Below are 72,089 nucleotides of genomic sequence, written 5' to 3' on the forward strand. Positions count from 1 at the left end.
TGAAAGTCCCCCCCTGCACAACACACACACAAGCAAACACCATATAAACCATAGCACACCACACCAATGTGACCGATGTGATTAGCCTTGAAGATGTCTAAATCCAGGGACTTCCTGCACTTATTTGTGGTTATATCAGCACAAACACCCAAGTCCCTGTTCGTGAGAATCCATCTCTATATGCCTTTGATAATTCTTGTTCACTATCTTTACTTTCCCAGAAATGTCTTAATCCCACCCGCCCCAGTCCAGGAAACACAATATAAATAAGCCATAATTCCTTTCCCTAAGGTGGCTGTTTGCTGCTGTTTGCATAAGGCAACACACATCATTCTCAGTAACTCTTTGGGGCAGTAACAGTTTTTCAAAAATCTCTGAAGATTGACTGCTTGATTTGTTCATTCATTGACCTCATGGGTTATGCATCTGAGTGAACTCATTCTCAGAATTTTGCTTTACTGAAAATTGGATGCTGTTAAGACAAAGGTTAGTCTTTTAATTTTTTACATTGAGGATTTCCAGTTTTCTAAACATTTTAAAATATTCCATCCCCAGAGGTCTTGCCAGGATTACTAAAATTAGTTTTTCATTTCCATGGTCCTCTTTTTGGTGACCTGATGCCCCTCACTACCCAGAGAAATACAATCTCACATTTGGCGATGATTTTGTGGATGACTGTGGAGGCTCTTTTACTTCAAAAGGATGCAATATAAGGGAAGCTACATTTATTTAAATTACAAATTTGAATTTCATTTTGTACTGCAGCAGAAACCAATCAATCATCATGGGAAACAAAGAGTGTGAAGCATATATGATGGAATCGGCATTTAAATGTGTTGCAGTTTTATAGAAGCACTTGATTTAAGAGCACCAAAAGACTGATTAACTGAAAGTTTTTTAAGTTGATGCATTTTAGCTTTATTATTTTTTACATGGATTCTAATCTAACTATTACATGTGCTTAAGAAAGCAAATTTGATAGAGGTATGAGAAAAGATATATTGTAGAATGCATATTTCTTTGCAATTAAATCCAATATAGAATAACGGAAATTACAATTTATTTTCTAAATAAAGTGTAAATTTTGAAAATTATTTCAGAATACAAAGTGCAAAAATATAATTGATATTTCCCAAATATATAAATATGTAAACTAAATTATGATTTAACTATCTAATATTTTAATTTAAGCTAAACCTAGTGTTAAACCTAAGTTCTTAGGGAGAATATGTGTTATTAATTTTGCATAAATAAAGAATCATGATTTTTTAAATTTTTTTTTACTTCTAGTCTATGTTGCATAGCCAGCAATATCTCTTTCTGACAAAGGTAGTAATCAAAACGTCCTTACAGAAACTTAAAGAGACTCAGCAAAGATAGTGAAGCAAGAACTAATATACAGATAACCTCCTTAGAAATATATTAAAATGATAACTTGGTCACTAAAAGACAAAAATAAAAAAAATACATATAATAATTGAAATGCACATAAAGGAATTTATGCTCGATATGGTACAAAGAAATGAAATTAAATATTGATATTTTCAGAAGTCTGATGTCATGAAAGATAAAGAAAGGACTGTTAGAACACCACAAACCATCCTAATTGAGAAGATACATTAAGAGTAACCATTTTATCCCTGAGTGCCTATTTCAGCTGATGTGTTTTCATTTATCTGTGTTTTCTAATTTATAAATAGATTACAAACTGATCAAAGTGGTAAACAGATTCCTAGTGAGACATTCAAAAGAGTAAAAAGTAGGAACCCTGTTTAAAGGATATGTAAATTAATTTAAGAAAAGGAAAATGGTAGAATGAAAGCACATGTACAAAGCATATATATGCTACAGGATTCCAGGAAGGAGGGATAGGGAAACTGAGACAAGAAAGTTAAAACAAGGCCCAACAGTGTGGGCAATTTGTAGCCAGCTTTTTACTAACAAACCATTATCTTCCCTAGCCAAGGGCATCACAGCAAGTGGTAAAACAGAAAACAAAACAACAAAAAACACCTCCCTAATGAGAGAATGCAGAAAGGGAGAGGGAAAGGGGAAAGGATGAAAAGGACCAGTTTACCCCCTAAGCAGATATTCAGCTGCATTGAGACTTAGCAAGACAAACTTGCCAGGTGCTTTTCATGAATTCTGTTAAGGCGACAACAAGGTAAAAAAGGACTTTGAGAATTAATCTGTGCCGAAATAGTCAGCAGAGGCATTTTAAGACTTTTAGATAGGGGGGTATATAAGGCTTCAGACCCCGACCCAACCAGCTCTTTAAAGGAGCTGAGAGCCTGTCTGTGCTTCATAAGCCAGATGTACAGGTTTGCTTGCTTTGCTATTGCTTTTCTCCAATAAAGATTCATGCTTTAATCACCTTATTAAATTCGTTTTTCACAATGCAGCCCAGGTCTCTTGTGTGAATTCCTTTAGATGAGAAGACAAGGATCGAGGTTGGGGACAGCCCTTTCCCACTGGCTCAGGGGGCTGTCCTTTCCAGTAACACCTCTCTGGGGTTGGTAAGAGGTGCCTATGACATATACATATGTGAATATATATATTAATATTAGAGGCCCAGTGCACTAGAGTGGGGTCCCTTAGCCCAGCCTGTCCCCTATCACAGTCCATGAGGCCTCAGCTGCGTGAGGCAACCTGGCAATCAGGGGAAGGCGACACACCCATCACACCTCTGCTTCTGCCACTGCCAGCAGCACAACTTTAGCCAACCCTAGTTACCTGAATCTTGGGTGGCCCTGGACAGCTGGACAACCACCATCTGAGGCTTGCCTGCACTTGGGCATCGGCTGGGCGGTGACTATCCAAGGCTTGCCTGCACCTCAGGCCGGCCCTGGGCAGCTGGGCAGCAACATCCAAGGCTTGCCTCGATCTGGCCCTGAATGGCTGGGGGTGCTAAGGAAACTGGGAGACTCCGGAGGCTTGCTGTGTGATTGGACCTGCCTGGGAGCAGGCCCAGCTGTTCCGTATGCCTGCAACCCTGGCAGGGCTGAGGGGAATGGGTGCTGCCATCTTGGCCGGCTGAGGCCCTGAAAGCAGCAGAGGTGTGATGGGGCATCATCTTCCGCTGATCACCTGGTCACCTCCCACCCATGAGGACTTCCAGACGGTGATAGGGGGCAGGCCAGGCTGAGGTGGCCCAGCTTCAGTGCATGAACTTTCATGCACTGGGCCCCTAGTTATATTTATAATTATATGTAATAAAATAGTATACAAAAATTAATATAATGGGCATTAGCGTTGACAGTTGTTAGAAAAACTCTTTTTATAAAGTGCTTCTAAGGAGACTCTTTTCTAATAAAACAAACTTTTAGAAATATCCCCTTGTGTAAGTTAGGTTTCTTCTCTGCAGACTTCCCAACAGTTTTTGTAGTAGGAGCAGTGATGTCACATGGTAACTGAAAGGCAAGCTGTGTCAGAAGGGAAATCTCCAACAAGAAGAGGAAAGGGCAATTCCTGTGAGCTGGATGAACGTTTACAGAGGAACTATTGAGCACCACCAGCACTGACTGGAGGAGCAGGCTGCAATGGCACCAGTAACTGCAGGGTTGGTGAACCAGTGGCAAGAACCCAGAATAAAACTGGTTGAGGATATGCATGGAGTTGCATGGTACCCACACACTCCCCATACGTCAGGCCCTAAGAGGTCAATGACCCTCTGCCTCTGTATGCAGATCTTGGAAAATAAGGCGGAGGGAGAAGATACAGCCTTAACAGAGGACTGAACTTTTTATTTATTTTTATTTTTTATTTTATTGATTTATTACAGAGAGGAAGGAAGAGGGATAGAGAGTTAGAAACATCGACCAGCTGCTTCCTGCACACCAATGGGTATGTGCGCACAACCACTGTACATAACCTAGACCAGAATAGAACCTGGGACCTTTCATTCTGCAGGCCATCATTCTATCCACTGAGCCAAATCGGTTTTGACAGAACTGAACTTTAATTAAACAGAAACCATTACCTCCCATTGGCAAGCTTGAGCTTTTCCTCACTATCATCATGACTTGGATTTACTATAGTTATTGAAATCAAGGAGTTTTAGTGATTTGATTATTTCAATAATACCGTGGGTGAGAATGCATCCACCAACAGAAGTAGTATAGCTGGCATATAAGAAAAAAATATTTTAATTATAAAAATTTTTGGGTTGAAGAAACCCATATACCTTATTCTGAAGCCAATATTCATGCTTAATTATTGCTAGAGTTTTGAAGTCATTTTCTTACTCCAGGACATGAACTATATGCTGAATTGTAGGGATCATGTTTGCAGAAAATGAGATAAGATCAGGAATCTAATGATTGATTCTTTATTTCTGGCTACATAAATGGCTTTGAGCTAACTAACATTAATCTGAACCTCAACCTCCTCACAACTACACTGAGATAACATAACAATAACAATACTATTTTTTTTAATGTGACAGAACATTTGTCAAACTCCTCTGCAGTTTGACAAATTCTCCTGTGAGTTCTGTAGGAAGAGAGGGATGGATCTTCCCCCAAAGTCAAAGAGACCTGTTGGTTTCTCCTGTCATCTAGACCACCAATTGTCAATCATTTTCATCTTATGGCACACATAAACTGTTTACTAAAATTCTGCCGCATATCACAAAGTATACTTTTTGCTGATCTGACAAAAAAAAAAAGGCATACATTGGATTCATTCACACTTGATGGCTATTGTTGTGTTGGCTGTTGTCATTTTTATTTTTATTTGTTAAAAGAGGTCAGTGCCACTGACTAAGTAGTCAGGTATTGCATGTTATAAAAATGTTTGCAGCACACATGTGCCTCTTGCAACATTCCCGTTGAAATCACTAATCTAGACTGTGTATACACATTAGGTTTGGCCCAACAGAAGTTTACACTTGGATTTTGAATATTGAACAATGTCTCAAAGACAAAGGAGCAAGTGAAAGACTTTTTACAGTGGCAGGAGCAGTGACACATACCAAGGAGGAGAAGCTGAAGGGTGACCTTGGCAGTCTATCCATGGCAGTAGATAGCATCTAAACCTGAATGTCTTCTGAATGATTTCCCATAATTAATTCCTGTATATTTTCTGCGAGTGACAACACATTTTATCTGTTTATGAGTCACCTGATAATCTTTCAAAAGCTATGTCTGTCAAAGCTATCCACGTCTATTTCACTTTGCACCTAAGAACTGTAACTAACACTGTTTGGTATTCATAGTGTAAAAGAGAAGCTGAAAAACATGAAATACATAACACTTCAGGTTAATGATTTCAGGGTCTTTTACGTGTAAACACTTTGTAACTTAACATCTAATTCTGTTCAGCAGAGTCCCTCTTCTAATGAGGAACAGTGTATTAGTTTTCTATCACTGCTGTAACAAATTGTCTTCAATTTAGTGGTTTAAAACAACATAAAAGATTTTCTTACATTTCTGAAGATCAGAAGTCCAAAGCAGGACTCACTAGACAAAATCAAAATGTCAGCAAGGCTTCATTTCTTTCTGGAAGCTATAGGGATAAAGCCATTTTCTTGCCCTTTAAAATTCTTGAATTCCTTCTCTGTTAACCTGTTCATCCACCTTCAGACCAATTATAGCAAGTCAAGTGTTATCTTATATCACCATAACTTCCTCGTTTGCTTCCTTCTTCCATATTTCCATTCAGCCATCCAGATAATTCAGGATAATATTTTTATTTTAAAGTCATTCCTAGCAACCTTTATTTAATCTGCCATCTTAACACCCCTTTACAATGCAAAGGAACATATGCTCTGGTTTCAGAGCTTAGGCTGTGAGCATCTCTGGGGCCATTATCTGCCCACTATAAAGAGCATTCTAATTAAAGAATTGTCTGTGTATTTGTGAGTTAAAAACTACTTGAACAGATATGGAAATAACAGGGTTTGAGGTAGATTAAAATATTAAAGATCTACTTAATCCATAGAATAGTTTTATCGAATTCCAAATAGTTTATTAATGGGGAAAATCATTTTACATATATACTATTTCTTAAGTGAACATTTTATTTTATTTATTTTCCAGCTTATTGAGATATAATGACATATAATGCACAAGTGTAAGGTATAAGACACCTTGACTTGACACATTTATGCATTGAAAGATGATTACCACATAGCATTAGCTAACAACTCCATCAAGATGCCCTGCCTCTGCTCTTCCAGATTTCCCACCCCATAGCCTGCCAATCAATGTATGTGTTTCTCATGTTATACAGAGCTGAATGATTCTCAACAGTGAGGTAGGAATCTCCATAGAGGAGGACTGACTTGTGTTTTAAAACTGATTTTTTATTTTGATGATTTGTAAAGGATTTCTTAAAGTAGTTGAAAAGACAAGTCCCTTTATAGCTACTGTGACGAAAATAATCAAAATACAGAAAAGATTCAATTTTAAGAATTATGTGACTATGGGTAATTCTTTCTTTTCTTTAATAACAATGACAATAGAAACAGAGAAAAACAGAAAGATAAGAAGATAAGAAGGCTTTTTTTTTTAAGTTGGTTTAGGGTCAAAGAAGTTGGCATCCACTGAAATAAATGTATGTGGTGTCCTCCCAAAATATGTATACACTTTGAGTAATTATTACTTCCTCAGTGGGTTAAATCTGAAAAGAAAGAAACATCAATTGAGCTATTAGCTGTTAAGTGTATATATGTTGTTTTTGGACACACTATATACGTGGTTAAGAAAGATTATAACTGTAAGATATGTTTTCCATTACAAGTAGAAAGCATTATACGAAATATAGATCCAAATACAAATTAAAACTAAAGTAGGCTTTGGGCTATCAGATGAAAGACTGAATATAATTGTTCAGGGGAAAAATAACTACTGTATAATATAGGATCACTGAATTACATATAACTTAGAATTGCTTGTTTTTAACAACTCATTTTAAATATTTCTAAATCCCATTTTATGGTTTTTCTCCTGTTTTTAAAGTCTTGCCTAGGTTTTATAAGAAATATTCCTGTGCCTTTATTTTATTTTATTTATTTTATTTTATTACTATTTTATTTTATTTTATTTTTACTTTTCTGGCCTGAACTGTATTTTAGAGTTACCAAATACAATTGATATGCGAAAGTTATTGTTTCTTAAAAACAAAACCAAAACAAACAAACAAACAAACAAAACACAGTTAATAACTGCAGAGAAATGGAGAGTGAAATAATGTGATTCACAGGATTGACAGTGGTAGATTAACAACACCTGAAACCACTGGCAATTTAATGTCTCTATATCAGGGGCAATCTTCATTTTTTACTGGTATTTCTGAGCCAGTTTTGGATAGTGTTTAAAAGCTATACCATTATTGAAGAGAAGGAAAAGAAAGTAAGTTTGAAGCAAAACATAGCCTACTACTGTGTTTCCCCGAAAATAAGACATCTTCCAAAAATAAGACCTACTTACAGGTTTCTTTCTGAGTGAAATATAAGGCATCCCCCCGAAAATAAGGTCCCCCCCTAGGCTAAACATGAGAGGTTTGGTCCACTGATTCTGAAAGAAATTCAGAATCAGTGGAGTCACAAGAAATTCACCAGGAAATTCAGGAATTGGTTTGTTATAATGATGTTCCAGAAGATGATGACATGATTGTCATTGAATAAATGAGTAAATTCTTGATACTGTAGGATTCACAGTTTGTCTGATTTGTGTTGACAACTACCGTACTACCATACCGTATACAGGTAATAAATTTCCTTTATTTTCATTTAACAATAAATGTGTACCGTATTCTTCTTCATGGAAAAATAAGACATCCCCTGAAAATAAGACCTAGCGCATCTTTGGGAGCAAAAATTAATATAGACACTGTCTTATTTTGGGGGAAACAGGGTAACAAAGACAGACAGAAGCTAGGTAGATAGGGAAAGGACCATGGGGGCAGAGATAGTAGAATCAGGGAATCCAACTGGGCCAAGAAGGAAGTGTGAACAGGGAAGACATGAGTTTTGAAATGTATGAATGTTGCTAAGACATACAGCTTGCAGATAACCAATCCCATGAATGTTATTAAGATAGAATTCTTTAAAAATACCGATTAGGAGCTAGCAAGGTTGTCTCCACCCTCTAAGACAAATTCTCTCCCTCCCCCTTCTCCCAGACACGTAAAGGTTCCAGCTGTTCATTCCTTTGGTGGGGAGCACATCCCCTTGCCCACCCGACTTACGGCCATGTGGGCTCCACACAGGGACTCATAGACTTTAATTTGCTTGGATAATAAACTACTTACAGCTGTAACGTGGAAAGGAAGTGCCTGACACTGGCCTGCTCCTGGAAACCCAGTTGCACCTTTTCCAGGATTGCCTTCTCTCAATAAACTTCAGTTCTGATAATTATTTTTGTCCAGAACTTCATTCTTCAATTTTGTGAAACAACAGACTTGGTCTCAAACCCTGCATTTTGGATCAATAGTATCAACTCCCTTCATATACTCAGTAGTATATGATACAGAAAGGAAGACAGATAGTCTTCATAATGTCTTAAACAACCTCCATCTCCCTGCTTGTAAAATTCTTTCAAGAAAACATACTTTTTTGTTTGTTTTATGCTTGAAAAAGATTTCACATATATCATCCTATATAATAAAAAAGTAATATGCAAATTGACCATCACTCCAACATACAAGATGGCCACCCCTATGTGGTCAAAGATGGACAGCAGGGGAGGGCAGTTGGAGGTGACCAGGTTTTCAGAGTAGGGTATTTGGGAGGGACCAGGTCTGCAAGGGAGGGCAATTAGGGGGTACCAGGCCTACAGGGGAGGGCAGTTGGAGGGAACAGACCTGAAGGGGAGGGCAGTTGAGGGTGACCAGGCCAGCAGGGGGGAGCAGTTAGGGTGACTGGGCCTGCAGGGGATGGCAGTTGGAGGGGACCAGTACTGCAGGAAAGGGCAGTTTGGGGGGACCAGGTTGGCAGGGGAGTTGGCAGGGGAGTGGTTAGGAGGTGACAAGGCTAGCAGGCAGAAGCAGTTAGGGGCTATGAGGCAGGCAGGCAAGTGATTGGGAGCCAGCAGTCCTGGATGTGAGAAGGATCTCAGAATTGAGAAGGTGCAGGCTGGGCTGAGGGATACCACCCCATCCCATGCATGAATTTTGTGCACCAGGCCTCTAGTAGTCTAATATTATCATCAATTATTAATGTATTAAGACTACATTAGGATCCAAAGAACACATGTTATTGGCTTAGGAAGCTCCCATTCGAACATCTTAAAATAGCCCTTCTTAAAATGTTCTTGGGAAATTTTCTGTACATTGAAAGAGAAGCTACAATATTAACCACTGAAAAAAACTAAATCATTACTTAGGGATGATTATAATTACTATGGGAGTTTTTGGACCATTCCTATTTTAAACATCTTAATATTTATCTTATAATAATTTAGAAAATTTTCACAAAAGTAACTTTTCTTTATGTTTGAAAGCAAAATCCTGTAGCACTGAATAGTGCAAAAATACGTAAAGATAAAAATTACACTTCAAATGAGATTAATCTCTTGGAAATTATAATACAATGGAAGTAATTTGGATTGCTGACTCGAGTTTAGAATTTGTATACAAGTCTTCACTGGAGGGTTTTTTCTCTCCCAGAACTCTAGAGTCTACACACCAGGTTAAATGAACTGACCTCCTCATTGTAGTTCCCTCTAGGCTATTTCATTTGCTGTACTGTTCTATTTAACCCCTAATGTATTTTTCAGCAACTCTTTAACCTTCTCCAATAAATGCACAAGCCTAGGGCAATATGGAGTTTGTTATTATTTGTTGATAATTGATTGGAATTTTCTTAAAAACAAAATAAATGTTTAGCAGGTTTCTTTATACGTTAGTGCATTGAGTGGACAGTTAATTTTATATTGTTCTATACTAACCAAATTGTTTTAAACTACTAATGAAATTTGCTTACACATTTTAAGTGGAATAATAATAAACAATAAAGATGAAGAGGAATATAGATTACTTATTTGCGATTTTAAATGGAGGAGACAGGATGCATAAGATGAGAGTATAAGCAAGTAGTTTGATAAATGGGAGGAATGAATGATTAGTTTGTCTTTGAAGTATATATATCACAAGTGCTACTACTACCACTAATCTTCCCTTCTATTGTAGAGAAGAAAATATTCATATTGTTCAACTTCTTTTGTCATATGTTATGTTTATAACATATGACATAAACTGAATTCACTTTAAAGATACCTAATATTGCCGAAACCGGTTTGGCTCAGTGGATGGATCATCAGACTGAGAACTGAAGGGTCCCAGGTTCGATTCCAGTCAAGGGCATGTGCCTTGGTTGCAGGCACATCCCCAGTCGAGTGTGTGCAGGAGGCAGCTGATTGATGATTCTCTCTCATTGATGTTTCTATCTCTCTATCTCTCTCCCTTCCTCTCTGTAAAAAAATCAATAAAATATATATTTAAAAAAATAAAGATATCTATTATTTAGGTCTAAGTCATATATGATTTATATGTTTACTAGAGGCCTAATGCATGAAATTGGTGCATTCGCGGGATGGGGGGGTCCCTCAGCCTGGATTGCAAGATGGTGCAGGCCAGTCCGAAGGACCCCATGGATGCATGATTGAGTCTGGGGAGGGACATGGGAGGTTAGCCAGCCAGGGAGAGAACATGGTAGGGCTCCAGGGTATGTCGAGACCATCTCGCTCAGTTCTGATTGGCTGGACCCCAGCAGCAAGCTAACCTACTGTTTGGAACATCTACAGCCTGGTGGTCAGTACAAGTCATAGAGAGCAGTTGAGCGGCCTTAACATTCATTTGCATATTACATTTTGATTGGTTAAATGGATGACTAGAGGACTGGATACTTAGCATATTAGGCTTTTATTATATAGGATATTTATATTTCAGTATTCTTTAAAGAAAAAGAGAACAGAACACCATCTGTTGATTATTACTAAGTAGGCAAATGAGTAATGGAATGCATTCCAAAAAGTAAATTTTATGAAGAGGAATCTACATTAAGAAGTAAATAATCACAATAAAATGAGCATCACCTGCTTGTATTTATTATACAATCCACATAAATATTGCAATTCTTAACAAAATTTATCTTTGAAGTACTGTGATCAATATAAGCTCCTCAATCAAAGCAGCTGTGTCTTGGTGAATGGTGTAATGGACATAGTAAGCTAAATAAATGTTTGCTAAACCACTTCATTTCATAAGTATTGTTGTCATAGCATTGAAAAAGAATAGCTTAAATATAAATAAAATAAGAGCATAATCTTCAGTGTTTTTGTTTTTTTTCTATAGTGTTTGCAAGAAGATAGTGTTTGTAAAAAGTCAAGCCCATTAAAAGATTACCATTTATGGAACTGTAATGCTGCCATAAAAAAGAAGAAATTCTCATCATTTGCAGCAACCTGGATGAAATTGGAGAACATTATGCTGAGTGAAATAAGCCAGTAAATGAAAGAAAAACACAACATGATCTTATTTATGGATAATAAAGAACATTATAAACTGATGAGCAAAAAGATACATACAGAGACAGTAAAGCAACAGACTGTCAAATTACACTGGGGAGGGTAGGGAGATATGGGGGAGATAAGAGATCAACAGAAGGACTTGTATGCATGCATATAAGCATAACCCATGGACAAAAACTCTGGGGAGGGAGGACATGTATGGGAAGGGGGGAGGCAATGGTAAGATATGTACACATATAATACCTTAAAAAATGAAAAAATAAAGTTATTATTGATAGACATTTTCAAAAATCCATGTGTTGCAACATAATATATATTGTTTCACACAAATTTCTTGAAATATATACAAATATAACATATATTACTATAATTTCTAAGATAGATAGATATGCAATGCATTTGTGTAGATATATGCACATATATATATATATATATATATATATAAATGTTTTTCAAATGAGATAAATCTCTTGAGATTTACATATGTATATCTAGTCTGTATCTAATCTGTATCTAAATATCACATACTTAAAAATAGTATTTTTCAAAAGGTAAAATATTTTTCAATATTATAATTTATGTCAATAAAATAATTATTCAATTATGTAACTAACTAGAAAATAAGTAATGTGTTTGGTCCTGATTCAAATATTGTAATGCACTAAAAGTATGTTTTGCAGTTAAAGCTGGCATACATAAAAATAAAATAAATAATACGTTCTGTAAGTCAAGAGAGTTATAAAAAATATTCTAAAATAGAAGGCCTAGACAATTATTCCAAACTTCTATAATGTATTTCTAGACAGAATAATATGGCAGATTGCTATCATTTTCTTTCAGACCTAATATGCTATTTAAAATGTTCGCAGTGTTTCCCAAAGTGTGGTACACGTATCCCCAGGGTTACGGGAAGAGTTTGGTGGGGGTATGCGTTGCACTGGAGTTTGGTGGGGATATGCACTGCACCGTGCTTAACTGCGTCTAATTCTACATTCTCATGAGTATGAGGGGTACTCAGTGTTATGAAAATTATAGAAGGGGTACACATATGTCAAAAGTTTGGGAAACACTGAAGAGGATACAGAAGAAATCTAATTAGACAGGAAGGGGACTATGGGTGGGAGAGGAAGTAGAATCAGGGACCTATCTAGGTGGAGTTTCTAAGACTACTCAGCTGGGCTGAGCAGGGAAAGAAGGACATGTGTGAAGACTTAGCCTTTAAAAATGCATGGATATTACTAAGACAGGCCTCTTACTGATAACCAATCACATGACAGTGAGGCGTACCAGGTATAACCAATTCCAAGACTGGTACTAAAACAAAACTCATTGAAAGATCCAATCAGAAGCTAGCAAGGCAAACATCTACCCGTAGATAAAAAAGCATGCATTTCCTCCCTCTCAGACTCTCTCTCTCTTGCAAACAATGGGTTCTTGACTCTCCTGTGAGGGAGATGCACTCCTGTTGTGCACACTGGCCTGTGGCCATCTGGGATTCCACACTTGGACTCATGGACTTTATTACCTTGGATATGAGCTACACCAGCTGCAACATGGAGCAGCAGCTCTGGACATTGGCCTGCTTTTGGAACCCCAGCTGCACCTTTTCAAGGGCTGGCTTCTCTTAATAAACTTTGGTTCTGCTCCATTTTTGTCTGCAAATCTGTTCTTCAGTTTTGTAAGACAATGAACTTGTACACAACCACCACATTTTTGTTTCAATATTGCAAGCTTTTTTAAAATCAATGTATAATTTGATTAACTCTCATGCCCTGACAAATAACAGTGTATAATTGACATAATCTCATTACTAATGCAAATTTTCCATACATGTAATAATATGACTTATGCTATGACTTATATTTAGAACTGTAACAGATTTTTTGTTTGTTTGTTAGAAATCCTTGTGGAGGAAGAAGAAATGATGACTGATTTTGGAATGGGGTATCTTCAATGCTAATAATGTTCTACTTCTTGTTCTGAGTTGTGGCTGAATGGCTATATAATCTTTGCAAAAGTTAATCATAATGTACACTTACAAATTCTTATACATTCCTCTACTGATATTAACCTGGGAATTTCCTAGGACAAGCCAAGCAGAATAGAGTTGAGTGACACCAAAGGTCAACCATCTGCATATTTGGAACCTATAATCACCTTTTAGCCTGATTAGATTAATATGTACAAAAGAGCTCCAAATAATATTTAAAACTTTGTACATAAAGTGGAGAGAACCAAACAAAACAAATTAATAGTAAGAAAAACAAAATGTCCTTGAAACAGAGGCCATAGAAAATATTTCCAAAACAAATATTATTAATAAGCTTAGAAATATAAGAAATATACTCTAATCAGCCAACAAAAATCAGGATCCTGTAAAAAATAAGATCACTCAGAGAACACAGACAAGCAATTAGGAATGGAAAACTCTGTAGGAAGTTTGAAGATCAAGGTGAGGACATCTCCCCAAAAGGCAACAAAATACTGATAGGTACAAATAGGGGAATGAAGATAAGAGATCAACCGAAGGACTTGTATGCATGCATATAAGCATAACCAATGGACAAAAAACTCTGGGGAGGGAGAGCATATATGGGAGTAAGGGTAGGATAGGGATTGGTAAGGTATGTACACATATAATATCTTAATAAAAAAAGAAGATAAGAAAATTAATGGAAATTAGTGGAGCAGTCTGGGAGTTCCTTGAATTGCATAATAAGAGTTCTATTAAGAGAAAAACAATAAAAATAAAGTTGAGGGACTCAATTAATAAATAATGCAATACAATTTTACAAATTTGAAGGACATGCATTTTTCATGTAAACTTTTAGGTGGTTGTCACTTTTAACTTGCTCCTAGTGACAATAAAAATGATCTGTAGGTTGAATAATTGTTTAGATGGTTCAGATGATTTATGATGGATCCTTTTAATAAAGCTGCATTCATAGCGTTGTCCTTCTCCCATGTCTTCCCTATGTAAATCATTCATAATTTGTCCCACTTCAAAGAAGAAATACAGCTTTCTTTATTTTTTAAGTGAGGACAAAAATAATTGTTTTATTATTTTTATATTTATTCATTTTTGTATTATAGTTTAGTATTTATAAAAATTTGCTCTATAATTCAGAAATGATATAAGCCTTTCATCTTTGGCTTTTATTAATCTCCTGAATGAAGTCTATTTATTTTTAATCTAGGAATTAATTGATTACTTTATATGTTATGCTACCTATACTGTAAAGACCCACTTTACAAAAAATTTTCTCACTGATAAACAAATAGGCTTGTGTGATTTTGTCCTTGAGAAAGATTTCTGGCTATCACCGTTAGCTAGGGGAATGTTTGCATTTCATAGGACCATATTCTATTTCTTTGCTGTAAACCATGACACTCAATTATCAGAACCTGCTGGTGAGCAAAGAGTTTGTTACTGCTACATATATTTGTGAAGCTAATAACAAGTGAAGTCCCTTTTCTTGAGAGTCACAAATATTAATACATTAACCAATTATAGCTCATAACAAAGAGAACATTACACTCCTGCACTTGAGACCAGATTTCTTTATTAGTGCTATGGTTCATTCAGGATGGGCTAAAATAGATTTCCCCTAATGAATTCCACAGGCTAGTTTCCCCACCAATTAAAGCTTTTGGGGCACTCTATTTCTTCTCATATAAAAGCTCAGTTCTCAGTAGGATCGCAGACCAGCATGATACTGAACCCAGGTTCATCTCCTGCTGCTCAAAAGCCAATAACTAAGAAGTAGACGCTGGTGGAAGAAAAACATGGTTTATTAAAGAATGGGTTAGTTTGAGAAGATGGCCGAGTCCTGTCACGTAAAAACATTTTAACAATTGGATATGGGGAGGGATTTTTGGTAAGGTGAGAGGAGAAAGAAAAAAAAAAAAAACAGAAAAAGGGAAAAAAAATAGAACAAAGGAGTGGAAAGGAGGGGGTTAAGAGTTCTCCATTGTGGGGATTATATGCAAGGCAACGAGGTCTGTTCAGATAACTGGTGGAAGTAGAATTTGTTCTACTTGAATCTCTTTTGATTTAAGTAAAGAAATCTGTTAACCCATCTTTTCAAAAATAAATATTAGGTAAGTAATTCACAGGGAATATTACAGATCCTACTTTTTAGATAAAAGCTTTACTTAGTCCCTGGACAAAGCAACCAGAGATCTTCTGTATGTTGTGCTTCTCTCTGTATATCAGCTTCATTCACTTTTCTTTCTATTTATGTATATTCTGTGCAGAACTTCACAAGGCAAAATGTAAATAGTTCAAATTTTATAGTTCTCTTATGTTAAAGTTATAAAGTTCCAAATACATTAAACAAAAACAAAATTAAAATAAACACACCTAAATTTAATTCTGAAGATCTCCTCATATTTCCAGGAGGTAAATTGTAATTGTTTTTAACCTAGTCAATTCTCTACCTTTACCAAGTCAACTATAGTTGTAGGATAAAGTTATATGATAAAATGTGAGTCTTAGGGGTTCTTCCTATTAGTAAAAATCATTTCCAGAAAAAAAATGATTCATTCTAGTAGATTTGTAGTATTATATTGTTTTTTAAGATTTTGATGTTTTACAATTGTTAATTATATTATTTATTACAATTTATTACAGTATATCAATTTAGAACAACATATATTTAATAGTTCTATATTACATTTGCCATTTGCCAATAATTTGAATAGAGATGGGAAATAATCTACATCTATTTGGTAAATTTTTTTGGAGATGAAAAGATAAGCAGGCCACATGTATGTTTTAGGAGGGTTGGGATACACATAGAGATTGAATATGCATTTAGAAAGAAGTGCAAAAGGCCTACGCTTCTTCTGATTCCAAATTTTAATCAAAGCTAGATTTAGTAAAATATACCCAGGGTGTAAAGTAACAGCACACAGATATTACACACAAAGTTTTATATTTGAATGACAGGTTGGAACCTGCCTGGTAAATTTGGACATGCATAACTGAAAAAGTTGTATGCACTTGTATATACAAAAGACTAAGATGTGTCTGGATAATTTATATTTTATAAAATGTATATATTTTTAGTACTTACCTGAGGATATTTTTCCATTGATTTTTAGGAAGAGCGGGAGAGAGAGGGAAAGACAGAGAAAAAAAAATCAATGTGAGAGAAAAGCCCCGACCTGGGGCCCGGCCAGGGAGAAGCCTGCTACTAAGGTACTTGCCCTTGACCAGAATCAAACCCAGGGCCCTTTAATCTACTTGCTGATGCCTTATCTGCTGAGCCAAACTGGCTAGGCTAAAATTCAATTTTTATATTGCATAATTTTGTCCATTTTGTTTGGATTTTGGATACTTTTGATTAAAAGCGTAATCTTAGTTACCAGATTGTTATTCCATTTTGAATAGACTACAGTAGAACTTAATCCAAGGTACACAATGACAAGATGTGTACCAGTTTAGTTTCTTTATCCTAGATACACAGAAAGATTATCTTCCTCAGTCTTTCTTATAATTACGTTAGGGACATATAAGTAGATTCTATACAAATGTAATGTGGTCAGAAACAATGTGTGTGAATCCAAGCCTTGTTGTAAAACAATGTGCAGGATCTGCATCTCTGTCTGCACACTGGCTGGAAGAATACAGAGGATCTAGAAGACAACTTGTAGGAGCTACTAGGAGAGAACAGTTCTTTTCTAATAGTGAGCTGGGACTCTCCCTCAATTGCCAATGAAGAGCTCTGTCCAGTGGAGTCACCCAACTATCATCCAATTGTGACTTGAGTAAACAATAAAAAATTATTGAATTAAGTTTCTAAGATTTTAAAGAGTCTATAAACCAGCTATTACTTATGCTCCTGGTTCATATGGTAGTATAATTGTCATCCTTATTTTATCCTAAGAAAGCAACCATATGTTCTAATTCTCAACTATATGTTCTAAAAATCAATAAAATATATTTTAAAAATTCTTATATATATATGAATTTTTAAAATATATTTCAAAAATATATATTAGAATTTTTAAAATATATTTTATTGATTTTTTACAAGGAATTTTTTACAGAGGAAGGGAGAGAGATAGAGAGCTAGAAGTGTTGATGAGAGAGAAACATCAACCAGCTGCCTCTTGCACACCCCCTATCGGGGATGTGCCCACAATCAATATACATGCCCTTGACCGGAATCGAACCCGGGACCCTTCAGTCCACAGACCAATGCTCTACTACTGAGCCAAACCGGTTTCGGCTAATTCTCTAATATTTTAAAAGGTCAATGGTTCACTCTTATGCTTATAATTTTAAGTTTGTTAGCGAATCACCTCATGAAAGGAAATTAAAAAAACAACAACAAATTCTCCCTTCAAGTTTTAAGGCATCCTTTTAAAACAACTGTGAACTGACATGTTTCTACTGTTGTAGAGGAAACATTATGTGAAGGGAAATAAGTTTACTGTCATGAGAATAGAACTTTAGGAGGTATGCTTTCATTTATATAGTTCTATCATTTACTAGCTGGAGGGCCTAAGGCAAGTAATTTTAAGTATCTACATTTCAATTTCCGAATATGTAACATGAAAGAGCTAGAGCAGACCCCTAAGGTCCCATCCAATTCCAAGATTTAATGATCTAAGAATAGCCATGACTTGGATAGGGAAGGGTAGGAGTTGTAGAAGTAATGGAAATAAAAAGGATACCAGGGTTATAGGTTGAAGAATATAAGTGTTGACATAGAGGTGTGGCAGAGAGTATAGAGAGAAAACAAAACTGTACAATGATAGTGTTTAGTAGAAATTCCATATCCAGAAGCTTGATTTGTTGAGAGCCATGTTTAAGTATTTAGGGTGTGAAGTCAAACAAAACTGATTTTAAAACCTAGATCTTTAATATTGCTTAGAAAGGTATCTGAATTCTCCCTGCACTTGAATTCCACACTCTGCAAATGAAGATAACAATAACTTTTTCTTAAGTAAAAATTAATGTGAGAGTTGAGTGATACATGTGTAACACATAGAATGACATGAAATGCATGAGATGTATCCCCAAAATAGGGTGTACTTATTTAAATATTTATTATTTGAATCATTTATTTCCCAAGTTAAATTACTTTCACATTTCTATATGAGTTACCAATTTTTCTTTAACTTACTGTGCAAACTTGTCAAATCACTTTCTGTCTGTGTCAGTTTTCTAATCTGTTAAAAAGAGAGTCAAACTAAAATATCTTGAATTTTATTCAAACACTAAAATAATATACCAATTTCCTCTATACTGGTAAAAAGCATCTAGAATTCAGAGACACTAAAATGTTAATACTATGTTTCTCTTTTATTGATATTGCAAGCACCTGAAAAGAAGCATATATTAATCTTATTGTACAAGGAGTCAAACTTGTATTAATTTTCTAAATATTTAAGTTATTTAAAATGCTAAATTTTAAAATTAAATAAACAGTAATTGTCTTGACTAGTAAGTAAAATCAAATATATTGTGAGTATTAAATATTAATTGACACTTCACAAATGTGCTATCCTTTATACTATTAAAAAGTAGCCCTAAGCTATAAAAACAATACATTCAAATATCTCTAAGTAAAACCCATAATCTTAAAATTTAATTCACTTTATGTATTAGCTATTTAGATAGCTAATTTGATTTTCATTCCCATAAAAAGAAAATGAATGGAATTACTCCTAAGTAATAGTATGGTTAATACAGCTAATTAAAAGAAAATGATGTGAGCTTCTTTCTCTCTCTCTCTCTCTCTCTCTCTCTCTCTCTCTCTCTCTCTCTCTCTCTTTCTTCCTCTCTCTCTCTCTTTCTTTCTCTCTCTCTCTCTTTTTTCTCTCTCTCTCTTTCTTTTGTGCTTACTCTTTAACAGTCATTTTAATTGAATCACCATTCTCCCTATCTTTTAAATATATGTCATGGGATTTTTAAAATTCTATCTTCTGTTTATTCTTGAGCTATATCAAAAGAGGGAGAATATATAAGAATTAAAATGGCTAAAGTAACAAAACTCAACTTAGATATGCTTATCCAAAAGTAGTCTATTAATTTGTTTCCTCCATAATGGTGGAGACTTTCATTTGCAGAAAACTTTCAAGTAGTGAAACTTGATTGCTTTGTATATCAAATGTCAAAGGCTGGATAAGATATTGAATCAATAAGCAATGATTAGAGGCCACTAATTCTAACAACAAAACTGGTATGAAAATTAAAGTGAATTATGTCAAGTAGCATAAATCTGCATTATCCAAGAAATTAAAAACCTTCCTATCAATATTTTGCACATTTGTATTATATGTCTATAAATGTGATAGCTTCCTGTTTATTTTGATTTCTTTTTTTAGAAAATCATCAGCCAAGGGGCATATAAGAATATAAAACGACACTGTAATTTTCAATAAGAAAAAAAAATCTAATTTTTTTTTAAATTATCTAAGTAAATAGGAAAAGGCTGAATATTTATCATGATTAACAATTGCAATGACACCCATTTTATTTTATTTTTTTATATATTTTTATTGATTTTTTACAGAGAGGAAGAGAGAGAGATAGAGAGCTAGAAACGTCCATGAGAGAGGAACACCGACCAGCTGCTTTTTGCAGGCTCCCTACCGGGATGTGCCCGCAACCAACGTACATGCCCCTGACCGGAATCGAACCCGGGACCTTTCAGTCCGCAGGCCGACGCTCTACCAATGACACCCATTTTAACCAGTGACTTAGTATTTGTACCAAAAAGTATATATGTTACATACCTTTTTCTTATCTCTACTAGAGGCCTAATGCACAGATTTGCGCACTGGTGGGGTCCCTTAGCCTGGCCTGTGATTTCTCACAATCCAGCCTCCATGGGAATGTCAGATAGCCAGCTTCTACCTGATCTCTGCAGGCCCAATCCAAACAGGAGTGAGCCTGATCCAGTGCACTGAGTGTCCGTCCCATGGTGCTCAGTGTACATCACAGAGACCATCGACCGGTTGTTCAGTTGTTCAGTCACTAGGCTATAGATATAGATATAGATATAGATATAGATATAGATATAGATATAGATATATCACTAGTATCTTATGCTACTTTCATAATTTTGCCAAAAGAAGATGAGCTAAAAAGAATTGTGACATTGTAATGCCCTCTCTAATTGAAGTAGGGATGTATTCTAGTATACTAGTATATCTTAGTTCAAATATCTATATATAGGATATGCAGTCCTATGAAGAAGTAGTATGTTTTTAACAATCATCAGTTTTCTACTATTTTTAATATTCACATTTTCAAATATATTTTGACATAAAAGTTTTTTTTTCTTCTTATGTCTGCATTTGAGTCATCTGCCCCACAATGTGCTCCTAACTACAATTATTCACTTTACATGGGGTACTACTCTCTACCTAGCTGTAATTTCCTGGTGGGTGGTCTCATTGGGCAGGAGCTGAATCCTTCTGCATTATTTGAGGTGCAGATATTCATTCAGTACTTCTCTATTATGTTTCCAAAGGCTCTGTGCTATCAGATAGAAGAACTGGAGTTACCAAAAGTATTTCCAATGTAGGAGACATTAAAAATGCTTCTCACATTACAATATCAACAATTCAAAGTAAAACTATCCTCACTATTTCATCATGGTTCCTAACTTCACTGTTTTCAAACCTGGGAATTTCCTAGACTAGATCATTTGCAAACTGCCACCTTGAAAATGTATACCTGCCTGCCCAGGTTGTGTGGCTCAGTGACTGAGCATTGACCTATGAGCCAGAAGGTCATGGTTCTATTCCCAGTTGGGGCACATGTCTAGGTTGAGGGGTTCCTCCTCATTGTGGGTGTGCAAGAGGCAGGAAATCTATGATTATCTCTCCTCATTGATATATTTCTATCTATCTCTCTTCCTCTTCATATATATATATATATATATATATATATATATATATATATGTATATATATATATATATATTTTTTTTAATTAAAAAATTGCATACCTACCCCTGTGGGCAATCCCAACATCTATTCTGAGAGAATGCCCAGGTTTTACAACTTTAGAATATATTAACCTCTCCTTCTCACAAGTATTTTCTCACAAGCAGAGAAACCCTGCCTCTCCAACAATAGAATTCTCATAGTTTCATCATTAAGTTAAACTATCAAAGATGGGAGAGTTCAGCAAGGTAATATTTTTACAGAACAATCTGGGATCAGCCTTGGATTGATTGTTACAGATCCATAGAGTCATTCCAGAATGGGCTTGATAACAAGAAGTTTGGCATCCTTTGAAGTTTCCTGGCCGTGATGTGAAGCAGATATGTTTCCCTCTTTTCAGTAGTTGAACCTTTAATCATTCACTTTGAGATTAATTAATTCATTGCATATTTGCTATGTTTCCAAATGAATTTCATATTTGAGTGTTTTCTTTATATTTTAGAATCTAAAGAACTGAATCTAACACGGAAAAAAACTGGTAAGAACCATACATACCTTTATGAAGCTTGCATAATTTGGGGTGAGAGAGAAACAAACAAATATGATAAATAGTAAAAAAGACACGTAGTATGACAGAAGCTAATATATATTAAGCACTGATAAATAAAAGGCCAAAACCGGTTTGGCTCAGTGGTAGAGTGTTGGTCTGTGGACTGAAAGGCCCCAGGTTCGATTCCAGTCAAGGGCATGTACATTGGTTGTGGGCACATTCCCGGTAGGGGGTGTGCAAGAGGCAGATGGTCAATGTTTCTCTCTCATTGATGTTTCTAGCTCTCTATCTCTCTCCCTTCCTCTCTGTAAAATATCAATAATATATATATACACAGACACACACACACATATTATAATAAATAAAAGAGGGCGGGAAGATAGGGAGGGTTGAGAAAGGGCTGCATTTTTAAACAGTGGCCTGCCTGGCAAATCTCATTGACAACGTGGCATTGAGAACAGAAGGCAAAAGTTAAGAGAATAAATGATTTACACAGGCGCTAATATGTGAGCAAGAACTAAGGTCCATAGCATTCTTATCATGCTTGCAGCAAACAGAGGAAGCCAGTGTGGCTACAGCAGAATATGAAATCATGAGATTTTACTACTGAACAGTGGCGGAATCTTTAGGGCATCTACATCCTTTGGCTTTTATTACCTGTGAAATGGAAGGCACTGGAGCATTTTCAACAAAGCAGCAATGTGGTCTGACCTAAGGTTTAACAGGATCGTGCTGACTGTAATGTACAAGAGAGATTAAAGAGGAGCAATGCTTGGGGGGAGAAAAAAAGAGAAAGCGAGAGAGCAGTTAGGAGGCTACTATAATAATGAGAAACTTCTGCAATAACATGGAGGCCACTACTTTGACACATTAATGAGGAGCTCCTGCAATAATGTAGAAAGCTGCAATAATTAGGGGCCACTGCAGTAATCAGAAGACCACTGAAATAATCATGGGCTGCTCCAACAAGCAAGAAACTACTGCAGTAATGAAGGGCTGTTGCAAAACTAGGGGCTGCTGTAATAATAAGAAGGGTTCTGTAATATTCCAGACTATTGGAATAATCAGGGCTAGTGCACTGATTAGGGGGCGATTTCGATAATCAGGCTCGCTGGAGATGATACTGTCTAGACAGGCTGTCACACTGGAGAAGCTGAGCAATGATCACTCTCAGGCTTCGTTTGAAAATAGGTTCTAGGACATACACAAGCAGTGGGAAAGAGACAAAAAAAAGAACAATACCATGTAATTTGTTTGTTTTCTTTTTCTAAGAAATTAGAAGATGGAGTTGCTGTTGTCTGAGATGAAGATGACTCTGGATAAAGCAGGTTTGGAGAAGCTGGGTCAGAAATTTAATACTGGACGTGTAATATGTTTGAAGAACTTTCTTCCAAAGTACATTCTGAAAGTTTCTAGTTACATGCAACTCTTCAGAAAATGTTATAATTTTTATTTATTAGGAAGATATTTCTTTTTTTAAATGTATCTTTATTTTTGAAAGTATTACAGATATCTCCGTTTCTCCCCTCCCATTGACTCCTCCCCACTCTCATCCCCTCTCCAGGTCTCACCCACCATTGTCTGTGTCCATGATTATACATATATGCATATAAGTTCTTTGATTAATTTCTTCCATCCCCCAATTTCACTCCATCACTTAAAAATAAAGGGACAAGCCAGTGTGGCTCACTGGATGAGTGTCTACCCAGGAACCAGTCAGGGCACATTTCTGGGTAGTGGAGTGTGCAGAAGGCAGCAGATCAATGATTCTCTCTCATCATTGATGTTTCTCTCCCCCTCTCTCTCTTCCTCCCTTCCTCTCTGAAATAAATAAAAATATATTTTTTAAAAAGTTAAAAAATGCATAAAGATTTTTAAAATCCTACTGTCAACAAATATTTCATCTTTATTTCAACCTCTCTCAAATTTTTTATAGTTATAAATGGCTATGTATTTTTATTGGTTTGTTTTTGCTGTTGTTAATTTAAGACCCATAATCATTATGAGTACCCCATACAAATAGAATTCTGTGAAACAAACAAAAAAATGTTTATATATACAATGAAATAGTATTAAAAAAATCTTTATTGAACAACTCTGAAAGGCTAGAAAATTACACCAAAGTTTCTCATAAACACCTTTTCCTCCTAATCTTTAAAAAACATGGCAAAAAGATAATTAGTATGCCCAAATTTCAGATATGATAATTTGTTTGCATAAAGTAATTACCAGTGTTTCTTCATCACTCTTCCCTTTTTAGAGAGGAAGATAGGATGCATTTTGCATTTTATTCACCACAAGAATCCAAATACCTCATAGTAAGGACTTTTCCAGTAAGCTGACCAAAATAGTTGAATTTTTAGGTCATGAATGCTCTGTTTAAACATTTATTAAATATTAAGGGGGTTTCCAATAACAAAAGCCACATCTATGCACAAGTACTAGTGTAAGAATTTCTCTAGGTCATGGATATTAGAGGTGGACATACACTAAATAATTTCTTGCAACATTTGGAAAGAAAGCAATTTTAAAAATTGAGAGCTAGTTAATTAATATTAACACATATTTTAATAGACTTTACATTGCAATTAAACTACATTAAGCTTTGCTAAGAAAGATGCCATATAAATTATCAAAATTTTGTGATAGAATATCTGATGCAGACAATAGTAGGATTTTTAAAGGTTAACCCAGATTTTTAAAGGTCAACCATAATTTTTACATACAATGCAAATATAATTATAGAAATATTGATATTTTATATTACCAGTATAAAAATCATCACATAATTATCTAAATTGAAATTTTAATTTCAAAATATTGGTTTTTTATTTTATTTATCCCAATATTGATTGATTCAATAACTTATGCATTAAAAGAAGAGTTGTTTGCTTTTAAGAATTCCTGGGTTGTTGATTAAGTAGAGTACACAAACATTTTATTAATATTTTCCAAAATATAGTACAAAAATGTTGAAAACAGTGTGTTTTCAACCATTCTATCTCTTTTTCCCCCTCTAAAGTAAATTCTGTTTTAGAGTGCTACTGAAGTATATTCCATGGGTAAGCTGCTTTTGTTGGTAATATAAAACAAATTATGTACTTACAAGAACACTGATGATAAATGCAAGTTAAGATAAATTTCATGCATTTTTATTCTCAAAAGCATTAATAAATTATCAAATGTGGTTTTAAAATAAATATGCTCAAATTTTCTTCCCCTTAGTTTAGTGCTTCTCTTTATAAAGTTGTATGTGTTTTTATTTTCCTCTTAACATGCTCATGTGTAACATGAACGGTTAAACCGAATACTAGAGGCCCAGGGCATAAAATCGTGCAAGGGGCTTGGCCCTCGCAGCCAAGGTGGCTTGCTTCTGGCCAAGCCGTGGCTTTGTCTGGGCGATCATCTGGAAGGACATTCAGAAGAGTATTTGGCTGTCCGGTCTAATTAGCATATTATGCTTTTATTATTATAGATTATGTGTAAGTTTTATCCTTTTCTAGAATGTTTTACTCACTAAAATATATGCATTTACTCGTTTTTTCTGGTGTATTTTATTAGATTTTTCTATATTATTTATTATGACATTAAATTTATTAACTACTATTTTAGAGGCTCATGAAATTTATAATTGACATTTAACTTTGTATAAATTTAAAGTGTACAAAGTATTGATTTGATATATTTACATATTATAGTATAATTATCATGCTAACATGAGCTGACACTTCTATCATGTCACATAATTATCATTTCTTTTTGTGTTGATAACATTTAAGATCTAATATTCTGGGAATTTTGAAGTGCTGTACATAATGTAGTAATAAAAATGCATGACATTTATCTTAACTTGCATTTATAATACAGAGGCTAATCACTATGCTGTGCATTAGATCAACAGGAATTATTCTTCTTATTCTAAGTTCAGACCTTTTGATGAATGTACCCACAGTCCTCTCACCCCCCTATCCTCTGGCACCCATCATTCTACTCTTTATTTTTATGAATTCAGCTTTTTTTTTTTTTTTTTTTTTTTTTTAGTTCTACATATAAGCAATATCATACAGTGTTTGTCTTTCTCTGTCTGGTCTGACCTAATTCATTTAGTAATATCCTCAAGATCCATTCATGTCATCAGAATAGCAGAAATTCCAGAAATTCCTTCTTTATCATGGCTACATAGCATTCCATTATATATTTACTTTCATCTGTTGATGGACATATAAGCTATTTCCATTTATTGGTTATTGTGAATAATGCTACAATAAACATGGGAGGTAGATACCTTTTTAAAACATGAGGGAAGGCAGATATTTTGTTTTCATTTCCTTTGTGTATATACACAGAAGTGGGATTGCTGGATCATATGGTAGTGATACTCACTACTTTTTTCATTCTGTTAGGATCTTCAAAGAGTTTCACAATGTCTCATGTAATAAGACCAGATAAATCTTTTGACAATTAATAGATTGCTTCATGATCTGTAACAAGACCATAGTTTTGAAGAGTCTCAACAAGTGATAGTGAAGTTTGATAAAAAGTGTTCAATGATATACTATTCTCTAAGGAACTCACCAATCGATCTTTATTGCATTCAGAGCATCTTCCTTTCATTTTTAATAGTAGTGATTTAATTTAGTTTATAATGAATGTTGATTGGTTCAAAATATTCTTAAATAGGGAAGAGATAGCTACTGAATCTGAACTCCCTTGGTTTTCTATGACCTATTATTCCATAAACATAAAGGCAGGCTTTGTAAAAATATCCAGCTGTTTACTTGGGAAAAAAAATCCTTTAGACAAACAGATGTTAAGCAAAAGATATATCTTAGAACATAAATATGTAAAATTGTGTAAGTATAAATGCACTTACCAGATATAATTCGTGAAGGCATGGATATTGCCACCCGATATTGCATTGTTGCCTTTGACTGTTAACATTCAAACAAAGGCTACCCATGTCAAACACCATTGAGGACTCGGCACAATCAAGAAGATTATTCTTTCACAAGTACATCTTAATACATAATACAAATGCAAACTTACTTGTAGCACATTACATGCATGGGATATTGTTATCATGTTATGATTTGAATTTTTCAATATTATTATGTTTGCTAAATAAGTTAAGGAGCTTATTATTTAAGTTTGTGTTGTGCAGAATGGCATAATGATGTCCAATCAGGAAAGATAAATTATTTAATAAATATGAAATCAGATATGAACTCAATGAAGCTGTATCTTTTATTTGGTGACTTGTATTACATATGACAAACCCTATTCATTCAATGGATTTACAGGAAGTTAAAACTAACATTGGTCTTACATTAGCAATAAAATTTTGCTGGCTAAAGTGTCCCACTTTTTAAAATTATTATAGTTACTCAGTAGCACAGGCTGCTCCCACAAAACCAACTCTTCACATGGAGTAACAAATGAAACACCATAATCTTAACAAGATTATCATAATAAAAAGTCATCAGATAAATTAAAATTATCTTCTTTAATTATGAGATTATAACCCCATTAACTCCTCTGCATGAAAAGTGGTAATTAGGGAATAGGAAAGGAGAATCCATAGACAGCAATTAAAACTCCAGAGCAAATTAAAGGGAAGGTGAAAAACATCTTACAAGGATACAGATATTTCAGGTAATTCATTTAGCAGAGCATGTTTTTTGTACATTGTAATTTCCAAACTAACCACAAGAAGTGTTCTATTTTGGTTTTGAGTTTTGTTTTTTCAGATTGACTAAACAAACAGCACTGAAACTAAACACTTAAAAAGAAGACCCTCATTTAAATATGCCTAGAGCTGTGAATTAATTATGGCCTAAATAAGTTATTAGAACAATATTGTCACTGATGCATTATTTATGGATAGTTGTTGGAAACTTTGTAACCACAAAAGTACGGAGCTGACATTTGCAAAGACATTAACATGAAAATGAGGAGAATTTAAAGAGAAAGTATAATTCAATGTTCAATCTCTTACTAAGATAGTCTTCAATTATGTATATAGCAACTACATTTTTTTACTTCTAATATACACATGTAATATTCATAGGCCTACTCTAAAGCTTTTTCAAATTAAGTTTGCATGTGTAAGTGATAAAATAGACACTCAGTGATAGTAAAATTTATATGATAACAAAATTATATACAGGCATTATTACCACATACACAATAAATGCACTAAGAACAAAATATCTTTCAAAATTGTTATAGACTATGCAAATGTTAAAATACATACTTATCTGCTTTCTTAGTGAGCTATAAATACTTTATATTTTAGATACTCCAATAAAATTATATTAAATTTTAGGTAATATGTACCTTTTGAAGATTAAATAAAACAGAAAACAAGTGAAAACATTATATTCAGTGAAGCGTGTTATTAAATTTCATTATAGTAGAAACCTCAGTTGTTTATATTGTAAAAAAGAATAACATTATGCTATTATGTGAAAAGGTTTAACTAAAATTAGGTTCTCATAAGATTGTACAGAAATAATCCTAGAAATATTTCAGAAGAAACTATTGCTATACAAAAGTAAAGATGATTTCACAAGATATTATTATGTATTAAATTTTAAATCTTCAATGGTCAGGCCAGAAGCTTTGAATGATCCATTATGCATGCTGTATGTATTAAGAAGTAAAATCCAAGCAGTGTCACTCAAACAGCATGATAAAAAATTGCAGTTTTTGTTAATATACTTGTTAGTATTGTTTACTTCAAAAGTTAGTGTCCTTTCCCCTAATAGCAAGAAATGGTATATTACAATCAAGAAATCATCAGTGTTTCATTTCTATTTCAACCATTCAGACTCTCAGAATTCATCAGTTGATTAACATTTACAGAAAAACCAAGGCATGATATTATTTTAAGCTATTTGATTTCATAACTTTTGGAAATATCCCTGGGGAACTGGAAATGTTTTTTTCTTTTTCTGGATTTGTTTTGAGGTGTATTTCCTAGGTTATTTGTACCAGGCAATAATGTTTTGTTTCGATTAGTATAATAAATGCCCTAGCAACACTGCTTTCTTCCATTTAATATTTATTCTATCTCTCAATTTGGCAAAGAGAAACTCAATTGTATTCAGCCAAGTTTTGTGTTTGCTCAGTATTCAGAAGCAAAGTAATATACATCAGCAATGAGCCCTGTTCATGAAAATCATGTGGTTGTATTCTTTTGACCGGGGTGATTGGTTTACTGGCTATTTTAGCCCTGTGGATATGAATTTAGCTGTGGTGGCAGAGACCTAGGAAATATTTCCTTACTCTTAAGGTGATAGAGGTGATGGTATTGAAGGACAGACAACTTGAAACAAAGTGAGTGCACTAAGGAACAGGGAGAAATGAATAGAAGACCCTCTGTTCTTCAGGGTACCAGTGTACCACTGATCGATCTCTGCTTATAACTCCTTAAAATAAGAGAAATATTGTTACTCTTATTGAAAATTTGATTCAGATCATTCAGTGGGTCTATGCCCTTCTAAATGTTACAACTGTTAATAAAATAGAGCACTCCAATGATAACTGTCATGTATTAGAAGCTAGATAACTGATTATCTTTGAAATACATTGTTTAAAAAAAATCACTTCTCAGAAGAAATACAATTTTAGTTTGAGTATTTCCAAAGTTCCATTAAATTTTTTTTTGATTTCTAGTACCTAGAATTATACAGAATTTGCTTATATTTTAATATTTTATACTAGGGGCTCAATGCATGAAATTCTTGCAAGAGTAGGCCTTCCTTCCCCTGGTTCCTAGCACCAGAAGGACCTGGGCTTCCTTCACAGAGGGAGGCTCTGCCCACCAGCCGCAGCCCATGGATCGGTGGACTGGGCCTCCCTCTTTGGGGCAATTGTGGAGCCCCCTGACTGATTGCTCTTCCAGCCAGTGGCCTGGGCCTCCTTCTGCAGGGCAAACATGGGGTGATGGCCAGGCCCTCGACCAATGGCATGGCGCCTGCCTTGGCTGGCCTGGTGCCAGTGCATGTCATAGCATGGTTGCCTGGAAGGTTGTCCAGAAGGTTGTTCAGTCTGATTAGCATATTACACTTTTACTATTATAGATGACATTACCACCCTTTTGTGGTTTATATTTTCAAACTCTGTAACACCCTTGTATTTTGTTTTGTTGTTGTTATGTTGATTTGTTGTTGTTGTTTATCTTACGAAGCACACTTGCAAGGACAAAGACTCTGAAATGAGCTCTACTCTTGTGTTCACCATTCTGCCTAATTATTCCAAGTGGCAATTTTTCAAATGGGTACATTATGAAAATGGGCCTATGAATCCATGAAGGTGCATATGGATAAGAAGAAGCAGAGCAAATGGAACTTTAATAGACTTTATTTGAATTTATAATTATGGAAGAGATTTTTTTTCCTGTAGTCTTGCTAAAAAATGTGTTAAAATTAATCCATATGTACATTTTAAAGTAGTTATAAAAGGTGCCATTCAATTCTTTGTCACTCAATTCACATAATTAATTTTTGCAGTAATACTTTTAAACAGACTTATAAGCAATTAACTTTTGAAGCTAAGATTTGATCCCCAAATGTGAAAGGTCTCTTTGAGGAGAATACTTACAGGCTATGTTTTAGTCCTGAACCATGTAGGAATGGCAGTACATTTACAGTAATTTCCTCAGTAGCAACCCAGCAGGGAGGGGGTTGCTACTTTAGTCTTTAGTCTTTCTGTTTTTGAGATCTTTAGTCTTTCTGTTTTTCCCTCTGTTACTAGCTTTTTTCTCCCACAAGCATTTGTTGAATGCAGTTATGTATGAGAAACTGGTTTAAAAACAAATGCCAAGGATGAAAAGACCCAGACCTTCCCTCCTCTGGGGGTTAGTGGAGGGTACTGTTAGCATTCTGTGTGACTTTGGAGTACTAAAAACCCTATACAAAAACAAGAGGAAGTTGCTTAAAGGAGGAAAGGCTTTATGGAGGTGGTAACTCTCAGCTACATACTTAACAATAAAAAGAAGTTGTTAAAGGGAAGAGAGGGAAGGACCAAGGCAAGTCAAGAAAGTAGCACAGGATCATACTTACAAAGCACAATATTCCATGAGTCTTTTAGAGAACTGTAAGCATGAAGCAAAATAAAGGTTTTAACAATGGACTGGTTATATTACTATTTAAAATATTTTAAATAAAACAGGTGAGTAGATTTAAAGCAACACTTTCAATATTTTCCAACATATTAGTAACCAGATCAGTATTTACCTTTTTCAAGTGGACACAGTTTATGGATCACAATTTTTTCTTTGGTTGTCAAACAATATATTATTTGAGGAAAAAATATATAGTAAGATTATGGAGTAGAGTCAGAACCACCACAAATAAGAAACTTGCATACATCTCCTTTCTGAGCAAGCTAATAAGACACAAAGGGATATAAGACTATTTTAAGCTTCTTTGTTCATATCAATTTTTTTTTGTTTATCCATTTTGCAGTTTGGAATAAATATTTTTAAACTGCATTATCATATCTACTAAATTGTGAGCTTCTTACACCAAAGGATTACTCATGTTTATGCCTTCTGCAAGAAGTTATTGCACTGCATTATATATAATTGGTGTTCAATAAATATTTATTCAATTGAATTTTTTGCTTGTCTAATATGTAGGCTTCTTTGTTGTCTATATAGAAAACTTAAATCAATATGTAAAGCTATTATACTATTTTTCAATGCTCTAAAGTACAATATAATAGCACCTTCATAAAAGACAGAATTAATAGCTTTATAAAGTCTCTAGGGTGCATGGCTATATGGTACATGTGTGCATGTATGACAGTTCTTTAAAGTCATAAAATAAAGATAATCTGTTTCTAAACTTAAAATAAGACAGTTTTGCCCTGCCAGTGTGGCTCAGTTGGTTGGATCATCATCCCTGGCAATGGAGGGTCTCAGGGTCAGGGCACGTGTCTGAGTTGGTGGTTCAGTCCCCAGCTGGGTCACATAAGATTCACAAACAATTGATGTTTCTTGAGAGACAAACACCTCTCTCCCTCTCACTGTCTTTCTCTCTAAAGTCAATTAAAACACACACACACACACACACACACACACAAACACACACAAAAACAAAAACAACACAACATATCTTCCTGTTAGGATTAAACAATATCCTATTAATAAAGGCTAATATGCAAATTGACTGAACAGTAGAATGACCAGCAGAACGACCGGTCACTGTGACGTACACTGACCACCAGGGGACAGACACAAGACAGGAGCTTCCCACAGGGGAGCACTCCCACAGGGGGAGCACTATTCAGCCAGAAGCTGGGCTCATGCTAGTGATCAGAGCGGTGGTGGCAGAAGCCTCCTCCACCTCTGCAGCAGTGCTAAGGATGTCTGACGGGTGGCTTAGGTCTAAGCCATCATTTGGACATCCCCTGAGGGCTCCTGGGCTGTGAGAAGGTGCAGGCTGGGCTGAAGTACACACCCCTCCTGAATGCATGAATCTCATGCATTTATTTGGCCTCTCGTATAAAATAAAATAGTTTTAGAAATCATTGCATTATCAATTCTGTTTTCTCCTACAGAATTCAAAAATATTCTTTGGATTTGGGAAAAAAAAAATTTTCCTTCTTACAAAAATATTTATGTGCCAACATGCATTAGAATATACTTTTCTTTCTCGTTCTTATTCTTCCATCTGCTTGGGTTTAGACCTCTAGTCAGATTCACATAACTGTTTAGACCTAAATTTACATTTCTACAACTAAGTCAAGTTTATGTATACCTGAACTGGTAAAATGCAAAACACATAAAATCTATTAAATACCCCACCTTTTCAAGGTTCCAAGGAATCACTATAATACTTACTAGTAAGTCAATTATAATATAACACTGTGGCAACACAACTAGAAAATAAACAACATCCATAAGTTAACAAAATTTCTGTTTACAATTTTATATGAAATATCATGCTCCCTCAGATGTTATAATGTTGACTTGGATTGTTGTTAAAACCCATACATATTATCTGAAACTTAGTGCTGCAAAAATGAAGAGTACATTAAGAAAACCATGAAGATTAAATTTATTGAAATTAAACTAATCCAGACTACTTGTTAATTCTTTACCATAAACAGACCTAGCTGGTTTGGCTCAGTAGTTAGAGCATTGGCCTGTGGACCAAAGGGTCCCAGATTCTATTCTGGTCAAGGGCATGTACCTTGGTTGCAGGCTCCTCCCCTATCCAGGCCCTGGGCAGGGCCTTAGCAGGAAGCAATATCAATGCACATCATAGCAATTGATCAACAGTCACTCTGATGTTTCCATCATTTGGTTGCTGAGCTTTTATTATATAGGATGTTATTCTCTTAACTATGGTTGAAGAACTAAGTGAAAACAGGTTAATAAATTAAAAATTACACACAAATGAAAAAGACTAACATGGAAGTTTTAAATATTTAAGGCAATCATTTCTTTTAACATTGAAGAAAAATATCTAGTAAGCTATGAAGCAAGAAAACAGGAAAGGAAGAAAAGAAGGAAGGAAAAAGCATGATGACTAAACTTATAGAAAAAGTAAATATGTTTCTGAGGAAGATATAAATATTTCAAGTATTAGAGAAATTCACTCAGTGCTTTGATATTAAACATCATATAAATATTTAGTGAACATAGTATGGATCTATGCTTAGAAAAAGCTAATAACTTCCTGCTCATACAAAATAGCTACATGCCCTAGCCAGTTTAGCTCAGTGGATAGAGTATCAGCCTGCAGTCTGAAAGGTCCTGAGTTTGATTTCAATCAAGTGCATATGCCCAGGCTTGGGCTCAGTCCCCAGTAGGAGGCATGCAGGAGGCAGCAGATCAATAACTATTTCTCATCATGGATGTTTCTATCTCTTTCCCTATACCTTCCTCTTTGAAATCAATATATATATATATATATATATATATATATATATATATATATATATATATTAATAACCACATGGAGGACAAAAGAAAACCATTTAATTTGTCAGAAACTTTAATATAAAAACTAGAGGCCCAGTGCATGAAATTCGTGCACTCAATGGGGGGGTCCCCCAGCCTGGCCTGTGCCCTCTCACAGTACAGGAGCCCTGCGATCGATCACCCCAAAGAAGTAGGCCGGAGCCTGGGATCCAGCCTCCAAAGTGCACATAGGGGGTTGTGGGGAACTTCACCTCCACTGTGTGCTCAGCCATCTTGTGAGGGCATGAGGGCATCATGGTATCATGGCATGAGAACCACGTAGGCTTTTATTAATAAGATAGTGATCTCATGAACCAAAAATACTTATTCACATTCAGAAAAAATATTTTTATTCTCCCCAATTTCAATTCTGCATATGTATTTTCATTCAAAATTTACCACTGGAGTTAGAAGTGAAAATAAAAAAAAAGAGAAAACTAGCCAAAACGGGTTTGGCTCAGTGGATAGAGTGTCAGCCTGCGAACTGAAGGGTCCTAGTTTCAATTCCGGTCAAGGGCATGTACCTTGGTTGCAGGCACATCCCCAGTGGGGGGTGTGCAGGAGGCAGTTGATTGATGTTTCTCTCTCATCAATATTTCTAGCTCTCTATTCCTCTTCCTTCCTCTCTGCAAAAAATCAATAAAATATATTTTAAAAAATAGAAAACTAGACACACTTACACACACACACACACACACACACACACACACACACACACACATTCTTCAAGGATATAGATTTGGGATAAATTTAGAACATACATTTCTTAATATGACTAGATATGGTTTGATTTATTTATTGTCTGAATTACTGCAGCAGAGCTTTTTGTTTTCCTGCTAGAGGCCCAATGCAGGAAACTCATGCAACAAGCTTGGCCCTTGGCCTGTGCTTGGTGCCCCAGCTTCGTCCAGAGGTCATCTGGAAGGTCATTCAGCTCACAGGTCTAATTAACATATTACGCTTTTATTATTATAGATCCTTTTCTGAGTTGTTCCATGATATCTATGTTCATGCCTTTTGCTCAAAGTGAAAACAATATGCCATTGTTTTTGCTGTATTTACATACATTTAATGTTTTATTTTTTTTCTGTCCATATTTATTTTCTCTTTCTTCCTGAGAGTTCATCTTACTAATTTACCTGTGCTATTATGTGTAAGTACACACAATATTTTGCATCCTGTCACCCTTTCTATTTTTTTTCTGCTTTTATTCTCCTTATTAAACATCTTAATTTGGAAGAAATGAATTAAAATGTTTTATTGCTACAAAGAAACTTTAGTCTGTGGTTTCTAACCTGGAAGCAGGTCTATTCACAATGAAGAACCCTTAGCTACCCCATGAAAAAAAAGGGTTAAATAGTCATATAAAAATAATCATCAGAAAGACATCTTTAATAATTTGAGATTTCTGAGGAGTTTTAAAAATGATAAAATGAGCTCATTCTCTTTCAGTTTTCCTAGGTTACAGGTATGTGGAAGGGTTGCATTAACATATGTACAAGATGAATGTTTATTGCAGTTTATTATTTGTTATTTAAGAAACTTTGGAAAACATTTAACGCTAAGGACACTTTGAAAAATAATTCTGAAAATGGCTGTTTTAAGGAACAAAAAGCTTTCAGTTTAATATTGCATCAAAAGAATAATTTAAAAATAGAATAACTGCTAGCAACCAGGCATATAAATAAATAGACACTCACTACATGGCATGTAAGAAATGTATCACATTTGAGTAGGATTTATGTTATTTTCTACTTTTAAATTGATGCATTATGTTATAGATTTTAATAACATTCTTCAGAGGTATTTAGAATGCATTTATTCATTGTAAATTATCTCACCACAAAGAGGAATTGTACAGCGCTTATAACCTGAGACCCTCTGTTCTGGTTTGAGAATAAAAAAAACAAAATAAACAAAAAAAAACCCACTAAAATAATAACTCCTGTTATCAAAATGCTCACATGACCAGAACTAACAGAAAAATGTTATCTCAAAACACAAACTGTCAAGAGTATTTGAATATTATGTATTTAGCATGTTGCTTATTAGGTTATTTTAATAACTTAGTAATGAGAATGGAGTCTGGCAACAATAGATGAGACAAAATATATAAAAATAAGAATAAATTGTGTTATTTTAGAACCCAAAGCAAAATCATGTTAATTTACTAACAATAACAATGACTGAAAAGTGTACTATTTATTTCCCAAGTACGATTTATTTTCACATTGTGTCAAGATTATTATGTAAACGTTGCACAAACTAGACAGAAAAATGCAATACAATTTAACATATTTGATAATTCTGAATTTAATGAAACATTATGCATGACAGAAATAGGAATCAATTGTAAAATGAATAAAATAGTGACTCAAGAATAATGTGCTATAATAACCTCAAAATAGTATCTTTATTTAAGGGATATGGTATAGTTTTAAGTTTTATCTATCCCAAAGTCAATTATTTTATAAAAACAACAATATTTTGCCTTAATATTGTGTGTACACATTTAGCTCTTCCTAATGTCAAGTTCAAGTTAAATATGAGAAAGTTTACACACAGTGTAATCTGCATTTTTCTCATATGTAAATTTGTGGAGATTCTGTGGAACCATGCTTATTCAATATTAGCATGGTTCTTTAGAGAGAAAAAATAAAGTAACAAATATCTCAGTACTGTTTATCACAATTATTGTCTCCTGCCACTTTGCAGAGCATCTTACCCATCTCTGCAAAGATAAAAAAACAAAAGCTGTCACATTCTTAGTGTCCCGCTAAGTAAAAATCGTGTCCTATTCAAAGAAAGAGGTTTCTGATGCTTGTATTCACAAGCCTTGATAACAGGAGACAAACCACAATTCAGAATAAACTTATAATGACTGTTGCACAGTACTTCAACCTGCCAGTGCAACAGCCACTTGAAGATTAAACAGTTTTTTTGGTTGTTTTTTTTTTTTTTTTATCTATAAAGAAATACTTCAGACATTGTGAACACTTTGATCATTTTCAAAAAACCCACCTACTTAGAAAGGTTCAACAATTTTATGCTTACAAATTAAATCAATAAATATGATTTTTGGAATCCAGCCATGCACACTCTTGCTGTGAGATGGTTAATAAAAAGAAGAAAACAAAACAAAAATAACTGGGTATTGAAAGTCACTGTATAGATAATATTGTTTAGCATGCCGTGTTAGCATGGACATGCACAGATGATACACAGAACAAAATTACTCCAAAAATAGTATCATAATCTGAATATATAATCTAATTTCAAAGGAGCCGGGCAATTTCATGGATATTTAATTCATACTGACAATCAAAAGAAATGGAAATGTCTTTCTTATGTGCATAGTCAGCCTCTTAAGGCAAATGTCGCCCAAAATATTAGTGCCAAACATAGAATCAGAAATTATTCAAAGCTGTAAACCAGTGTTTTTTCTGAGAATGGCATTTGAAGTTAAGCTCCAAAGTGTGAATTCTGTGCCTGTATAACTATTGTCTGTATAGGACTCTGAATGCTTTCTTATACTGTAAAAACATTGCAGACATATAAGAAAGTAAATGTTTGCTATGATCAAACTAAAGAATGAATTAAACAAAAATATGTTATCAGCCAAACCGGTTTGGCTCAGTGGATAGAGCATAGGCCTGCAGACTGAAGGGTCCCAGGTTTCATTTTGGTCAAGGGCATGTACCTTGGTTGAGGGCACATCCCCAGCAGGAGGCAGCTGATGAATGTTTCTCTCTCATGAATGTTCTAACTCTCTATTCCTCTCCTTTCCTCTCTGTAAAAAATCAATGAAATATATAATATATATATATATATATTATATCACCATATAACTGTATCCACTTTATTTACTCTCTCTCTCTCTCTCTCTCTCTCTCTCTCTCTCTCTCTCTCTCTCTCTCTCTCTCTCTCTTTCGTGCACGGGTGCACTGTGTGTGTGTGTGTTTAATCAGTTTACTAGGTGGAAAGATTAAAAGTCGGTGTGCCAAGGTCCAGCAAAATACCTCCCTGCCTGTGCTCTTCAAGGTGGATTTGTTACATCTAATCAATAGATGAAGTGAATTTTTGCATGCCCTTTGGTCTAAGTGGATCCACATGTCTACTTTGACAAATAGCATGAGGTGAAAGTGTTAAATATGCCAGACTCAGACGTGCCTTTTTGTGGTAACTTCCCATCCTGCCTCTCAGAACATTCACTCTTATTATATTCCATCTTCAAAGGAGGGAGTAGAGAGGCACAAGTCACAGGGAGCAGTGAATGAAGATGCTCAGTCAATATCCTTCGATGAGCTCCCACCCAGCATCTAACATTGACTGCTAAACTTTCAGGTCAACTACCTTGGCCATCCAGCATTGCTGAGCTTTCAGACTGCTGAAGCCTCAGCAGTCGTCTGGTTATAGTACATGATAGACTCAAAGGAAAATAAAATGGCTCTGCTGAGTTACCCAGACATTTGTAAGAGATAATAAGTTATTTTAATCTATTAAATTTTGGTTTTAAGGTACACCAACATTGGGTTAGTAAGAAAGCAGTCAGTGCAGATAATTGAAACAAAGTGGAAAATAGGAAGTGTAAAATATTAATAGGAGGACATTGGTTTCTGTGATGTAAACAAATAGGAATGAAAATGATGGATGTATCTTATTGATAGAATCAAGAGAGGGTAAGAAAATAATGCTGTGAAAGTATAAAACAAAGAACACTGGAGGTGAGAGTGTGCGAGGGTTCACAGTTAGTCAATTTACTTTCTAGGAAGAGAGCACAAATCATATGACAATAACAGAAACCAATTCACTGAGTCACGAAAGAAAAAACACTCAGGGCAAGGATATGTTCTAGAAAGTCAGAAGAGTTCATGGCATGGCATGCTACTTGAGAATGGAGAGTTTGTGCTGTGGACAGAATGAATTTATATGGCTAGATACAGTTTGTTAAACAAGAGCCCTTACTCACTGGCCCGGAGAGAGCTTCCAGTATGAGCCCAGTGAAAGTCTGATATTCCATAACTGAGAAAAATGTAGTCATTATTTAGCTTTCACTGATGGATCACACAAACTTCATGGTGTGTGTGTGTGTGTGTGTGTGTGTGTGTGTGTGTGTGTGTGTTTTATTATTTGTTGTTATGTTAATGGCTTGAGGTGCTTAGTGCCAGCTGTGGAGTAAAACAGTATTCATTTAAGATATCTTCAAGCAAAGTGAATATTTTCCTTTTATAAGAAGCAAATATCATCAGGTTTTATAATTGTTGCCACCCTATATATTTTTTTCAGATCTCCTCAAACTCTATCAAAATACTAATCTCTTTTAAATTATTTTAAGAAGCATCAAAGTCTTTGAAAGTTCAAACAAAACTAAATTCAACCTACTTTAACAAAACACATAGTCTATGTAATCTTCTAGAGATTTGTGATATCCCAGAATAAATTGTAATATCCAACATTTAGGAAACTAATTTAAAAAATCCTTTTTCAAATCACAAAACACAATCCATTGAATCACGACTATTCCCAAAATTAAAGCTGGAGATAACACAGAGATGTAAAATAGCTAAAATGGGGAGAATATTCCTTTCTTTTTCAAAGTTCAAGTTGCTGTTGTGATATTTTCTGTAACATCAATAAAATTTAGTCATTCATAGTGTCAACATCACTGGAGTGATGGTCAAACAGTATTACTTAAACTCATGCTAAATTAACTGAAAAAGACTCTCCAAAGAAAACACAAAAATTATTCTAAAAGTAATGCATGGAATTCAAATGTTTTGAAGTTCTTAATAATCTCTGATGATACTTAATATATGCCACAAATTATGCCACAAAATCACATTCACCTGCTTTTCTCAATCATCATTTGTCTCCTGGTTACTCTGCCTCCCATGAAACAGAAAGTCAGTATCTGACTGTCCATGGACTTTCTCAGAGCATGAGGACATTTTCATAATTTTCTAGTTTCCAATTTTAAGAAAAGTTTAAATTCATGGTTAAGCATGAAAAAATATTTTCTTTTAAAAACAAAATTTGCTACATTTTGAAGATAAAATGAGCTGACTGCTAAGTAAAGAAAGGGGAGTGGTTATAAGAAAGCTGATTGGACATAATAACCTTTTGATTTCACTATTTGACGCAGTGTGGAAAGGGAGAAAAGAGTATCTTTACAGTGGAGAAACCTGACAAATATGACTTCCTCCAGGTGATGAAGGTCAACTCCAGCAGTGAGGAGCCATGATTGTATATGTATTCTTAATCTGATATGATGAGAATGGCACTTTACAACTGTTGTTTAATACATAATCCCAGTCTAATGAGAAAAACATCAGACACATTCCAATATTGGACACATGACCAGTACTTCTCAATATTGACAATATCATGAAAAACAGAGAAATTGTCACAGCACAGTGGAGCCATAACTGATTGCAAGTGGGTTTTAAAGATCCGATTATTGGATAGAAGAAGAACAGTAGGTAAAAACAAAGGAAATATGAATCAAATATTGACTTTAGTTAATAATCTTGTATCAGTATTATTCCTTTAATTGTGACAAATGTACTATATCAATGAAAGATGTTAATAAAGTGAAGCATATGGGAACTTTCTGTACTGTCTTCACAACTTTGCTATAAGTTAAAACTATATTTAAAAAATTAAGGTTCCCAAGAGTAAATAAAATGATTGCTTATAAAAACATCTGTTATTTATCTCAGTACATTATTCTGTAGATTTGTCTAATATAAATGCCAATGCATTGAGACCACTTGTTTATCTACTCTAAATTGTTAATCACTTGATGTACACATATTAATTAGTAATACTGAACAATAAAAGATGAGTAGTATTTTGAAATTATTTATGCTAAGCCTGTATGTGGATGACTTAGCTTAAATATTTTTTATTACAGCTGGCTCTTGAACATCATGGGAATTATGGATTACTACTCTTACACAAGGGAGGGCAGTTGTAAAGGACCAGGCCTGTAGGGGAGGCAGTTGAGAGTGACCAGGCCTGCAGGAGAGTGCAGTTAGGGGCAACCAGGCCATTAGGAAAGCCAGTTAAGGGATACCTGGCTGGCAAGGGAGGGCAGTTGGGAGCAATAGGCATTGATCAGGCTAGCAGGGGAGTGGTTAGGGGGTGATCAGGCTAGCAAACAGAAGCAGTTAGGGATAATCAGGCAGGCAGGTAGGTATGCAGTTGGGAGCCAGCAGTCCTGGATTGTGAGAGGGATGTCACACTGCTGGTTCAGGGATCAGGCCTAAACTGGCAGTCAGACATCCCCTGAGGGGTCCCAGATTAGAGAGGGTTCAGGCTGGGCATTGGAACACCCCTCCCATGGTGCACAAATTTTGTGCACCAGGACTCTAGTTATTATATAAGTGTATACATACAAAATTTCACATTCACACTACTACATTTTATTAACTCTATGATGTATTGATTTATTTCACATTTTAACATAGTATTTAACAACAGGATGTCTGACACCAAAGTTTTTTAAAATTGTAGTTATGCAATTTAGTTGTACACAGGCAATCTGGGTCAGACTTATTTACATTTTCATCACCACAACTGATTACTCTTGGTGATGTATGCTGTGGTTTTAATAGCTAATTATAATGTCTTCTAACCATTACAAAACTATAAGCAATAAAACTGTTGCTGGGTTTGTAGAAAATCAAGGGAGCAGAAAAGTAAATTTTAATTATTGGATAAATTATTGTAATTCCATATTTTCTTGTAAAGCAATAACCATCTTCTTTACAGAACCTAAAATAAGGAAAGTGCATCACAAATAAAACACTTGCATTTTATTCTTGAGACTAGAAGCCTGATGTATGAAAGTTGTGCAAGGGGCTCAGCCCTCACAGCCCCAGCTGCCTCAGCTGGCCCTCACAGCCCCTCACAGTCTTGGATGGCCTTCAAAGCCCCTTGCAGCCCCAGCTTAATCTGGAAGATCATCCGGAAGGACTTCTGAAAGGTTATTCAGCAGTTTGGTCTAATTAGCATATAAGTTCTTTATTATATAGGATGGTTATTAAAGAAGTCACCTATAAAGAAATAAGTTGAAGGTACAGGAAAATTGATAAATTCCACAAAGTAGAGAAAAATTTTTAAGCAACCAAAAAGTCACGTGACTATTTTATGGATTGAGAACTAATTTAATTGAGAGCATTTTTCTTTCTTATTGTATGGACTATAGCCTAATCAGCCATTCTAAAACCAATGAGCCTAAGATTCAATAAAATGGCTCTGACCAGTTTGGCTCTGTGAATAGAGCATCAGCCTACAGACTGAAGGGTCCCAGGTTCAATTCTGGTCAAGGGCATGTACCTTTGCTGTGGGCACAAAGGTGTGCAGGAGGCAGCTGTAGGAGGTGTGCAGGAGGCAGCTGATCGATGTCTCTCTCTCATGGACATCTCTTTCTATTTCTCCTCTCCCTTCCTCTCTGTTAAAAAAAAAATCAATAAAATATATTTTAAAAAACGTTTAAAAATAATCAATAAAATATAAAATACACATCAACTTACCAATTCAAACAAAAAAAGGAATACCGGTTAATTAGTAGAATGACTCCAGTTAGAAATCCTAGTAATATAGCAGTATGTGCTGTATTCTATATTAGATGTCCTTAAGACTTTGATCCTGATATTCAAAATAAAAATTCTGAAACATTACTTGGGATCACTCAGTCTCTAAGACATCATGGAGAAAAGGTTTACTTGTAAGCTTGTTGGGGTGTGGAGGAGGAGAAATATTACTGAATCACATTTTCAAGAAATTTTACATGACAGTTGGGAGAAAAACTTCAGATTACTAAAGCAAAGAGTTCAGAGTTCACCCATATATATTTGCTTATGTCTTTTTTTTTCTTCTCACTAAAAGAAATACTCCAAGAGAGATAATACTTTACTTTGCTCTTGTACTGTTATGGGTGCTCAGGAAAGTAATTGACACAAACTAGACAATAAATACAAAAGAATCAACAGAGCTCTGGCTGGTGCTGCCCAGTGGTTTAGAGAATTGGCCTGCACACCAACGGGTTGTGAGTTAAATTCCAGTCAAGGGCAGGTACCCCAGTTGCAGGTTCCATCCCCGACCCTAGTTGGGACACAGACAGGAGACAATCAATTGATGTGTCTCTCTCACATTGATGTTCTCTCTCTCTCTCTCTCTCTCTCTCTCTCTCTCTCTCTCTCTCTCTCTCTCTCTGTGTGTGTGTATGTGTGTGTGTGTGTGTGTGTCTGTCTCTGTCTATCTCTCTCTTCCTCCTTCCTTTCCACTGTCTCTAAAACTCAATAGAGAAAAAGAGATCTTTTGGTGAGGATTAAAGGGGGAAAAAAGAATAAACAAATTCTTTTATTTTTATTTTTGGCAATTACTGTTTGAAAAGAGACATTACATGTATTATGATATATCATAAACAATAGTATTATAAATAAAATATATGACAAAAATATATTTTAAACAGTTTTTATAAATGCTGCAATTTTAGGAAGAAACATTATCATCATTAACATCTTAACAGCAACAACTTCCATTCACAGACCTCAATCCTGCTGAACTTCCTCCTGTGTTCCACATAGTCCAGTTGGCTCCTGGATGTGAGATCGGCTCACAAATCAAATTACTCTCAAGATTTCATTTAGGAATTTGAAAGGATTCTTCCAATGCTTGCTCTCAGCCAGTAAGTTATTATGGTTGCTGATCAAAGCAGGCATAGCAATGATGGGGTCATCCTATGTAATAAAAGGCTAAAATGGAAATTGTCCACTTGGGAGTTCAACCAAGCAGGAGTTCAACAGCTTGCTATGATGTATTGACCACCAGGGGGCAGCATGGAACAAAGGAAGGCCCCAGCCAGTAGCCAGAAGGCCCTGATCGGCTCTGATTGGCCAGCGGGCCAGGCCTATAGGCCATGCATGTGTTTTGTGCACTGGGCCTCTAGTGTTTACTAGTCAATATATTTTACTTTTAGAAAAAAATTCAGAGAAAGAAAGTGAAATCAACACTTCTGCAGTTCTAGAGTATTTGAAAAATAAACCTAGTGGATTCAAAATTAGTAGATTGAAAATCAGATGACCTGGTTTGATTTATAGATTTAAAAAAATGTTTTTTATTGATTTTAAAGAAAGAGGAAGAAAGAGGGTACGGGGGGAGAGAGAGAGAGAGAGAGAGAGAGAGAGAGAGAGAGAGAGACAGAGAGAGAGAGAGAGAGAGAGATGAAAAACATCAATGGGCTGCTTCCTACTTGCCCCCTAATGGGGCTCAAGCCAGCAATCCACGAACTAAATAAGTGTCTTTTGATACACCGGATGACACCCAACCAAACAACTGAGCCATACCAGTCTGGGCTTGACTCATAAATTTAAAATAAATAAATAAATAAATAAATAAATAAATAAATAAATAAAACTTTTGAGATTTATGACATTAACCATTAGGCTTTTATTTCTTTACTTGTAAAATAGATTTAACAATAAGAATTTCCAGAGCTCTTGTGACAATAAAAACATAATGTATGTGAAAGCATCTTGTGATCTTTAAAGCACTATAAAAATGAAAGTTATTGTTTCAGTTATTCAAAACAGGAACCAGAAAGGTTACTCCTGCCTGGCAGTCTGGTTTGATGATAAATGAATAAACTCACACAGACATAAGTGGGACACAAATTCATTAACACATCCTGCAAAAGGAATGTATGGTTACACCTTTAGGACCAAATCCAGGTGAATGATATATAAACTTTAAAGAGGAAGAAATAGAAGAAAGAGAAAACAATTTCATTGTCAGACTTTTAAAGTAATTATAACCATAGATTTAGGCAGAATTTAATCATATTGTTAATATTCTCCTTGTTTTCATTAAATATTTGAATTAAGAACATTTTAATTATAATTATTTCTAACTTACTTATTATTTTTAAAAGTTATTAACAATGAGAAAATTAATATTATAATGATATCTCTCTAATTGCAGACATATTCTCATTTTTCACATAAAACTTTTTGCAAAGATTATTTAATAAAAATCTTTTAGGTAATATTGAATATAATTGATTAACTAAATGACAGGTTTCTAATATATGGTGACAGGAGAATATTTTATTTTGAGTGGTGGACACACAGTGCAGTATTAAGATTTGTAACATAGAAATAAACACCTGAAACCTGTATGACCATATTAACTATGGTCACCCCAATCTATTAAGTGATCATAAACTAAAATATAATGCACTAATAAAATAAATAAATGAATGATAGGTTTAACTATAGAAGTTATTTAAAAATAAACTATGCTTTATAGTTAATTGGTAAATTTTACAGAAATGTGAGATTATGTTCTTTTCTGTAAATCAATACCACTTATTTGTAACTGCATTGTTAACAGGGGCTTAAAAGAAAATTTAATTATTTTAAAATTTCATTAATATTTGAATTGTGACCTGAGGATATGTTTATTGATTTGAGAGAGAGAGAGAGAGAGAGAGAGAGAGAGAGAGAGAGAGAGAGACAGAGAGAGAGACAGAGAGAGAGATACCAAAACTTTTTGCTGTATGGAATGATGCTCCAACCAATTAAGCCACCAGACAAGGGCACAAATTCAATTATTTAATGAGGATGTTTTACATTCAAATACATTTTTCATATAGTGCAAATTGTAATTTATGAGTAGTTTTGTTTTCACTTTTGTTTCCAAATGTTGTAGAGAATTAGCCTTTACTAACCTGTTGTCTTAGAAAGAAGTATAAAAAGTCTGGCTAAATTCCAACAGTTATAATTACATCCTCTCAATTGTTATCCTTGATCCAATTTCAATAGACTTTTCACATCTTTGTAAAAATATGTTTTGTGATTATCATCTCTCCTGGAAGACAAATTATAAGAGCCATGGCCGAGTTTAGTTGCTGATATATCATTCATTCCAGGAGCCAGGCCTCAGGAAAATAAATCATCCTTAGATTGAATATATTTTCCTTTTGTTTTTTTTAGGATAGAACTTTATAAAGAACTATCTCCTTAATTAGAATCTGATAAGTCTTCACCCATAGAGATAAGAAAAAGGGTTCCTGACTTCAGAGTAGATAAAATGCAGGTAGTAAGATTCATTGCTAATGTGTTATCTACTGAATAGCCCTGGATAGTGGTAAAGCAAATGCATTTGGAGAAGATAAAATTGAAAAAGAAATGTTGATTTTCATAATAAACAGAGATCACAGTAAAAAAATCATGAATGCAGTGTTTTCATGGGAAGAAAAATGAAAGATTAGAATTACAAAGTACTGGGATGCCACAACACTAGCTCGAGGAACTAAATTATTGAATTGATTTCCATACGTACAATCATAGTTTTTGGAGTGGGTGAATAAAAAGACATTAATTTTACACAATCGTATAGTGTCTGATGATCTCTATCCTTATGTTAGCAAAAGATATTCTTTGAAATAATAGTAAGATATTTTATCATCTTATATAACTTTTCAAAATGAATATTTTTTTTTCAAGAACCACCTAGAATATAGAAATAACTTCCTCTAGAAGGGTTCTCCTATGAATAGTTTTATTATTTACATAGAGATAAAAAAATTTTTAATCATCATGATATGTGGGAGCTTTTATAGAAATCAAGGAATCATAATGCATTCCTCAAGACAGAGACTTCTTAACCAAATGTTGTCAAGAATATCTCATTAAGAGTGACAATTTTCCACAAACTATGTCTCCGAAAAGATATTCTGTGACTTCTATTCATAACCTTTTTAATCCTAATTTTAAGGAAAATGTCCATAAATATTGGTAATGTCAGCATATTTAAATTCTTTATATATATTGGGCATAAAGATTACAGTAAGATCTTATATATAAGTTGGTTGAGAGGTGCATGCGGTATTCTTTCTTCGAAGAAAATAATAGGTTAAAGGTGTTGTTTTTTAAAGTAAAAGTTATAATTATTTCTCTGTGTCTTTATAAATTAGAAAATGAATATAATTAATACTATTTTAATGCATAAGTTATTGGAGGGGAGACACTAATATAAATTATCATGGAAATTTTAGTACATTTGTGATCAATGCAAGGAATTTAAGAAGTGACCTTCAGAAAAGTTATCAATATATTTTTCAGATATGATTTTTAAGACAATAATTTTGTTTAAATGATGTTATTGGTGAAGTATTTTAAAATTATATTTTACAATTATATTTTAGATCCTGATTACATATAGTTACATCTAAATCCAAAAAATGGAAAAATATTGACACCTATTCATACAAAACATAAGAATGATTTTTGCCACATAGTATACATTCAATACCTTAATAAGTAATGGTTAATGAGTAAATGAAAAAATATATTTCACATTTCCAAAAATCAATTTATTCATGATATTAAAAAAAATTTGCCATGATAGTATTGGGAGTTAAATGAAACTGGTTAGAGAACATTGTTTTAGCCGAAACCAGTTTGGCTCAGTGGATAGAGTATCAGCCTGAAGATTAAAGGGTCCCGGGTTCGATTCTGGTCAAGGGCATGTACCTTGGTTGCGGGCACATCCCCACGGGGAGGTGTTCAGGAGGCAACTGATTGATGTTTCTTTTCCATCCATGTTTCTAACTCTCTATCCCTCTCTCTTTCTCTCTGTAAAAAAGCAATAAAATATATTTTAAAAAGAGAGAGAGAAAAAATTGTTTTAGAGAGAGGCGACTTTGTGATTTCAAACGAGAGCTTTTATATCATATGTGCAGGATATGGTCTCCAGGGTTGTTAGTTTTTGTTTTGTTTTTCATCCATTTATTGCTCTATTAGCTCATTTAGCAAATATTTAATGTCCATAATGACACGATAATTGTGCTGGGCATGGAAGGGTTAAAATTGTAAGCTTTACTTTGGCTCTCAGTGTACCAAAATTTATTGGAGAATACAGAGTTATAAAGAGGATTTATTGGATTGCAAGTAAGAAATCCACAAGAATTACTCTCATGATAGTGCTTTATAAGACAAAATGCTATTTTATGTATTTACAATATGCTGGTTGCCTGCACAAGTCATTTTCTCACAGTGGTTAGTTCTGATGTAGAAATCAAATTTGATGAGAAATTGGTAATCATATAAGTCAAGCAAATGGAACTGGATATTCTTAGGGGATGCTTTCATCAAGCCTTGAGTTTGGGAAATAAATTTAATTTTATACTTAAATAAAATAATAATTTCTCTAAGTAGTGCTCGGCATTAAGTAAATATGTATTAAATACCTACTATTCATATAAAAATATTTTTAGACCAGCAATGTCATAGTGTATTCTATACTTTAAACCATGCATGACAATAACCTAATTACTTCCAGATAATATTGATTTTTTACAGAGAGGATGGGAGAGAGATAGAGAGTTAGAAACATCAATGAGAAATATGGGTCAGCTGCCTCCTGCACACTCCCTACTGAGGATGTGCCTGCAACCAAGGTACATGTCCTTGACCTGAATCTAACCTGGGACCCTTCAGTCTGCAGGCTGATGCTCTACCCACTGAGCCAAACCGGGTAGGGCTCAACTACATATTTTATCTAAAACACTAATTAATTTTTAATAAGGGGGTAAAAGGATCCCCCAATCTGAATATTGTATATCTATTTTAAAATAATAAGTAAAAAATAAATTGTACAAATATATATCCTTCTAGCAATATACAAAAATTTTCTTTGGGTATTGTTATTCTAACAAAAATACTCCTGCCAAATTTCTCTCTTTTTTTAAAGATTCCATTAAAGTAAAGAATTTTTTAATGTATTTGAAATACAATTTGAGGTCAATGTGCTATATAGTCATTATGTATTGATTGTGAGAATTTAATTCCTCAATAAAATAAACTTTGATAAGGATGTTAACACTTTCTCAAATAAATATACATTGAAATTACTGAAATAACAAAATAATGACTTTATAGAGTTCATTCTATTCAAAGAATAAGGGTTTGTACCTAAGAATTTTTGTAAAGTTTTCTAAATATTGTTGTTTTATAATAGATAACTGCATCTCAAATCTAAAAAAATTATTATGCTACAAGCAATTAAGTACTTACACTTAGACTTTGATTTATTTTATTTTTTTCATGATTGATCATTGAATATAATATTAAATAATTATAATTATTCAGTTAGTTTTGTTTATTGCTCAGGATTCTGAAATAGATGCATAAGATCTTAGGTAATTGAGAAAAATCAGTGTCAAAAAGAAAAATTCTATGAAGGTATACAAAATTTGAATGCCAAAATCTGTAAATATTAATTCTATTAGATTTTAATTCTCTCATTAAAATTTTGGTCTATTATTTTACTTAGGGAAAATTAAAGGAATTTTGGTTTCTCCATGATAGCCACAGCTTTTTTCTTAATATATACTTACATTTGCATGGCATTATTACAGACTAGGCGTATATGCTTTGTTGTCTAAGAAATATATGAATTTAGAAGCTTGTTCTTTTTTGCCTCCTCCAGTCACTAGTTAAGTTTAGCATTGAAATGCAAGAAAAATTACAAATCAGCCGTCATGAAATGGTAGGTATAGCGTTTCAAGCATTAAATAAGAAATAGTTCACTGTGTCAGAAGATCACATAGGAAAAATTATTTTAGAGACTCTAATATGTAAAAACATAGTGGAAGATGCACTTTAATCACCTTAGCTTTTATATGATCTCCTTGATTTTTATTTATTGTTCTTGCCTCGACTTTTGATTTTGTGTTTTTACTGTGATGAGCATGCTTTTTTCATGTCTTAGAAAAACATAGTAATTCATCAACTGACTAGAAAAAAACCACAATATAATAATTGTCAGAAATTTCCTAAATAAGTCTCATTAAAGTGAATTTTATATAATTCTGTAATTATATCACAAACATATATAAAATTATACATTTTAATAATATATAATCAATAACTTAAGGACAGTTGTTCAGTAGAGGCTTATTCATTTTATGAAGGAAATAACTGAAGAAAATTGTTTAAGCCTATTGTGTATAAATTCATACTCTGGACATCTATGTAAGTACATACATACACATATACATATACATTCATATGTAAACTATACTTACAGTAACATGTAATTAAGAAGAGTGATCTATCATTTGTAAGTGACAGAAGTAGCTTTAAAGCAGAATCCTATGTCTTTCCAGTGGCTAGCTCTATATCCCCAGACAAATTTCCTTATTTTTCTGAACTTTCTTAGGGAAATTGTATATGATGAAATACAGTGTTTTTTTATAGGGCTATTGTAAGCAGTTTCTTCTCACAGTAGACAATAAATACTGAATAACACTCCTTATTCCAATCCCTGATTAGTAGTATCATTTTCATTGAGAAAAATTATTATGCAATTGTAAAAGAGTCCAGTTTAAAAGATTGTGAAATCTGCATGCTTACACAACAGGAAAATAAAATAATTCTGAAATAAATTATTGCTTTACTTTTAGGGGTTATTATCTCTAAATATGTGATTATTAACACTTGTTGCTTTTATCTTCCTCTTAGTGTTTTAATTTAAAAAAAATATTTTATAGAGAGGGTGGGAGAGATAGAGAAACATCAATGGGAGGAAGAAACATAGATCGGTTGCCCCCTGTATGTGCCCTAACCAGGAAAGGAACCATAATCTAGATACGTGGGAATTGAACCCACAGCCTTCTGGTGTATGAGACAATTCTTTAATCAACTGAGCCACACTGGCCAGGGATTCCTATTTGTGTTTTAAATTATCATGTGCTATACTTTAGGGCATATTAAAATAATTTAATTTATCATCCTTTCAGTTTATTACTTAAGGACTGCTTGGGTTAATCTGAGTTTGTAAATATGCCAATCTGGGAAAGTTATGCTATAACCCACATCCCTTAAATGCTGGATGTCTAATTGTACTCAAGAACCTCACTGTGAGGGATGCTCGCCCGGTACTAATATTAAAAAAACTGCTCAGAAGTCAATGTAGGGTACAGGGATTTATTTAGAAACTGATGTTTACATGTTAACTTCTATGTTAAATTGAATGATAATTGAAAATTTCACACAGCTCTTGGCCTTTCCTCTTTAGCGTTCTAATATCAGTGAGCACTATCGATATATTGGGCATTGTGGCTTTTTATGGGACAAACAAATTGGGAGACAAGTCTATCTCCTAGTGGGACAACGGTTCACCTTCCTGTTCTTAATAAAAACTGCCATGCATTTCAGTTATTTGTTTTACTATTCCTCATAATAGCTACTTAGGAAAAATAAACATGTTTTTCTAAAAATAATTGAAAACTATTGATCTAATCTTATTGTAATTTACTCATATTTGTATCAGTTTTGTACTCATGAATTACCAATTTTCTAGATTGTAGACTAAAATAATGTTGGTCTTGAATCAATAATACTGTCAGAAAGTATATAAAAACTGGAACACACTACAACAATAATCTGTTGCTATAATCAAAGCAGTAAATTCTTATGTACCATATGCACAATTAATACACTACTTCATTGAGATCATTTGTCATATCTTTTAAAAATTTGCTAAATAAAATCATCTACATTTTGTTAGACTGAACCTCCCAAAACCCCCCCCTCGTCAACCTACCCTGCCCCAGTTCCAAGAACCTAACGCCTTAACCGCAGAATGCTCTTGGTCCTGGGTTGCAAAACAACCTATCTGCTTGGCTAATCTTGCGGGTTTGAGCAAATGATAGCTACAGGATATAACCGTTGCATAACCTAGAATAGAATGGAAAATTTTTTTAACCACCTGCGTGTGGTTTTTGCCTTTAAAAGCTGTACCCTTCCCCTTGTTCGGGGCTCCAGCTAGCACTCACCCCTTGGTGGCTGCAGGCTGTGAGACCGAGCGCTCGAATAAAGCCTCTTGCATTTGCATCAATTTGGTCTCCTGGCTCTCTCTCTCGGGGTCGCCACCGGTCAGGACCAGAGACCAGGGGGGTCTCTGGCCCAACATTTGGGGGCTCGTCCGGGATCTGTGGCGGCCACAGAGACGACCAAGACCATCTTGGAGGTGAGTTTTTGTGTCGGCCGACTGTCTGTCTTTGTGTTATGTCCCTGTGTGCGGCAACTGGTTTCGGTTTTTATTCTGGTTCCAACGGGACTGTCTCTGTCGTGAGAGAGGACAGTCTTTGGGTCAGACAGGGGGTCTGGCTCTCAAAAACCGTTGTCCCCGGGAGACGTCCCGGGGTTGGGGAGATTGATCTCTGTCAGAGATCGCCTCCGTCTGTTCTGGTCAGGTTGTTTATTCTGGTTCCAACGGGACTGTCTCTGTCGTGAGAGAGGACAGTCTTTGGGTCAGACAGGGGGTCTGGCTCTCAAAAACCGTTGTCCCCGGGAGACGTCCCGGGGTCGGGGAAATTGATCTCTAGCTGAGATCATTTCCATCTGTTCTGGTCAGGTTTTATATGACTCCGTCGCCTGTCACATTGTGGTTGGACCGAGGATTGCCGCGGCCCGGTTTTATAGTTGTCTGTGGTTTCATTTCTGTCATTATTTGTTTTGGTTTTTTGTTCAGTGACATGGGTCAGGGGAAGTCGACTCCGCTGAGTGCGACTCTTGATCATTGGAAAGAGGTCCGAGGACGAGGTTTCGATCTTTCGGTAAATGTGAAAAAGGGTCCCTGGCAGACTTTCTGTTCAGCCGAGTGGCCCACTTTTGGTGTTGGTTGGCCGGTCGATGGTTCTTTTGATTTAAATTTGATTTCCCAGGTTCTCTCCCGAGTTTTCGAGTCCCGGACTGGTCACCCCGATCAACAACCTTATATTCTTGTCTGGCAGGACCCAGCCTCCTTGTTCGCCCGATTCTACGGTCACCTGTCCCCTCCGCCCTCTCGGCCCACCGCCGCCGCCTCTCGACGACGGCACCCCGGTTCTCCCTCCCTTCAGTATTGGCCCTTCTCCTCCTCTGATCTGTATAACTGGAAAACTAACCACCCTCCGTTCTCTGAGGACCCGTCTAAACTCACCGCTCTGGTTGAGTCCCTCATGTTTTCTCATCAACCCACTTGGGATGATTGTCAGCAACTTCTCCAGACCCTCTTTACTACAGAGGAAAGAGAGAGAATTCTCCTAGAAGCTAGGAAGAATGTTCGGGGCCCGGATGGGCGCCCGACACAGCTCCCCCACCTCATAGATTCTGCCTTTCCCTTAGCCCGCCCTGATTGGGATTTTAACACTGCAGAAGGCAGGGAGCGACTGATAGTCTACCGCCAGACTCTAATGGCAGGTCTCCGAGGGGCTGCCCGTCGCCCCACTAATTTGGCCAAGGTGAGGGAAGTTATACAGGGAGCCACGGAACCTCCGGCAGTGTTCCTAGAAAGGTTAATGGAAGCCTATCGCCGATACACCCCTTTTGACCCCACGTCTGAGGGTCATAGTGCATCGGTGGCAATGGCTTTCATTGGTCAGTCAGCCCCGGATATCAGGAGGAAATTACAGAGGATGGACGGGTTACAGGATTTAGCTCTCAAGGACCTCGTTAAAGAGGCCGAGAAAGTTTATCATAAAAGAAAGACAGAAGAGGAAAAGGAGCAGAGGCAGGAAAAGGAAAGACAGGAGCAAGAGAAACAGAGAGAGAAGCGGGAAGAGAAGCGACTGACTCGTATCCTGGCCGCAGCGGTAGGAGAGAAATCAGATCAGAAAAAGAAACAGAAAGGACAGAAAGGGAAACGCCAGGGCGGCAATCGACCTCCGTTAGACTGAGACCAATGTGCCTACTGCAAAGAAAAAAGACACTGGAAGAAAAAATGCCCCCAGATGCCCAAGAAAGATCCGGTTCTGGCCCTCCATGAGGACAGCGACTAGGGGGGTCAGGGCTCGATTCCCCTCCCCGAGCCCCGGGTAATTCTCAATGTAGAGGGAAGACCGGTCAATTTCCTGATTGACACCGGGGCTCAGTTTTCAGTCCTCAAGCGGCCTCTAGGAAAACTATCTGGCCAAGCCTCCCTGGTCCAAGGGGCGACCGGACATAAGAAATACCCTTGAACCACTACCCGGAGCATTGACCTAGGCCGGGGAGAAGTGACTCACTCATTCCTTGTCATACCTGAGTGCCCCGCTCCCCTCCTGGGAAGAGACCTCTTGACCAAGCTGGGGGCCCAGATTACCTTCACCCCGGCAGGACCTACTACCAAATGGGGACCCCCGATGGCCCTCACTCTCCACCTAGAGGATGAACACCAGCTCTTTCAGCCAACCGATGGGCAACGGAAGGCAGGTGCTGCGGTTGTAAGCCTTCAAGATACGGTATAGACAAGTAGCCTCCCCGAAGGGACCTCGGCCCAAAAAGCAGAACTAATCGCCCTCACTAAAGCCCTACAGTTAGCAGAGGGGAGGGCAGTCAATATCTACACTGACAGTGGATATACTTTTGCCACCGCACATGTACATGGTGCCATCTACCGACAGCGAGGCCTGTTAACTTCGGCAGGAAAAGAAATCAAAAACAAATCGGAGATCCTACAATTGTTAGACGCTGTCTTAGCACCTAAACGCCTAGCCATTATACACTGCCCCGGGCACCAGAAAGGAGAATCTGAGGTTGCAGAAGGGAACAAACGAGCTGACGCAGCAGCCCGAGGAGCAGCCCTCGGACCTTGCCTGCTCACCCTGACGGTGTGGCCCCTGAAGCCTCCCCAGCCGACTTTTCTACACTACTCCCAAGAAGAGGAAAAAAAATTTTCCAGCCAGCCTGATCTGTTCCTAAAGAAGCAAGGCATCTGGACTACCCGGACGGAAGGTAAGCCGGTTGTCCCCCGGGAGGCGGCGGCCGAGTACCTTGCCCAACTTCACAGAATCACCCACCTTGGAGAAAAAAACCTCAAAAAAATCTGTGGCAGTACTGGATACCACTTCCAAGGACTGACCAAGGCCCTAGAGAAAGTCATCCGAAGCTGCCGGGCTTGTCAGTTGGTCAACGCAAAAACTTCTGCCATCCCTGAAGGGAAACGGGAAAGAGGAGATAAGCCAGGAGTTTACTGGGAAGTTGACTTCACTGAGGTAAAACCTGCCAGGTATGGATATAAATACCTACTAGTATTTATAGATACCTTTTCAGGATGGGTTGAGGCCTTTCCCACAAAACATAAGACTGCTATGGCGGTAGCCAAGAAAATCCTGGAGGAGATTTTCCCTCGATTCGGACTGCCCAAGGTAATCGGGTCTGATAACGGACCGGCTTTTGTTGCCCAGGTAAGTCAGGGATTGGCCAGGATACTGGGGATTAATTGGAAATTACATTGTGCCTACCATCCCCAAAGTTCAGGACAGGTAGAAAGAATGAATAGAACCCTAAAAGAGACCATGACTAAATTATCCATAGAGACTGGCTTAACAGACTGGACAGTCCTCCTCCCCTATGCCCTTTTTAGAGTAAGGAATACTCCGAATTCTGTTGGGTTGACCCCCTTTGAACTCCTCTTCGGAGCGCCTCCACCCCTGGCCATAGATCCCTGGGATAGTCACCCTTCTATCTCTACCCCCCAATCTCTCCTGGCCAGGCTGAAAGCCATCGAGTCCCTGCAGAAGGAAGTATGGACTCCCCTGGCAGAGGCCTATAAGCCGGGGGACCTTCGAGTTCCACACCAGTTTCAGGTCGGGGACCTGGTCTACGTCCGGCGCCACCGCACCGCCAGCCTGGAGCCCAGGTGGAAGGGTCCTTACGTCGTCCTCCTGACCACACCCACAGCCGTCCGGGTTGATGGAGTCCCAGCCTGGGTCCATGCCGCGCACGTCAAGAAAGCACCCGAACAGGATCCGGATGGCTGGGTCGCGGAGAAGACGGACAACCCCCTCCGACTCAGGATCTACAGGCGCCCCGACTCTACTCACCCGACCCCTTGACGGCGCCCTGACCTTCAGCCCCGCTCTGGTCGGACTTCTTCTTCTCCTAAGTATCCCTCAAACCGACTGCAATCCCCATGCCCCCAAGAGACTAGCTTGGAAAGTAATATCTGGGCACACGGGAAAAGTTATCTGGTCCATAACGAAGGTGGCCCCTCCCGGCACCTGGTGGCCCGACCTTACACCAGATCTCTGTGCCCTGGCAGCTGGGGCGAGACATTGGGATATACCACTTCTTGAGGCAGAAGAAACCAGAAAGGGACAAGAGAGCCGCGACTACATAGGTCGCGGGGCTGACTTACAATATGGGGTACATTGTAGTTATCTGTGGGTTCGGGAGCAATTAGCCCGTACTACCTTTTATATATGCCCCAGAGACAGGATGGGGCATAGAAAGAATTGTGGAGGGGAGCGGGAGTACTTCTGTGCAGAATGGGGATGTGAGACCTCAGGTACGGCCTACTGGATCAGGAACCCAGCCCAGTGGGATTTAATTCAAGTGGGACGAAATCGAACCCAGAACAGCCAGGCTAGGGGATGGATAAATATCTTAAACATCTCCTTCACTTCAGCTGGGAAGGCAGCAGCAGTATACCATTGGAAGGCAGGGAAGAAATGGAAGCTTAGATTATATAAAGACGGCCACGATGATGGTCTTCTTTTCTGGATCCGGTTGGACATTAGTGATTACCAACCTTCCCCTGTGATAGGACCCAATCAAGTCCTCTCTGGGCGAGAGATTCGAGAGAAAATAATCGCCCCTACTCCTAGCCCAGGCCCCTCCTCGTCCACGCCTTTAAAGACAACGCCAATAATTCCACCCCCTCGGAAATACCCAGGCACAGAGACTGTTAGGCCTAGTAGAGGGAGTATATAGTACTCTGAATAGATCAGCACCAGACCTGACTGAAGGTTGCTGGCTCTGCCTATCTGCTGGACCTCCCTACTACGAAGGAATAGCTTTCTCAGGTAATTACAACAACACCACCCACCACGGCCATTGCTCTTGGGGGACAGAGGGGAACTTGACTCTGACTGAACTCTCTGGACAAGGAACTTGCTTAGGAAAGGTACCTAAAGACCGGACTATTTTCTGTAACAACACCCTGAAGACCCCTCCCTCGATAGGAGCTTTCTACTTAGTACCCCCCACAGGAGGATGGTGGGCCTGCAATACTGGGCTTACACCCTGCCTAGCCACCCAGGTCTTCAACCCGCTAACAGACTATTGTATTCTAGTCCAATTAGTTCCCCGAATCACGTATTATCAAGCAGAGGCCTTTGAAGGAGAATTCGACTCGAGCCTCGGCCTGCCATTAAGAAGTAAGAGGGAGCTAGTCTCCCTCTCACTTGCCGCTCTTCTAGGACTAGGAGTGGCAACCGGAGTGGGAACAGGGGCAGCTGCATTTATCCAGGCCCCTAGGTATACGGAAGAACTAAGAATAGCCATTGATGAAGACTTAAAGAATATAGAGCAATCCATCACCAAACTAGAAGAATCCCTAACTTCCTTATCAGAGGTAGTCCTCCAAAACAGGCGGGGGCTCGACCTCCTCTTTCTGAAGGAAGGAGGTTTATGTGCTGCACTCAAAGAACAATGCTGCTTTTATGCAGACCACTCGGGCTTAATAAAAGACTCCATGGCTAAACTCAGAGAAAGATTAGAAACGAGACAAAAAGAAAGAGAAAGCAGAAAAGGCTGGTTCGAACAATGGTTTGATAGTGCTCCATGGTTAACTACTCTCCTATCCTCGCTTCTGGGCCCCTTGGTAATCTTGATTCTCTTACTTACCATTGGGCCGTGCATCCTAAACCGCCTGGTCTCTTTCGTCAGAGACAGGATTCAGTCAGTCCACATGCTAGTGCTTCAGCAACAATACCAACCCCTAGACACCGAGACCACCCTTTGAGTCCGATGATTCGGACTCTCCAAAACAAAAGGGGGGAATGTTAGACTGAACCTCCCAAAACCCCCCCCTCGTCAACCTACCCTGCCCCAGTTCCAAGAACCTAACGCCTTAACCGCAGAATGCTCTTGGTCCTGGGTTGCAAAACAACCTATCTGCTTGGCTAATCTTGCGGGTTTGAGCAAATGATAGCTACAGGATATAACCGTTGCATAACCTAGAATAGAATGGAAAATTTTTTTAACCACCTGCGTGTGGTTTTTGCCTTTAAAAGCTGTACTCTTCCCCTTGTTCGGGGCTCCAGCTAGCACTCACCCCTTGGTGGCTGCAGGCTGTGAGACCGAGCGCTCGAATAAAGCCTCTTGCATTTGCATCAATTTGGTCTCCTGGCTCTCTCTCTCGGGGTCGCCACCGGTCAGGACCAGAGACCAGGGGGGTCTCTGGCCCAACACATTTCATCTATCTTCTTTTCTTTTATTTTCTTTGCATACATTAAGAAAAAGTTCAATACAGTTTTCATATAATAATGTCAATGTTTTATTTTATTTTGTTCTGTTTTTGCCTTATCAGGGCATAAGCACTTAATTATAGACCAGTAAGTTATTATCTTTTTATTTTAAAGAAGAAATTCAGTCTTTTAGAGGTTAACCAACTTTCTCAGGGACACACAGCCATAAAAATGTTTCTGGTTTCCTTCTATAGGTTTTAATATCCTCAGCAATACTTTCTGTACACTTAGCATGGTGCTTCATAAAAGAGTGTGGAGTGAATTCATCTTCTTGACTGACTAATCTCTAATTGAAACTGATCATAACAACTCCAGCCAAGTAAGATTTACATAACATGTCCCTAATTTTACTTTCTAGTCATAATAAAATAGTGGAGAAAATATTCCGATTAAATAAGTCCCACATGAATCTTCTAAAAAAACAAACAAACTGAACACTAAAAAAATAAAGGAGCGAAAAAGAATCTCCTTTTTCAGATATACTAGAAAATACTCGTTACTGTAAATCTTATCAATTGAGAAATAGTGACATTTAGGATATAAATTAGATTTTGTAGGCTAATTCATGTGTACACTGTGAAACACTGTGTTGTACTTTCTAAACAATAAAACCAATACTTATTTTCTTTCTTTTTTATTTTTACTGTTTTCAGAGATTTTCTACATGTGGTTAGACAAAACTCATCAGGGAAGGCAGAGCCAAAAACTAGTAATTGATACACTGTGTTTTTAAAGAGATTAATTCATTAAGGGTAGGAAAAGTGAGTCAGGCACCACTGTTGACTTTATCTTTTGAAGGAAAAGAAATGTTAAGTCACCACTAGACTATAAGCCATTCTTGCTGCTAGTCCAGAACTGAAATAGATGCAATTATTTAGGAAGATTAATAAGAAGTATGTTTAACCAACATACCTAAATCCATAACTTTTAGTTTTGCAGCCATCAAGTCATTATCCTTAAAATATAACAGACAACACTTGCAATTCTCAAATAACTTTAAATGGTTCCCCCCAAAAAATTATAGTAGTAAGTAGAAAGAATACTATATTGAATTGGTGCTAAAATATGTGAACAACTGCAAAAAATAATAAAACTAAAATTAATATACATGATGGAATTATTTTCCTTTGTACTTCATAAAATGAAGAAACATAAAATAGTACAATTTAAAAATATAAGAAAATATATCATGAAAAATAAACAGATAAAGCTTAAAATAAATAAGAAGAGAAAAATCAAATGATAATAGAATCTATGCCATTAGCAACACAATTAGATAATAGGCCCTGATGAAAATAAACTTAGAAACCAAAAGAAAAGACCTGATATATTTAAGCAGAATAAAACACAGAAAAAATATTCAAAGTAATTAGGGAAATAGTAATGAAGTGATATATATTTTAATCAAATCAAAAACATATGAGTATTTAAAAATCAAAGTATATATTTCTAAAATAAAGAAGTAATTATATTGATAGTTTGAATAGTATGCTGTGTCCCAAAGTAATAAGTATTATATGATAGCAGATATATAAAAGCATTCTTTTATTTATTTTTATTTTAATAAAAGTATTATTTTAAACAAAATATTAGCAAGCAAAATCCCAAATTCCAAATTATTTTTAAAAAGAATGTTCCAAAATTAACATATTTATTTCTAAAATAAAAGCTAGGTTAATGTCAGAAAATCTATAAATGCATCTCACCATGTTAACTGATAAAAGAAGAAGCATTTGTCCACTTTATTAGCCATAGAAAAAAGCATTTGTAATACTTGATATGCATTTATTTTAAAAGATCTTCTCATCTTAGGGGAACTTTCTTAAACTGATGAAGATCATCATAAAAGACCATAGGAAAATATGGAAGCTTGCTGGAAATATTTTTCTTTTCTTTTCGGAAGATATTTTTTATTCAAAGTTTAAGATTAAAAAATACAAGAATTTACTTGCAGCTGATGAGCAGAGAGAAAAAAAAATCCATAAATCATCATCTGCTAGTTAAATTCTCTGAATCAGAGTCAAATTGCACAGTGACATGTAGTTACTCTGTGTGGGCTTAGGAGTTCTGGAGCAAAATCGTTCTAAACAAAACGTATCATCTGAGAGCACAGGACTAACGGGTATCTGAAATACTGAGTAAGAAAGCCAGTAAAGGGAGGTTGTGGTAGACCTTTTTACTCTTTTAGGCTGGTTACCATATGCAAGGACCTAGCAGCGAGTTATTTTATCTCTTGACTTGTCTGAGTTAAACAACTTTAACCCACTAAGCAGGAATAAAGAGACACTTTATAGATCAGTTAAAAAACATACAGTAGTCCCACCTCTCCAGTAGAATTTTAATTGAATTAAATCATAAGAGAAACAATGGTTATTTCACATACTGTACTTGTCACACTACATCTATTGAGTAGAATTTTCATTCCAAGTGTTTTCATCTTTGCCATCATCTTGAGTCCTCAATCTATATATCTCCCCCTCTTTTTTAAAGTCTTTTCCCTGTTTCTCCAGCACTCTTTTTCTTAAGGGTTCCCTTTTTTCTCTCTGAATTGCTAGACAATGCGAGGTTTGAGGATTCCGAAGATGCTCTCACTGAGGATTACTAAATAGGAAGTTGCTAATCAATCTCCAGATGGCAAGGAATGGGTAAGGTACTGTCCCCAACAATGTCAAAAAGTCTTCATAGAAGAATGTACCATAGATGTTTTGATCTTCAGCACTTGGGGCAAGTTCCAAATCCAAAAATTTCTTCTTATAATCTTCTTTGGTAAATTCTCTCCTGGAAAACATTGTTGTAATGAAAAATTACCAGTTGTGTCGCCAACAGTCTGTGCAGCAAAATGCCTTGCCTCTTCTAGAGGAGCGTCAGAAGGGAACTGGGTTGTAAAGAAAGAACCATCAGGAAGACAAAATTGAATTCTTGCAACAGCGTTTCTTTCTCTTGCAGAAGCTTCCCTCTTCACTTCCATTTCTGTTTGCTTCACCAACAAGGCAGCAGTTTTAGCAGCTTCTACTTCTTCTGTTTGAAGATGCTTCTGTCACTTTCTCATCTTCTCAACTTGCAGCCACCTGTGTAGACTGCTCATCACCATCTGCCACAAACACCACGAAGACCAAGCCTCTCCTCTTGGCCATTGCAATGGTGGCCAGAATGGCGCCCTGGAATCACAGCGTCTCTCCACTCAGGCCTCCATGCTCGCTGGAAGTGCTGTCTCTGTGACCAGGAGCTGGCCCCGCCCTTGGAAATATTTTTCTTTAAATCTAGAGTGTTACGTGGTTGCTCACTACCATCATTTCCAGTAAATATTGTTTTGAAAATCATGGTCTGTTCAATAAGCAAAGAAAAAATTGAGTTCATGTAGATTAAAAAATTATTTGCAAAAGACATGAAATATCTAAAGAATATATCACCAATTTTATAGAGCTATCAGATGAGCTGTGAAGGTATATGGATGTATGTAAATTAAATTAAAAATTAGCTGTATTTCTACACAGCATATGTAAACAACTAGAAAGAAAAAAACTTAATCTATTTTTGTACCTTTTGACCAAGGAATTCCTATTCTACCACCTCACAGCCCCTGGTAACCACAATCCTATTTTGTTTGTTTCTATATATTCAAGTTTTTTAGATTCCACGTGTAAGCTAGATCATGTAGCTTTGTTTCCTTAATTTTGTATGGTAAATGTTCAATAATAATTTTTACACATAATGCTATATGTAATAGCTTATTGTCACTATGCCATGGATAAGCATTAGAGCAACTATAAGAACAAAAATTAAACCTAAGATTCCTACAGAATCTCTTTTAAATCAATCAATAGTTATCCTTTTAATATTTTTCATTAGAAAAATAAAGAATAAAATTTATCTTGATTCAGAAATAAAACAATAATATAAGATAAGGGGATTTTAGGGGAATTCAGAAGAGATTATTCTGTCTTAAATAAATCAGCAAGGAAATGAATTGTATTTAGTGTGATAATTTCTTTGAGAGATCTCTGACATGATAAAATAAAATCTAAGGCTTCCAAATTAAATTATCAATGACAAACTTGAAAGTGTCATACTGTTGGTTCCAAATCTAAAAATTTGTACTGTATATAGCAGATTTTTTTCCAGAAAAAAAATAGATAAGATCTGGTGTGCTATGTACTTTCTTTATATAATATATCACAAAAATCACTTGATATACATATTCATAAAGAAAGCATCGATTAAGCAGGCAAGTTAAATGAAGTCTGAAAATATGCAATGATTCTAAACTACCACAGGGTGGTAGGAGATTCACTTTCCACAACATTTATCTAATTGGCAGAACTAACTGCTTTGATACACTTCTGCCACATCCAAATCCCTTATTAGAAACTATACCATTGTTACTGCTCAATAAGTGTGAACGAAATCTCAGAGGCAAAGTTATGCTCTAGGATACACTATACTTAAGCAAAAAAGTCCAATCCAACTAGAAAAGACAAGTGTGTACATATAATTTGTATGTTTTCTGTGTGAGTTTTTTTTTTATAGGAGACCATTTATCTTTAATGATTAATGTAGGAGAAGTCCATAGGATACTTCTAACAAATTTATCATGTTATTTATGTTGTTACATCAATTAACTGATTATTTTATCACAATAACTAGTTTCAGTAGGGGAATATACATGTATATGTTATTAAATCAGAAATTTGAGATTAGAAAAATTTATAAATATATAAATTATTTTACAGATACATGAAATAAGGAGAGGATATGTTACAGAGATCACACATAGAAGAAATATGTTTAATACAAGTTATTTATTGTTTTGATACAAGCACATATATGTAGTCATCTAGAGATTTTTATGATCATAATTAAAGACATGCAGGGTAATTTGCTGATGACAAATAGGTATAGTGGAGAGAATTTTCATGATCACAATTGAAACCAAGGGACCTTATAAATTTAGTTTTAGATCCTAGTTCTTTAAATTCTCTCTCTCTCTCTCTCTCTCTCTCTCTCTCTCTCTCTCTCTCTCTCTCTCTCTCTCTCTCTCTCTCTCCTTCCTCTTCACACACACACACACACACACACACACACACACACACACACACACACACACATGTATATATAGACCTAGACTCCCTACCCCTATAAATGGCAGCCCCCAAGGCAGCAGAAGACAGTATCCAGAACCTAACTGTGATCACAAGGTCCACTCTGGCAGGCTAAAAGAAACATCTTGACCTAAGTCATGTTTCATTTTCTGAACCCTAAAGTGGTTCCTTTCCCATGAGACAGGATGGAGGGATGCCAGAAAAGACCTCAGAACTATCCTTAAGACCTGATGAAATTATCAGCCTTAATTCATCTCCAAGCAATCAGTACTCAGCATGACCCCTGAACCCCTTAATCACATGTCTTGAGATTTTTCCCTATATACTAGCAATCTGTAGCCTATATGCCAGAGGAGTTCTGACTTTCTCCTGGTGGCACCATCCATAATAAATTAACCAATATTCTCTATGCTTAGTGTTTAGTTCTGCTAGTGCCAGGTCAACAAACTCTATTTACTTTGTGTGTTCATGGATTGGTAAATCACTGACATACTTTAACATAATTCAAGATTTGAATAACGTTTTTTCTTTTAATAAAATTAAAAGCCAACTTTTACATACTTCACTATCAACTTATAACTAGTGTCGGAATAGATGAGTTCCATAAGATATTCATCAATATCAAAAAGTATTTTAAAAGTTTTTTTATGTTTTGGAAATCAATAATAATGAGAGGGATGAGGGAGTATAAATCATTCTTCAAATCAATAATTATGAAATAAAGACACCCAATTTTGTAGAAAATACTATTTTTTACTTTTGGAATCATGATCTTTGTTTGACTCATACATGGAAAAAGTTAGTAATATTCCCAAACTTAATTTTGACTGTTAATATGTATTTATACATTTCCCAATAATTTCAAAATATTTTGAACCCATTACACCTACAACCAATAAAAATTTAAAATCTAGTTAATATGAACTCTTTTTATTATCCTGAAATTTTTGAGAATTTAAGAGTCTACATTTTGATGTCTCTTATAATGGCTAATATGTATTAGAGAATAATAAATTAGAAGCTTTTAAAAAGCTTAAACAGAATAATAAAATAAAGGATCTAAAATTTCTATTTGTATGTGAACTTAAAATATTTTTTAAATCTACAAACTTTTTATATGCACTTTACTACTTTGTGACACAAAATTGACAATAGAGGTACTATTAAAATGACAAATTATAATTGATATGCAATGCTCACATTTTCCACCGCAATTTACTTTGTCTTTTTGTCTGTATTTCTTAGGTATAAGTAAGTAATTATAAATGCTTTCTAATAAAATAGAAATCTGTAAAAATGTTTATGCAGGGAGAGATTAACTGGAATATTAGTTTTAATAATGCAAATTTTAATGAACTTAATAGTTTACATTATTGTATGGTATAGAAAAAAAGCTAAAACATTATGAAGCCATCGATACATTAAATCAAATGATAAAAAAATCAGATGCAATACTATGCACAGAAATAATGTCTATGTTCATTTCTCAAGGTTGTCATAACAAATGATCACAAACCTAATGGTTGAAAATATCAGATATTTATTCTTTCACAGTTCTCAAGGCCAGCAGTCTGAAATCAAGTTTTAAGAAAGGTTGGTTCCTTTTGGAGGTACTGAGGGAGTATGTCATGCCTTTCTCCTAGCTTCTAGCTGCCAGAAATCGTTGGCATTCATTCGCCATCATAGCAGAACTCCAAATCAGCCTCCGTTTTCACATGGCCTCCACTGTCTTTCTCTATGTTGGAAATACACTTCCAATTTCATCCCGTAAAGACATTTGTTATTGGATTTAGAGCCCCTCTAAATCCAGAATCATTTTACCTGGAGATCTTTAACTTAATTATATCTGCAAAACTTTTATTTAAGTAGGATCCTATTTGCAGGTTCTGGTGGTTAGGATTTGAACATATCTTTTGTGGGAGTCATTATGTAACTCGCTGTGATGCCAACCAAATTAGAATATATGTACCAAACACTTATTGCATACCTTAGTATGAATTAGTGCTGTGAGATATATTAATTTATATAATTATTAGAATGAGCCAATGAGTTATCCTGCCTCTCAAAGCAAATGTCCCAGTTTCAAATGCTGCCTCTCTCATTTCCTTGATGTTTGATCTTTGGCAGGTGATTTGGCTGTATCATGCCTTAATTTTCTCATCTGAAATGTGAGATTAAGGATATCTATGTAATAGGATTGTTTAAGTATTTAATAGGATAATACTTTATAATGTGTGTTATAAATAAATGATAAACTGATTAAATAATAACATAAAATTAATAGTAAAAATATGATAATATGTCTTTTATTTCTAACTATAATGGCATGTCTGATTAACATATATTCTTATTCTTCACAATTAACTAGAATGCATAGATGAAATGTATGAAATGATTTTTAGAAATTGGATAATAGGCAATTCAGGACAATGACCAATGATAGAAAGAAAAATAGTATAGTGACTACTTAGCCACTCATGCATTTTATCTGGATGCAGTTTTCTAATAGTAATGACAGGGACCCCAAGCAGAATAAACAGTTTTCACTGAGATGGAGACACAGCAATTGGATTCAGGTAGTCTAAGGAGTCTGGGATTAATGGAGCAGAGTACCAAAGAAGATATCACAGATCACTTTGGAAAAGAAAAATGCTACAAAGACATGTAAACTGAACAATTCATAGAACTCACATAATTTTTAAAATTCATCATTTTTTCCACATTGTTATACACTTTAATCTATAAATTTAATTCATAATAAATTGAAGTCATCATAACTTTTTAAGTATAAATTTACAGTCTTATATGGAAATGCAAAAAAAACTTAGGTAAGCAAAATATTTTGAAAGGAAGCAAAAAATGGGCAGAAGTAATTGTCTAAGTTCAAGAGAACTTGAAAAACTAATTATTTTAGAGAACACAGAATTGATTCACAGATGCAAATAGAGATTAAAGAATCTAGAAATAAATCTAGAACTATGGTCACTATTTTGTTTTTAAAGGAAAATTTTTATTGATTTTAGGAGTGAGGACTGGAGAGAGAGAGAAAGAAACACATCAATTTCTTGTTCTACTTATTTGTATATTCATTGGTTGAATGTTTTTTAAACCAAAGCACTTATGTAACTATTAAGAAAGGAGGGTCTTTGAAACAAATGGTGTTGAGATAACTAGATATTCATACGAAAAATAATGAACTAGGACATCTCTCACACAATAAACTGTATTATGTCAACATGTATAGCCAACCATAAAATATAAAAATATAAACTTTATGAAGAACATTTAGGAAAAATGTTTATAAACTTTAGATAGGCAAATACTTCTTAGAGGGGACATAGAAATTAATAAGAATATTAAAAATTAATATTAAAAAGCATAATTTGGAAATTTATTAAAATATTATGCCCTCTCATTCTGCATACACAGAGTAAATATTATGAAATTTTTACATATACTTAATATAATTTATCAAATTATCAACTCACAAATTAGGCTACTACCGCAATTTTAAAATAAGGACACATTTTTTAGTAGACTTCAAGAAGAGATATACAAATGACCAATTAGCACAAACAATACTCATAATCTCTCATTGGTGAGATGCGATTATCATACAAGGATGTGGACCAACTGGCGCTGACACACACATTGCTGGCACTGGTTTTGCCTTTCTTATTTGTAAGAGTGTGATTTTAGGGACTGGATGGGACACCTCTTCTGTTATGTAGTCAGAGAAGTGTTTGTGAACCTCTGTAGTATTGAAGTACTGATATTTATAACAATGTAACCTGTTTGCTATGAAAAGAACAGTGTTTTTAGGTGAAGCTATCATTGCATTAACATGACCCTCTACATAGGCTAAACTAAAATAGCAGAAAGCAGGGAAGAGGAAGCCTGAGTTTGGTTTTGAACAGGGGCATTGTCTGTAAAAAGGCACAATGGAACTTTTTGGTGGAGTAGGAGCGTTGTATACGTGGATTGTGGGATTGTGAAGGTGATTACCTGGACATAGACATTTGTCAAAAATGTATCAGATGGCACATTTAAAGAGGGTACATATTATTGGGTTAAACACACCTCTATCAAGTTGATTTTAAAAAAATAGTTAAAATGTCTAATTGTTACACTTGTGAACTATTTTAATGTGTTCTTTATAGATTTGTTAATTTTCAAAGATATCTATATATTTCTTTTCACTTGAAACAAAAAATTAATTAACATGAACTATTAATTTGAGTTAACAAAATATCTTAAGAGCAATATCTTAATAATATAGTGAGTAGGAACAATGTAAACCCTGGATGCTACAAAGAAATACATGGGTGATTATATAATAGAGGGAGTGTTTATACTACATTTTAATTCACCAAAATTTATACCACCCATATGTGAAGAAGAAAAATGCACATTATTAATCAAGTCATGCCGGCCACAATCTTAGGTTTTATTTTACATTTCTCAGTCTAAAACATTAAGGTCTGACCTGCTATGTCTAACATTGATTTGTAACACCAAAAAAGGCAGCGTAATCAAAGAGCAAACTCAGAAAAAAAGGCTCTTTGCAGAAGATGAAAGCTCTGTTATTGATAGCATTACTACATTAGTAGTGATAATTAAACTTAGAAAAAGAGAAAAGATTAATATATCCTCATCAGATCTACTATCATGATTATGTTTCTATGGAACTTGAGACTGATAATTATTTAACATATTTGTGTATGTAAGATTAATTCTTCTGTTTGTTTGTTTTTTTTCCACCCTATGTTCTTTTCAATTCAGTGTCTTTATAAAAGTAAATATCAAAGCTAAAAATTATATCTGCCTTCTACTGCTAAACACCCAATGATGCTATAGCATGTGCAAAATTATAGATACAATTTTTTTCATTACCTATCAATAATGTACATACACACATAAAAGTAGAACAGTGGGAAAACAAAGAACATATGGATGTATTTTAAAAGCAAATTTACACATGTAACTAATTCATCTAGGGCACAGGAAGAGAACAGGTACACATATGCCAATGTTATTTTCAAAACCCTTTGAAAAGTGAAAAATGCTAAATTAATATAATAAATATTCATTAATATTATCTATTACCCAAAGTAGCACAAAGCCCTTGGATTCAAGATTTAGAATGTTTCCATTGTTAATTTTTGAGATATTATGGGGTTTGAATGAAAACATATGTACTAACAAAGGGGAATTTATTCTGGCTATTTTTGAAAGTTAAAATAGAGGACTTTGTGCAGAAAACCTGAAATTCTTTTTCAAATTAAAGTTTGACATAGTAAGCACTGGATCACTATTTTGGGAAAGTGCCTTCTTTCAAATAATAATTTCTATTACATGGTATATAAAACTATTGTGACACGAATTCATATAGAACCTTCAAAAAAATCACACACACGCTATTACATGGGACAATAAATGCCATATATTAGGGCTTCCTTCCCACTGATCTCTACCTGATTATTGACTCACACACCTGTGATGATATCCCATTTCAAAAGTTATCGTGTGTGTGTGTGTGTGTGTGTGTGTGTGTGTGTTTGGTTTTTTTTTGTTTGTTTGTTTTGTTTTGTTTTGTTTGGAAAAGAAAGAAAAGAAAAAAGAGAAAGGAAAAAGAAGGGGATATGAAAAAGAGAACGACAGAATTGAAGGAAGGGAGGGAGAAAATACCCAAATCATTTAACCTAAATTCTTACAATTCCTTAAAATAATCTTTCGTTAACATATTTTGGAAAAACACATTAAAATTTAAGACTAAAAAAATAATTTGAAATGAATCTAGTTTTTCAGTAACATTTTGTTCATCTCCTAAGTGATTATAAATTTTCATTAATACCACATAACCATTCCTTCTAAAGTTGAGAAAATTACATGTAGATGTATTTTAGAAAACAAAAGGGAAGATTTCCTATCAACAACAATAAATATCTTCATCCTTAAGATGAGAATGGCATAAGCACTGCATATTTTGAATAAAATCTCATTTAGAAAACTATAGTAACTCCCCACCACTCCCCCGCTGGCTTTTATTGATTTTAGTGAGAGTGGGAGAGGGAGAGAAATAGACCTGCAGGCAGGCTGGCCAACCGCCCATGTCCCCTCCCCTTAGCCAGGCTGGTCGGACCTCACCCACGCATGAATTAATGCACCAGGCCTCTAATCTATACACACACACACTGTTGAGTGGCCGGATTATTATGCATTCATAAATCATAATAATCTGGCCACTATATATATATATATATATATATATATATATATATATATATATATAGTGTGTGTGTGTGTGTGTGTGTGTGTGTGTGTTTAATTTCTATCTTGGAGTTTACTAGCATTTCTGGAATGCAAACACAAGGTCATTTTTAAAATATAGATATTTTTATTGATTTCAGAGAGGAAGGGATAGGATAGGAAATGAAAGATTGAAACATCAATAATGAGAGATGGTCATAGATAAGATTCCTCCTGTATGCCCCTGTCCCCCAACCACTAAAATTGAGCTTGCAACACAGGCATGTGCCCTGACTGGAATCAAACCATGACCTCCCTCCAAATTCATAGGTATGGCAGGGCCACAGATCAGTGTTTACTTTCATTCTTAAGAATAGAATGCTTTCTATCACATTAGTGCCTAACAAATGTGTGCTCAACGGTGAAAAAAATAAGATTACAATTTTTTAAAAAGAGACTAAACTAAACCATATTAAATTTCTATTTATTATCAGATTCTTTCTGTGTGTAAATAAAAATGTCAACACTTTGTGAAATAGATATATAATTTATTTATTATTTTTTACATAAAACATTGAAATGGCAACTTATAAAGTAGCTGTTTATCTAAGCATGTCAATTTTTTAAGTTATTTCTACCAAAACATAGATTGTTATCTAAGCCAAAACTCATTTTCAGAAGCTTCTATCCCTACAGGAATAGTAAGTTCCAAGATTTCTTAAACTGCAATCATATGTCTGAAATAAAAATCTCTCCTGCATAACTTCATTTAAATAGTCTTTCATATTATAATATGGATTCTGCAGTTCACATTGTATTATAGAAATAATAAAGTGGAATCTAGATATAGAGAACCTTGCTCACAGCACATAGCAAGAAATGAATGGATCTGGAATATTTATCCATGCCCTTCAGACTTTAATGTCTGTGAGATTAAATAGTAAGTAAAACCACATCCTTAAAATTACAAATAAGTCTGTATTGGGAAGAAAATATGTAAGAATAGTTAGGAAGGAAACAGGATAAGATCTGGCAAATTCTAAGACGATGACTTTCCATTGATTTTTAATTTTCTCTATATTATCCTGAATAAGATAAGATAGGTTCCTACATCCTGAGTATACAAATAAGAAGGCTTACAGTTTCACATATTTTTCTGAATAATATGATTTAAAAAGTATTGAAGATCATTAAAATCTTACCATCTTAATATTTTTAATATAATTTTTTCAGTTAAATTTTTAGACACCTATTTATACATATTCCTTGAGCTCACCTTGAAAATAGGGAATTTATTAGAATAATTATTTATTTATAATCAGTTTTAAAGAATTAACAGTTGATATAATCTTATATTTATCGTTTTAGCTAAAAAGCTTATATAATCTCTGATTATATTGTTCTGTTCCCTTAACATCCACAATAGCAAAAATAAAACAAAAACTAAAACAACAATAAACTTTTAAGTAGAGAAAAATAATACCATCATGTTGTTGAGGTATAACCCTCAGATGGGACTCCATTATATATAGGATTAACCTTTAAACTCTAACAAGTTCTTCAATCAATTAATCTATTTTTCTTCTTGTCCTATGTCACCCTTTCTGGTCTGTGTTTCTACCATTCCCTGTATATATGCTACTTTACTAGTATACATCCATGCTTTTATACATTCTATTTTCTCATCCTTAAATAAACATTTCTTACATCTCTGCCAGGAGGATACACATAAATTGTTTATGGAAAAAAAATTAAAGTTTGTAAGGCATATACCTTCTGGATTAGGCAGAATTAACACTTCATCTTTTGTGAAACCAGTAGTTTGCACACACAGAATGTAGTCTTTACCACACTTCATTTTAAAAAGCAATTGTTTACAAATCTATGTTTATTCCTTGAATGATATATTGAATAGTCTGGATTGTAAAGGACAATTTGTTCTCCATATACCTCCTTTGGTTATCAAAGATATTTGAACAAAATAGATTTGCTATGTTAAAATTTTTCCATTCTATGACCTTTAACATATCTGTGGATGGAGTAAGCATATAACATATTTTAATTCTAATCTATATGCATAAAAGTCTAAGCAACCATCCTACCATTCGACCATTCATCCCATAGCTATGACACATAATGATCACCAGGGGGCAGATACTCAGTGTATATACATGGAAATATAGAACAAACTGTTGAACTTCAGAGGGAAGGGGACAGGAGGGTGGGCAGGAAGAAATTAACCAAAGATCTTATATGCATACTAGAGGCCCAGTGCATGGATTTGTGCGCTGGTGGGGTCCCTCAGCCTGGCCTATAGGGATCGGGCTGAATCTCTGCACCAGGCTTCCTATATCCCCTGAGGGGTCCCAGATAGCGAGAGGGTGCAGGCCAGGCCAAGGGACCCCATTGGTGCACGAATACGTACACCAGGCCTCTAGTATATCAATAATAAAAAACAAAGAACAGTTAATTATAAATTATAATTGATTATTAATACAAAAATTCAAACTTGTTAGAGTTGAAAATTTAGGAAACCCATTTAAATGGAGGGA

At 35.4% G+C, this 72,089-nt stretch overlaps 1 long non-coding RNA gene across 1 annotated transcript; it reads left to right on the forward strand.

Moving 5' to 3' along the window:
• Window positions 1–31,252: 31,252 nt before the first annotated feature.
• Window positions 31,253–55,321, forward strand: LOC123653258. The gene is made up of 3 exons (XR_006742951.1): window positions 31,253–31,263; window positions 39,882–39,885; window positions 55,058–55,321. It is a non-coding gene; the product is annotated as an uncharacterized LOC123653258 (long non-coding RNA).
• Window positions 55,322–72,089: the final 16,768 nt, after the last annotated feature.

Source organism: Pipistrellus kuhlii, unplaced genomic scaffold (assembly GCF_014108245.1).
Source record: "Pipistrellus kuhlii isolate mPipKuh1 unplaced genomic scaffold, mPipKuh1.p scaffold_m20_p_3, whole genome shotgun sequence".
Classification (NCBI taxonomy): Eukaryota; Metazoa; Chordata; class Mammalia; order Chiroptera; family Vespertilionidae; genus Pipistrellus; species Pipistrellus kuhlii.